We start from the raw sequence: 71,438 nt of genomic DNA, 5'->3' as shown, positions 1-71,438 counted from the left end.
CAGTACGCCTGGGTAACAGCGGAAAAAAATGTTTCTAAACTCGCTTCGTTTTTAGGGGTCCATCTCGTTTCGTTTTTTAAAAGAATTCCGAAATTTTGCTTTTGAAAATTTTTGAAATTTACGAAATTTCGTAAAATTACGAATCGATTCGTTAATGGCGGACGCGATTGCGCAATTTGCTAAAAAAGCCTCCAAATGGGACAGGGGGAACTTCTGAAGTTTCCCTCTCCCTCTGTTGTTGACTGTTGGTGTGATAATTAATATTTTATCACTGATAAAGCAAACAACAACTATAAAACTTGCACCAGACATGCGAAAATAATTACGAAATAATTACAAAATAAATTGAAAAAAATTGTTTCGAATCTAATTTACTCCTCACACTATTCCTGCATGGCTCAATATTGGATCGTAAGCTAATTTAAATACGAATTAATAACGAATTATGAAATTAACGAACGAAACCGCCCAAGCCTACTGGTTAGTACACGAAGAAAGCAACAACCTGCAGTTCCAGGACCCAAGCCCAACAAGAAAGGCGGCAGTGACAAAACCCAAGGCACGAAACCAACACTTTGCCTACTGCAAAGTTCCATTATTCCAGTGCCTTCATTTATCTTACAACTCATCATCTGATGATGAGCTGCCCTCCACCCCATCCTCATCACTATCAGCTGGCTTAGCCTCTACAGCTGAACCCCAACGCCCATCCCTCCAACTCTTCCACCTTTTGTCAAGACTTAGGTCTCCCCATGATTCCATGATATCACCTGATTGCCAATCCCTACCACCAGAAACCCGTCAAAAGTGTCACTGGACGTTGGTTGAGTACACACATTCTGAATCTCCTGAACCTTAGTCCAATCCAGTGGTTCCTCTTCATTCCTACTACTCCCAGACCCAACATTCCCAGAAAAACCCATGAAATCCCTCTGTGGGAGCAGTAAGTATGTCCTGGATCTTCTTTCTCTGATGCTCCTCGTCTGACTCCTGCTCTCGAGTAATCCTCTTAATACCTCTATTCCCATCTGCATCTCCTTCCTCCTCCTCACTCATTTCACTCTCGGAGAAACCTTCAAAGGATTCTTCATCAGTGGGTGACATAAGGATCTCCCGAATTCTCTTCTTTTGCTGCTCCTCATCTAACACCTGGGCTCCTCGTTTCCCTCCTCTACCACTCCTACTACCAGTTGCAGCGTTGCCAATAGACTCTACTACAACACCAGGTGTGATTGGAATGAGGATTCTGTGTTTTAAAACCCCAAAACAAAAGCTGCACTTAGCTGGAACTTTCTTCTGGCCGAAAAACCATTTTGAAAGAACTCTCTGGCCACCACTAAACTTAAAAGCACTGTTAATCCCTTGGCTTACTGGAAGTATCTTATTGGCAAGGGTGTGTTGTATTAGCCCTTAGACTTGTGTTCTGAGGTAACACTAAAAGACTGCTCTTTAAATTATACGCTGCCACCATAGACTCCTGTTTGCCGCAGGAAACTGCTTTTAAAACTTATTCCACAGAGGCACACGTGAGGCAGATGTTGTGAACAACAAAACAATGATGTTTATTTAAGAGAACTGGAACAATTCAGGTATAAAGCTTAGCTGTTTCAGAATATTGGCTGAAAAAGCGTGGGTTTACTTTAAGCAGTTCAGACTTAGTTACACATGAATATACTCCAGAGGACAGGAGCAGAATTCAAAACCATCTTGACAGATTAGAGAGATGGGCCAAAACTAACAAAATGAAGTTCAACAGGGACAAATGCAAGATACTCCACTTAGGCAAAAAAAAAAAAATGAAATGCAAAGATACAGAATGGAGGATGCCTGGCTCAAGAGTATGAAAAAGATCTTGGAGTCCTCATGGACAGCAAATTAAACATGAGCCAACAATGTGATGTGGCGGCAAAAAAAGCCAATGGGATTTGGCCTGCATCAATAGGAGCATAGTGTCTAGATCTAGGGAAGTAATGATCGCCATGCTCTATTGGTTAGACCACACCTGGAATATTGTATGTCAGAGCATAGTCCAGAGTGACTCCCAGGTATTTGGGTGTGCTGTAATGCTCCAGCGGTATTCCTTCCCAGGTCATCCTTGAGACTTGAGATGCTTGTCTGTTCTTAAGGTGAAACAAAGGTCTGTGTTTTAGATGGATGAGGACTCAGCTGGTTTCCCCTGTAATAGGCAGTAAGAGCACCTTTAAGCTTTGGAGAGCTTCTGTTCAGCCATTTCAAAGCTTCCTGCTTGGGTAGTGATGGCACGATCATCAACGTAGATTAAACTCCCTGTCCCTTATGCAGTGGCTGATAATGTTAAACATTGATGGTGCAAGCTGGTTTCCCCTGTAATAGGCTGTAAGAGCACCTCAGGCTTTGGAGAGCTTCTGTTCAACCATTTCAAAGCTCCCTGCTTGGGTGGTGATGGCACGATCGTCAGCATAAATGAAACTCTCTATTCCTTCTGGCAGTGGCTGGTCATTTATGTACATGTTAAACATTGATGATGCAAGCTGGTTTTCCCTGTAATAGGCAGAAAGAACACCTTCAAGCTTCTGTTCAGCCATTTCAAAGCTCCCTGCTTGGGTGGTGATGGCATGATCATCAGCATAGATTAAACTCTCTGTCCCTTTTTCAGTGGCTGATAATGTCTGTAAATGTTAGAAATTGATGATGCAAGCTGGTTTCCCCTGTAATAGGCAGAAAGAGCACTTCAAACTTTGAAGAGCTTCTGTTCAGCCATTTCAATGCTCCCTGCTTGGGTGGTGATGGCATGATAGTCAGCGTAGATTAAACTCTCTGTCCCTTCTGCAGTGGTTGATAATATATGTAAATGTTTAAAATTGATGGTGCACACTGGGTTTCCCTGTAATGGGCAGAAAGAGCACCTTCAATTTTCGGAGAGCTTCTGTTCAGCCATTTCAAAGCTCCCTGCTTGGGCGGTGATGGCATGATCGTCAGCATAGATTAAACTCTCTGTCCCTTCTGCAGTGGTTGATAATATATGTAAATGTTTAAAATTGATGGTGCACACTGGGTTTCCCTGTAATGGGCAGAAAGAGCACCTTCAAGTTTCGGAGAGCTTCTGTTCAGCCATTTCAATGCTCCCTGCTTGGGCGGTGATGGCATGATCGTCAGCATAGATTAACCTCTCTGTCCCTTCTTCAGTGGCTGATAATGTCTGTAAATGTTAGAAATTGATGGTGCACACTGGGTTTCCCTGTAATAGGCAGAAAGAGCACCTTCGAGCTTCGGAGAGCTTCTGTTCAACCATTTCAATGCTCCCTGCTTGGGCGGTGATGGCATGATCGTCAGCATAGATTAAACTCTCTGTCCCTTCTTCAGTGGCTGATAATGTCTGTAAATGTTAGAAATTGATGGTGCAAGCTGGTTTTCCCTGTAATAGGCAGAAAGAGCACCTTCGAGCTTCAGAGAGCTTCTGTTCAACCATTTCAATGCTCCCTGCTTGGGCGGTGATGGCATGATTGTCAGCATAGATTAAACTCTCTGTCCCTTCTTCAGTGGCTGATAATGTCTTTAAATGTTAGAAATTGATGGTGCAAGCTGATTTCCCCCGTAATAGGCTGAAAGAGCACCTTCAAGCTTTGGAGAGCTTCTGTTCAGCCATTTCAATGCTCCCTGCTTGGGCGGTGATGGCATGATCGTCAGCATAGATTAACCTCTCTGTCCCTTCTTCAGTGGCTGATAATGTCTGTAAATGTTAGAAATTGATGGTGCACACTGGTTTTCCCTGTAATAGGCAGAAAGAGCACCTTCGAGCTTCGGAGAGCTTCTGTTCAACCATTTCAATGCTCCCTGCTTGAGTGGTGATGGCATGATCATCAGCATAGATTAAACTCTCTGTCCCAGAGAATGTTAGAATTTGATGGTGCAAGCTGGTTTTCCCTGGAATAAGCAGAAAGAGCACCTTCACGCTTCGGAGAGCTTCTGTTCAGCCATTTCAAAACTTTGGAGATTTTCTCTTCAACCATCTGCAAACTCCCTGCTTGGGTGGTGATGGCACGATCGTCAGCATAGATGAAACTCTCTATTTCTTCTGGCAGTGGCTGGTCATTTGTGTACATGTTAAACAATGATGGTGGAAGCTGGTTTTCCCTGTAATAGGCAGAAAGAGCACCTTCAAGCTTCGGAGTGCTTCTGTTCAGCCATTTCAATGTTCCCTGCTTGGGCGGTGATAGCATGATCGTCAGCGTAGATTAAACTCTTTGGCCCTTCTGCAGTGGCTGATAATATATGTAAATGTTTAAAATTGATGGTGCACACTGGGTTTCCCTGTAATAGGCAGTAAGAGCACCTAAAGCTTTGGAACGCTTCTGTTCAGCCATTTCAAAGCTCCCTGCTTGGGTGGTGATGGCACGATCGTCAGCATAGATGAAACTCTCTATTCCTTCTGGCAGTGGCTGGTCATTTGTGTACATGTTAAACAATGATGGCGAAAGCTGGTTTTCTCTGTAATAGGCAGAAAGAGCACCTTTGAGCTTCGGAGAGCTTCTGTTCAACCATTTCAATGCTCCCTGCTTGGGCGGTGATGGCATGATCGTCAGCATAGATTAAACTCCCTGTCCCTTCTTCAGTGGCTGATAATATATGTAAATGTTTAAAATTGATGGTGCACACTGGGTTTCCCTGTAATAGGCAGTAAGAGCACCTAAAGCTTTGGAACGCTTCTGTTCAGCCATTTCAGCTTGAGTGGTGATGGCACGATCATCAGCATAGATGAATCTGTCCGCTGTTTGAATATGGTGAGATGCATTCCATATTCGCAGAGTGGCCGAGCATAAGGACAGATTCATTCGCTATGTCTGGTTGTCAGGAGCACAAAAAGAAGGGGAATTGAGCTCCAGTTTGTGATGTAAGTCTCCTCCCGGTGCAATAAATAAGAAAAAGTGATGGAATTGGGTCACGAAAACCCCAAATAGTGAGAAACAAGGCACACAACACCAACAACATAGCATGGGGCAACTCTGCTGCAGGATATTAACTATTAATAATAACCTGCCAAATAATCCCACTGACAATATTCACACTCTATCTCTAGTGAGAATTATTGATACCCAGGTTACTTGGGTGAGCTTCTGTAACCTCTGTCAATATTTCTCTCCCTTTCTTTTTGGATGCAAAATCCGTATCCCATCTTGCTTTAGACCTTCTTTCCTAATTTTTGTCCTCTGACATTTTGGCTTTCTTTGCTCCTCTACATCTCTCTCTTCCCCCCCAGTTCCACCTTATCTCCTGCCAGGATCTTATTAGCTGTGTTTACATGGCCGGGATGTCGAGCGATTAATTTTTAATGGCCGGGCTTATTGCATGTTTGAATGGTTTATTGAGTAATTCCCCCATCTTAAGATTAATTCCCCCTCCAGTTTGGGAGGACTGTCGAGCGGCGCATTAATCAGGATCTCCAAATGCCAGGGGGGCGATCAATCACCCGCCTCTGCCGGGGAGAGCGGTGTTCGAAGACCTCAAGGTACAAGGAGGTGAGGAGAAAGGGGTAATTAAGCGCAGTGGCATTGGACTCCTGCAAGGCGGGGGAGGAGGGGCTCGGGGAAGGTTGACGCTCCTTCCCACCTCCCCTCCAAATCTTCCAGAGGCTCACTGGGAAATCTGCAGTGTGACTTGGTTCCTCCATGTTGCAAATGGCTTCAGAGCAAGAGAAGAGCAGTCAGGGATAGCATCATCATGCCTTAAAACTTGTGCACCAGCTGCGCCCGTACCTTGGGAAGTCGGATCTGGCCACGGTGGTCCATGCTCTTGTCACATCCCGGCTGGATTACTGCAACGCACTCTACGTGGGGTCCCTAAAGACTGCTCGGAAACTTCAACTAGTCCAGCGAGAAGCAGCCAGATTGCTCAGCGGAGCGGCGTACAGGGAGCACACCACCCCCCTGTTACGTCAGCTCCACTGGCTGCCGATCCAATTCCGAGCACAATTCAAAGTGCTGGTTTTGACCTATAAAACCCTATACGGTTCCGGCCCAGTGTACTTGTCTGAACGGATCTCCCTCTACATCCCACCTCGAAGTTTAAGATCTTCTGGGGAGGCCCTGCTCTCGACCCCGCCAGTGTCACAAGTGAGGCTGGCGGGGATGAGGAGCAGGGCCTTCTCAGTGGCGGCCCCCCGCCTGTGGAACTCACTCCCCGGGGAGATCAGATCAGCGACTTCCCTTCTAGCATTTAGGAAAAAACTAAAGACCTGGATGTGGGACCAAGCTTTTGGTCACTCTGACAACTAACTCAAGGACCTGGCGATAGACAAGGACAAACGGAATAGAACGGATGTATGGACTCTGATATATGGACTCTGACATGAGATTGTTTTAGGATTTATGATTTTATTATGTATTGATGTTTTAATCTAACTGCTGAATTGTTATATTTTTGGATTATTTGTTGTGTGATTGGGCATCTAATTGTGCCCTCCCTGTAAGCCGCCCTGAGTCCCCCTCGGGGTGAGAAGGGCGGGGTATAAGTGTATGAAATAAATAAATAAATAAATGAAAATTGGTGTAGTGACTGGTCCCAGTGCCATCATTTGGTCCAGCGACTGATGAGAGGTCTCCCTTCATGTCCCAACTCCACCATGACTTTGTCCAGTGACTGGAGAGAACCCCATCTTCCTGTCCAGCGACTGATGAGAGGCCCACCTTCAGGTCCCGATTCCATCATGATTTGGTTCAGTGGCTGGTGAGAAGCCTACCTTCATGTCTTAATTCAATCATGATGTGGTCCAGAGACTGTTGAGAGGCCTACCTTCATGTCCCAAATCCATCATGACTTGGTTGAGTGACTATGAAAGGTGTACCTTCATGTCCCAAATCCATCATGACTTAGTCCAGTGACTGATGAGAAGTCTACCTTCATGTCTCAACTCCATCATGACTTGGTCCAGTGACTATTGAGAGGCTTACCTTCATGTCACAATTCCATCATTTGATCCAGTCACAGATGAGAGGCCTACCTTCATGTCCCAAATCCATCATGATATGGTCCAGTGACTGATGAGAGGTCTACCTCCATGTTGCAAATGGCTTCAGAGCAGGAGAAGAGCAGACAGGGACAGCATCATCATGCCTTGGTGTAGTGACTGGTGAGAGGTGTACATTCCGCTCCCAGTGCCATCATTTGGTCCAGCGACTGATGAGAAGTCTCCCTTCATGTCCCAACTCCACCATGACTTGGTCCAGTGACTGGAGAGAACCCTATCTTCCTGTCCCAGCGACTAATGGGAGGCCCACCTTCAGGTCCCGATTCCATCATGACTTGGTCCAGCGACTGATGGGAGGTCTACCTTTCCGTCCCAATTCGATCATGATTTGGTGAGAAGCCTACCTTCATGTCTTAATTCCATCATGACGTGGTCCAGGGACTGGAGAGAGGCCTACCTTTATGTCCCAAATTCATCATGACTTGGTTGAGTGACTATGAAAGGTGTACCTTCATGTCCCAAATCCATCATGACATGGTCCAGTGACTGATGAGAGGTCTACCTCCATGTTGCAAATGGCTTCAGAGCAGGAGAAGAGCAGACAGGGACAGCATCATCATGCCTTGGTGTAGTGACTGGTGAGAGATGTACATTCCGCTCCCAGTGCCATCATTTGGTCCAGCGACTGATGAGAAGTCTCCCTTCATGTCCCAACTCCACCATGACTTGGTCCAGTGACTGGAGAGAACCCTATCTTCCTGTCCCAGCGACTAATGGGAGGCCCACCTTCAGGTCCCGATTCCATCATGACTTGGTCCAGCGACTGATGAGAGGTCTACCTTTCCGTCCCAATTCGATCATGATTTGGTGAGAAGCCTACCTTCATGTCTTAATTCCATCATGACGTGGTCCAGGGACTGGAGAGAGGCCTACCTTTATGTCCCAAATTCATCATGACTTGGTTGAGTGACTATGAAAGGTGTTCCTTCATGTCCCAAATCCATCATGACATGGTCCAGTGACTGATGAGAGGTCTACCTCCATGTTGCAAATGGCTTCAGAGCAGGAGAAGAGCAGACAGGGACAGCATCATCATGCCTTGGTGTAGTGACTGGTGAGAGATGTACATTCCGCTCCCAGTGCCATCATTTGGTCCAGCGACTGATGAGAAGTCTCCCTTCATGTCCCTACTCCACCATGACTTGGTCCAGTGACTGGAGAGAACCCTATCTTCCTGTCCCAGCGACTGATGAGAGGCCCACCTTCAGGTCCCAATTCCATCATTACTTGGTTTAGCAACTGATGAGAGGTCTACCTTTCCGTCCCAATTCGATCATGATTTGGTGAGAAGCCTACCTTCATGTCTTAATTCCATCATGACGTGGTCCAGGGACTGGTGAGAAGCCTACCTTCATGTCCCAAATCCATCATGACTTGGTTGAGTGACTATGAAAGGTGTACCTTCATGTCTCAATTCCATCATGACATGGTCCAGGGACTGGTGAGAGACCTACCTTCATGTCCCAAATCCATCATGACTTGGTTGAGTGACTATGAAAGGTGTACCTTCATGTCTCAATTCCATCATGACATGGGCCAGGGACTGGTGAGAGACCTACCTTCATGTCCCAAATCCATCATGACTTGGTTGAGTGACTATGAAAGGTGTACCTTCATGTCTCAATTCCATCATGACATGGGCCAGGGACTGGTGAGAAGCCTACCTTCATGTCCCAAATCCATCATGACATGGTACAGTGACTGATGAGAGGTCTACCTCCATGTTGCAAATGGCTTCAGAGCAGGAGAAGAGCAGACAGGTTCAGTGGCTGGTGAGAAGCCTACCTTCCTATCCCAATTTGATCATGACTTGATCCAGCAACTGATGAGAGGCCCACCTTCAGGTCCCGATTCCATCATGACTTGGTCCAGCAACTGATGAGAGGTCTACCATCCTGTCCCAATTCGATCATGATTTAGTTCAGTGGCTGGTGAGAAGCCTACCTTCATGTCTTAATTCCATCATGATTTAGTTCAGTGGCTGGTGAGAAGCCTACCTTCATGTCTTAATTCCATCATGATTTAGTTCAGTGGCTGGTGAGAAGCCTACCTTCATGTCTTAATTCCATCATGACATGGTCCAGGGACTGGTGAGAGGCCTACCTTCATGTCCCAAATCCATCATGACTTGGTTGAGTGACTATGAAAGGTGTACCTTCATGTCTCAATTCCATCATGACATGGGCCAGGGACTGGTGAGAGGCCTACCTTCATGTCCCAAATCCATCATGACATGGTCCAGTGACTGATGAGAGGTCTACCTCCATGTTGCAAATGGCTTCAGAGCAGGAGAAGAGCAGACAGGGACAGTATCATCATGCCTTGGTGTAGTGACTGGTGAGAGGCGTACATTCCGGTCCCAGTGCCATCATTTGGTCCAGCGACTGCTGAGAAGTCTCCCTTCATGTCCCAACTCCACCATGACTTGGTCCAGTGACTGGAGAGAACCCTATCTTCCTGTCCCAGCGACTAATGAGAGGCCCACCTTCAGGTCCCGATTCCATCATGACTTGGTCCAGCAACTGATGAGAGGTCTACCATCCTGTCCCAATTCGATCATGATTTAGTTCAGTGGCTGTTGAGAAGCCTACCTTCATGTCTTAATTCCATCATGACTTGGTCCAGTGACTGATGAGAGGTCTACCTTCATGTCCCAAATCCATCATGACTTGGTTGAGTGACTACGAAAGGTGTACCTTCATGTCCCAATTCAATCATGACTTGGTCCAGTGACCGATGAGAGGTCTACCTTCATGTCTCAACTCCATCATGACTTGGTCCAGTGACTATTGAGAGGCTTACCTTCATGTCTTAATTCCATCATGATTTAGTTCAGTGGCTGGTGAGAAGCCTACCTTCATGTCTTAATTCCATCATGATTTAGTTCAGTGGCTGGTGAGAAGCCTACCTTCATGTCTTAATTCCATCATGACATGGTCCAGGGACTGGTGAGAGGCCTACCTTCATGTCCCAAATCCATCATGACTTGGTTGAGTGACTATGAAAGGTGTACCTTCATGTCTCAATTCCATCATGACATGGGCCAGGGACTGGTGAGAGGCCTACCTTCATGTCCCAAATCCATCATGACATGGTCCAGTGACTGATGAGAGGTCTACCTCCATGTTGCAAATGGCTTCAGAGCAGGAGAAGAGCAGACAGGGACAGTATCATCATGCCTTGGTGTAGTGACTGGTGAGAGGCGTACATTCCGGTCCCAGTGCCATCATTTGGTCCAGCGACTGCTGAGAAGTCTCCCTTCATGTCCCAACTCCACCATGACTTGGTCCAGTGACTGGAGAGAACCCTATCTTCCTGTCCCAGCGACTAATGAGAGGCCCACCTTCAGGTCCCGATTCCATCATGACTTGGTCCAGCAACTGATGAGAGGTCTACCATCCTGTCCCAATTCGATCATGATTTAGTTCAGTGGCTGTTGAGAAGCCTACCTTCATGTCTTAATTCCATCATGACTTGGTCCAGTGACTGATGAGAGGTCTACCTTCATGTCCCAAATCCATCATGACTTGGTTGAGTGACTACGAAAGGTGTACCTTCATGTCCCAATTCAATCATGACTTGGTCCAGTGACCGATGAGAGGTCTACCTTCATGTCTCAACTCCATCATGACTTGGTCCAGTGACTATTGAGAGGCTTACCTTCATGTCACAATTCCATCATTTGATCCAGTCACAGATGAGAGGCCTACCTTCATGTCCCAATTCCATCATGACATGGTCCAGTGACTGATGAGAGGTCTACCTCCATGTTGCAAATGGCTTCAGAGCAGGTCCTATCTTCCTGTCCCAGCGACTAATGAGAGGCCCACCTTCAGGTCCCGATTCCATCATGACTTGGTCCAGCGACTGATGAGAGGTCTACCTTTCCGTCCCAATTCGATCATGATTTGGTGAGAAGCCTACCTTCATGTCTTAATTCAATCATGATGTGGTCCAGGGACTGGTGAGAGGCCTACCTTCATGTCCCAAATCCATCATGACTTGGTTGAGTGACTATGAAAGGGGTACCTTCATGTCCCAATTCCATCATGACTTGGTCCAGGGACTGGTGAGAGGCCTACCTTCATGTCCCAAATCCATCATGACATGGTCCAGTGACTGATGAGAGGTCTACCTCCATGTTGCAAATGGCTTCAGAGCAGGTCCTATCTTCCTGTCCCAGCGACTAATGAGAGGCCCACCTTCAGGTCCCGATTCCATCATGACTTGGTCCAGCGACTGATGAGAGGTCTACCTTTCCGTCCCAATTCGATCATGATTTGGTGAGAAGCCTACCTTCATGTCTTAATTCAATCATGATGTGGTCCAGGGACTGGTGAGAGGCCTACCTTCATGTCCCAAATCCATCATGACTTGGTTGAGTGACTATGAAAGGGGTACCTTCATGTCCCAATTCCATCATGACTTGGTCCAGGGACTGGTGAGAGGCCTACCTTCATGTCCCAAATCCATCATGACATGGTCCAGTGACTGATGAGAGGTCTACCTCCATGTTGCAAATGGCTTCAGAGCAGGAGAAGAGCAGACAGGGACAGCATCATCATGCCTTGGTGTAGTGACTGGTGAGAGGTGTACATTCCGCTCCCAGTGCCATCATTTGGTCCAGCGACTGATGAGAAGTCTCCCTTCATGTCCCAACTCCACCATGACTTGGTCCAGTGACTGGAGAGAACCCTATCTTCCTGTCCCAGCGACTAATGAGAGGCCCACCTTCAGGTCCCGATTCCATCATGACTTGGTCCAGCGACTGATGAGAGGTCTACCTTTCCGTCCCAATTCGATCATGATTTGGTGAGAAGCCTACCTTCATGTCTTAATTCCATCATGACGTGGTCCAGGGACTGGAGAGAGGCCTACCTTTATGTCCCAAATTCATCATGACTTGGTTGAGTGACTATGAAAGGTGTACCTTCATGTCCCAAATCCATCATGACATGGTCCAGTGACTGATGAGAGGTCTACCTCCATGTTGCAAATGGCTTCAGAGCAGGAGAAGAGCAGACAGGGACAGCATCATCATGCCTTGGTGTAGTGACTGGTGAGAGGCGTACATTCCGGTCCCAGTGCCATCATTTGGTCCAGCGACTGCTGAGAAGTCTCCCTTCATGTCCCAACTCCACCATGACTTGGTCCAGTGACTGGAGAGAACCCTATCTTCCTGTCCCAGCGACTGATGAGAGGCCCACCTTCAGGTCCCGATTCCATCATTACTTGGTTTAGCGACTGATGAGAGGTCTACCTTTCCGTCCCAATTCGATCATGATTTGGTGAGAAGCCTACCTTCATGTCTTAATTCCATCATGACGTGGTCCAGGGACTGGTGAGAAGCCTATCTTCATGTCCCAAATCCATCATGACTTGGTTGAGTGACTATGAAAGGTGTACCTTCATGTCCCAATTCCATCATGACATGGTCCAGGGACTGGTGAGAAGCCTACCTTCATGTCCCAAATCCATCATGACATGGTCCAGTGACTGATGAGAGGTCTACCTCCATGTTGCAAATGGCTTCAGAGCAGGAGAAGAGCAGACAGGGACAGCATCATCATGCCTTGGTGTAGTGACTAGTGAGAGGTGTACAGTCTGGTCCCAGTGCCATCATTTGGTCCAGCGACTGCTGAGAAGTCTCCCTTCATGTCCCAACTCCACCATGACTTGGTCCAATGACTGGAGAGAACCCAATCTTCCTGTCCCAGTGACTAATGAGAGGCCCACCTTCAGGTCCCGATTCCATCATGACTTGGTCCAGCGACTGATGAGAGGTCTACCTTTCCGTCCCAATTCGATCATGATTTGGTGAGAAGCCTACCTTCATGTCTTAATTCAATCATGATGTGGTCCAGGGACTGGTGAGAGACCTACCTTCATGTCCCAAATCCATCATGACTTGGTCCAGGGACTGATGAGAAGTCTACCTTCATATCCCAATTCCATCATGACGTGGTCCAGTGACTGATGAGAGGTCTACCTCCATGTTGCAAATGGCTTCAGAGCAGGAGAAGAGCAGACAGGGACAGCATCATCATGCCTTGGTGTAGTGACTGGTGAGAGGTGTACATTCCGGTCCCAATGCCATCATTTGGTCCAGCGACTGATGAGAAGTCTCCCTTCATGTCCCAACTCCACCATGACTTAGTACAGTGACTGGAGAGAACCCTATCTTCCTTTCCCAATTTGATCATGACTTGATCCAGCGACTGATGAGAGGCCCACCTTCAGGTCTCAATTCCATCATGATTTGGTTCAGTGGCTGGTGAGAAGCCTACCTTCATGTCTTAATTCCATCATGACGTGGTCCAGGGACTAGAGAGAGGCCTACGTTCATGTCCCAAATCCATCATGACTTGGTTGAGTGACTACGAAAGGTGTACCTTCATGTCCCGATTCCATTATGACTTGGTCCAGCGACTGATGACAGGTCTACCTTCATGTCTCAACTCCACCATGACTTGGCCCAGTGACTATTGAGAGGCTTACCTTCATGTTGCAATTCCATCATTTGATCCAGTCACAGATGAGAGGCCTACCTTCACGTCCCAATTCCATCATGACGTGGTACAGGCACTGATGAGAGGCCTACCTTCATGTTCCAATCCCATCATGACTTGGTCAAGTGACTAGAAGATGTTCCTACCCCAATTCCAATTCCAATTCCAAACCCCAATCCATGTTCCTACCCCAATTCCATCATGACTTGGTCCACTGACTGGTGAGAGGCCTACCTTCGTGTCTCAATTCCAACACGACTTGGTCTGGTGACTGATGAGAGGTCTACCTTCATGTCTCAACTCCATCATGACTTGGTCCAGTGACTATTGAGAGGCTTACCTTCATGTCACAATTCCATCATTTGATCCAGTCACAGATGGGAGGCCTACCTTCATGTCCCAATTCTATCATGACGTGGTCCAGGGACTGGTGAGAGGCCTACCTTCATGTCCCAAATTCATCATGAATGGGTTGAGTGACTACGAAAGGTATACCTTCATGTCCCAATTCCATCATGACTTGGTCCAGTGACTGATGAGAGGCCTACCTTCATGTTCCAATCCCATCATAACTTGGTCAAGTGACTAGAAGATGTCTACCTTCCTCCCCAATTCCATCATGACTTGGTCCACTGACTGGAGAGAGGCCCCCCTTCATGCCCCAATTTCATCATGACTAGGTCCGGTGACTATGAGAGGCCTACCTCCATGTTCCAACTCCATCATGCCATGGTCCAGATGTCTACCTTCTTGCCCCAATTCCATCATTACTTGGTCCACTGACTGGTGAGAGGCCTACCTTCATGTCTCAATTCCAACACGACTTGGTCCGGTGACTGCGGAGAGTCCTAACTCCATTATGACTAATGAGAGGCTTACCTTCATGTCCTAACTTCATCATGACTTGGTCTAGTGACTGGTGAGAGACCTACCTTTGTGTCTCAATTCCATTATGACTTGATCCAGTGACTGAAGGGATCACTGTCACTGGACCAACTCCCTCATGACTTGAGGAAGACCTGTTTTTATATCTCAACTCCATCATGACTTGGTCTAGTGACTGGTGAGAGGCCTACCTTCATGTTCTAATCCCATCATGATGTGGTCCTCCAGTTGAGAAGGAGTGACTGGTGAGAGGCCTACCTTCATGTCCTAATTCCATCATTACTTGGTCAAGTGACTATAAGATGTCTATTTTCATGACCCAACTCCATCATGATGAGAGACCTACCTTCATGTCCCAACTCCATCATGGCTGACGAGAGGTCTACCTTCATGTCTCAACTCCATCATGACTTGGTCCAGTGAGTATTGAGAAGCTTACCTTCATGTCACAATTCCATCGTTTGATCCAGTCGCAGATGAGAGGCCTTCCTTCATGTCTCAACTCCATCATGACTTGGTCTAGTAACTGGTGAGAGGCCTACATTCATGTTTCAATTCCATCATGACTTGATCCAGTGACTGGAGGGAGGCCCAACTCCATTATGACTTCGTCCACTGACTGATGAGAGGCCTACCTTTATGTCACAACTCCATCATGCCTAGGTCCAGTGACTTGTGAGAGGTCTTCCTTCGTGTCTCAATTCCATCACAACTTGGTCTGCTGACCTTCAAGTCCCAATCCCTTCATGACTGATGAGAGGCCTTTTTTCATGTCCCAATTCCATCATGCCTTGGTCCAGTGACTTGTGAGAGGCCTACCTTCATGTCCTAATTCCATCATGACTTGGTCCAGTGACTATGTCTATCTTCATGTCCCAACTCTATCATGGCTGATTAGAGGTCTACCTTCATGTCCCAACTCCATCATGGCTGATGAGAGGTCTACCTTCATGTCTCAACTCCATCATGACTTAGTCCAGTGACTGGTGAGAGGCCTACCTTCATGTCTCAATTCCATCATGACTTGATCCAGTGACTGGAGGGAGGCCTGTCTCTACATCCTAACTCCATCATGACTTCATTCAGTGATGGATGAGAGGCCTACCTACATGTTCCAACTCAATCATGACTTGGTCCAGTGACTTCTGAGAGGCCCACCTTCATGTCCTAATCCCATCATGCCTTGGTACAGTGATTGGTGAGAGGCTGGTGAGAAGCCTCCCTTCATGTCTTAATTCCATCATGATGTGGTCCAGGGACTAGTGAGAGGCCTACCTTCATGTCCCAAATCCATCATGACTTGATTGTGTAAGTACGAAAGGTGTACCTTCATCTCCCAATTCCATCATGTCCCAAGCATCCCTAGCCTTGATGACTTTGGATGTCGGGTCTACTTGGCCAAGATGTAGACCTAGCTGAAGCTGACCTGGCCAATGTTGGATTCAGGAGCTTCCTGGTGAACTTTGGATACGAAATCTACCTGAAGCCCACCTTACCAATATTGGATTAGGAATGTATCTGACCATTGTTGGATGTGGGATCTACCTGAAGTATATCTGTTGGATTCAGGATCTACCTCAGGCCCACCTAACCGATATTGGAATAGGGATATATCTGGCAATTACAGGGTGTGGGATCTACTAGACGTATACCTGGGCCAACATTGGATTCAGGATCTACCTGGAGCCCACCTGGCCAATTTCCTTCCTCAGTCTTCAAAACAGGCCTGTGATGCTGACCTGACCCTCGATGGAAAGCCCTCCAAGGTTGTTGTTAGCCGGGGTTGATTTGCTCGCCTTGACATGGCCAAGCGAGTATCTGGGAGGCCCTCCTGTTTTCTTTCCCTCCTCGCCTCCCTTATTAAAAATGCAACGCTTAACCTTTAACGTCTAAGTGTCGACTTGAGATAATCTCGCCTATAATTAAGAGCTAGCTTTTCGGGGAGTTTTAAATTGCTTCGCGGTGTAACACCTATTTTTTTTGCACTTGACTTCCCAATTTAATTTCCACTTATGTGAGCATTCCTCAGCGGGGTCGGCCCACTGCAGGCATGCCATTGATTTCCATAGCCAACGCCAGCATGGTGGGGCCATGGGGTGGTGGGAGCTCTTTGTGGGCTTCTCCTCTCAAGAGGACTTCTGCGTGGTAATGAAACCTCTGCATCGCGGGCGAGGAGACCACCGGCGCACCTCGCCGCGCATTATGTGCTTTGACTGGCAGTCTCTCCCCAGCTGCTGCTTCCAATGTTTAATTTAACCTCGCTGCCCCTTCCTCGGAAGGAGCTTTTCAACCACTTATCTCTTAATTGTCTTCCTTTCCCCGATTAGTAGAGGAAGCAAAAAAGCGCTGCCACGTAGTAGTTAGAGCACCGGACAATGGTGGTTAACAAGCAATCCGACTGTTACAAACAACTAAACCTGAATCAACCAAAAATGACAAAATGAAAATTAGGGTTACATACTGTGCTGGACGGGTTCGCACTCCCCTTGAAGGCGCAGGTTCGCAGCTTGGGTGTGATCCTGGATTCATCGCTGAGCCTGGAGCCCCAGGTCTCGGCGGTGACCAGGGGAGCATTTGCACAGCTTAGGCTCGTGCGCCAGCTGCGCCCGTACCTTGGGAAGTCTGACTTGGCCACGGTAGTCCACACTCTGGTTACATCCCGCCTAGACTACTGCGATGCTCTCTACGTGGGGTTGCCCTTGAAGACTGCCCGGAAGCTCCAACTGGTCCAACGTGCAGCAGCCATGATACTAACAGGAGCGGAGTGCAGGGAGCATACAACCCCCCTGCTGTACCAGCTCCACTGGCTGCCGATCTGCTACCGGGCTCAATTCAAGGTGCTGGCGCTGGCCTATAAAGCCCTAAACAGTTCCGGCCCAAGATACCTAACTAACTAAACAGTTCCGGCCCAAGATACCTAAGATACCTAACTCTCAGCCTATGAGCCCACGAGGACTTTGAGATCTTCCGGGGAGGCCCTGCTCTCGATCCCGCCTGCGTCTCAGGCACAGCTGGCGGGGACGAGAGATAGGGCCTTCCCGGTGGTGGCTCCTCGGCTGTGGAACACCCTTCCCGTAGACATCAGGTTAGCCCCCTCCCTGTTGATCTTCCGCAGGAAGCTGAAGACCTGGTTGTTTAAGAAGGATTTTGAATAGAAGTGCAATGACTGGTAACTTGACCATAGGAATGGAACAACCGAAATGGTATCGGATTGTGAATTTGACGATGAGACGACTCGGAATGGTCTTGTAGTAAGGTTGATGTTTTGATGATGTTTGATAATTATGTACTGTGGATTATTTTATTTTATGTTGTATTTTGCACCTTTTTTCTATGTTGTACACCACAATGAGTCGCCAGTAAACTGAGAATTGCGGTATATAAGAGTAGTAAATAAATAAATAAATAAATAAATAAAATTACGGCACACAGTTGGATGCAAAGAAGGGTCTCACAAATGTACCGATCTAATCTCTCTGTAATACAACAGTCTGGTTGCTCCTGACACGATAAATAAAAAAATATAAATAAATAAATCTCTCCGGGAAGCCACCAAAAAGGCCCCACCTTCCATATTCCCAATTTACTTATTTCTTGTGTCAGAAGAGAATTGAGAATACAGTTATAATGCACAGAAAAACCACAAACAAATTTTAAAACTTCGTATTATAGTAAATTTCCTTTGATCAGAAGCTTCTGTTCAACCATTTCAAAGTTCACTGCTTGGGTGGTGATGGCATGATCATCAGCATAGATGAAACTCTCTGTTCCTTCTGGCAGAGTCAGATCATTTGTGTCAGTGTTAAACATTGATGGAGCAAGCTGTTTTTCCCTGTAATAGGCAGTAAGAGCACCTAAAGCTTCAGATAGTTTCTGTTCAACCATTTCAAAGCTCCCTCCTGAGTGGTGATGGCATGATCGTCAGCATAGATGAAACTCTCTGTCCCTTCTGGCGGTAGCTGATCGTTTGAGTAAATGTTGAACATTGATGGTGAAAGCTGGTTTCCCCTGTAATAGGCAGTAAGAGCACCTAAAGCTTCAGATAGTTTCCATTCAACCCTTTCAAAGTTCCCTCTTGAGTGGTGATGGCATGATCATCAGCATAGATGAAACTCTTTGTCCCTTCTGGAAGTGACTGGTCATTTGTATCAATATTAAACATTGATGGAGCAAGCTGGTTTACCCTGTAATAGGCAGTAAGACCACCTAAAACTTCAGATAGTTTCCGTTCAACCATTTCAAAGCTCCCTCCTGAGTGGTGATGGCATGATCGTCAGCATAGATGAAACTCTTTGTCCCTTCTGGTAGTAGCTGGTCCTTTGTGCAAATGTTAAACATTGATGGAGCAAACTGGTTTTCCCTGTAATACGCAGTAAGAGCACCTAAGCTTCAGATAGTTTCTGTTCAACCATTTCAAACCTCCCTCCTGAGTGGTGATGGCATGATCGTCAGCATAGATGAAACTCTTTGTCCCTTCTGGTAGTAGCTGGTCCTTTGTGTAAATGTTAAACATTGATGGAGCAAGCTGGTTTTCCCTGTAATAGGCAGCAAGAGCTTCTGTTTAACAATTTCAAAACTCCCCGTTTGGGTGGTGATGGCATTATCGTCAGCATAGATGAAACTCTCTGTCCCTTCTGGCAGTAACTGATCGTTTCAGTAAATTTTGAACATTGATGGTGAAAGCTGGTTTTCCCTGGAATAGGCAGTAAGAGCACCTAAAGCTTCGGAGAGCTTCTGTTCAACCATTTCAAAGTTCACTGCTTGGGTGGTGATGGCACGATCGACAGCATAGGTGAAACTCTCTGTCCCTTCTGGCACTAGCTGGTCATTTGTGTAAATGTTAAACATTGATGGAGCAAGCATGTTCCCCTATGGCAGGCTGTTCTTCTGTTTTCGCCACCTGGAACTCAACAAACAAGCTCCTGTTTTGTAGATTTCCTATGAAGTTGGTGAGATTGTAATCCTTTGTGATATTAGGAGGAGGCAATGATTTACAGTATCATCTATATAAATAAAAATGTAATGTTCGTTTGCGGGATTAGCTCAAAACCTACTGAACGAATTGACACCAAATTTGGACTCAAGACACCTAACAACCCAATGTATGTCCTTCACTCAAAAAAATTGATTTTGTCATTTGGGAGTTGTAGTTGCTGGGATTTATAGTTCACCTACAATCAAAGAGCATTCTGAACTACACCAATGATGGAATTGAACCAATCTTGGCACACAGAACTCTAATGACAAACAGAGTTTGGTGGGCATTGACCTTGAGTTTTGGAGTTGTAGTTCACCTACATCCAGAGAGCACTGTGGACTCAAGCAATGATGGATCTGGACCAAACTCAACATGAATACTCAGTATGCCCAAATGTGAACACTGGTGGAGTTTGGGGAAAATAGAATCTTGACATTTGGGAGTTGTAGTTGCTGGGATTTGTAGTTCACCTACGATCGAAGAGCATTCTGAACTCTACCAATGATGAAATTGAACCAAACTTGTCACACAGAACTCCCATGAGCAAAAGAAAATACTAGAAGGGTTTGGTGGGCATTGACCTTGAGTTTGGGAGTTGTAGTTCACCTACATCCAGAGAGCACTGAGGACCCAAACAATTATGGATCTGGACCATTTGGCACGAATACTCAATATGCCCAAATGTGAACATTGGTGTAGTTTAGAGACAATAGACTTTGAGATTTGGGAGTTGTATTTGCTGGGATTTATAGTTCACCTATGATCAAAGAGCAGTCTGAACTCCACCAACAATGATATTGAACCAAACTCCCAAACGAACTCCCACGAACAAGAGAAAATACTGGAAGAGTTCGGTGGGCATTGACCTTCAGTTTGGGAGTTGTAGTTCACCTACATCCAGAGAGCACAGTGGAGTCAAACAATGATGGATCTGGACCAAACTTGGTGTGAATACTCAATATGTGAACACTGGTGGAGTTTGGGGAAAATAGCTCATATTTGCTGTGTGGCGTAAAAAGTTCAAGTTCATCTTGTTTAGTTTCCCCTTTCCTTCTACCCTTGTCCAAATGTGAACATAGGTGGAGTTTTGGTGGGAAATATACCTTGACATTTGGGAGTTGTAGTTGCTGGGAGTTGTAGTTCACCTATGATCAAAGAGCAGCCTGAACTCTACCAACAATGATATTGAACCAAACTCCCAAACGAACTCCCACGAACAAGAGAAAGCCCCACGTAGAGCGCATTACAGTAATCCAATCTAGAGGTGACTAAGGCATGGACCATCCCGGCCAAATCAGCCTTCGCGAGGTATGGTCGCAGCTGGCGCACCAGTCTTAACTGTGCGAAAGCCCTCCCGGACACCGCCGACGCCTGAGCCTCAAGCGTAAGTGATGAATCCAGAAGAACTCCCAAGCTGCGGACCTGTGATTTCAGGGGGAGTGCAACCCCATCCAGCACAGGTTGCCACCCTATACCCCGATCCGGTTTACGATTGACCAGGAGGACCTCTGTCTTGTCGGGATTGATCTTCAGCTTGTTCTTCCTCATCCAGATAGCCACAGCGGCCAGGCACTCGTTCAGCACTCGAGGGGCCTCCTTGGAATTAGATGGAAAGGAGTAGTAGAGTTGTGTGTCATCTGCATAGAGATGGCACCCAACTCCAAAACCCCAGATGACCTCTCCCAGCGGTTTCATGTAGATGTTAAAGAGCATAGGAGACAGAATAGAGCCTTGCGGGACCCCACAGGTCAAAGGCCAGGGGTCCGAGCAGGCATCTCCCAGCTTCACCATCTGGGATCGTCCCTCCAGGAAGGACCGGAGCCACGACAAAACCGTGCCCCCGAGACCCATCCCATAGAGTCGTCCCAGAAGGATACCATGATCGATGGTATCGAAAGCCGCTGAGATGTCCAAGAGAACCAACAAGGTCACACTCCCCCTGTCTAGCTCTCTACGGAGGTCATCCACCAAGGCGACCAAGGCTGTCTCGGTGCCGTGACCAGGCCTGAAACCAGACTGTGACTGATCTAGGTAGTTGTTGTCATCTAGAAAATCCTGAAGTTGGGAGGCGACCACCCGCTCCAGCACCTTGCCCAAGAAAGGGAGGTTGGAGATCGGTCTGAAGTTGTTAAGCATTGTGGAACCGAGGGAAACCTTCTTGAGAAGTGGGCGAACCACTGCCTGTTTCAATTGAGATGGAAAAACCCCCTGTTCCAACGATGCATTAATGATCAACACAAACCAATCTACCAACCCCTCCCTGGCCGATTTTATTAGCCAAGATGGGCAAGGGTCTAGAGCTGATGTGGTCGCCCTCACAGCCCCAAGGACCTCTTCCACGGTCTCAGGAAGAACAAGCCTAAAAGAACCCCACAAAATTGGACAAGCAGATGCCTCAATCACCTCCCCTGGACCTGTGGTGAAATTGGAGTCCAGCTCAAGACGTATCTGAGCAACCTTGTCTGCGAAATGGTGCGCGAACTCGCGACACCGAGTTGCTGGGTCATCAAAGGACCCCTCCACCACCGGAGGATGGAGTTCTCCGACAACCCGAAACAACTCCAACGATCTATTTGCTGCAGACGCTATACGGGTAGTCGTAAAGGATTCCCTGGCTACCCGTATAGCCACGGAATATGCCTTAAGAGAGGCTTTAGCCCGCGTTTGGTCAGACACGCTTCGAGATTTCCTCCATTTGCGCTCTAGCCCCCTTCTCGTGCGTTTCATCACAGTCAACTCCTCGGTGAACCAGGGAGAAGGTGTGACTCGACGCAACGAGATGGGGCGTTCGGGAGCGATCGTATCTATCGCCCTGGTCATCTCCCTGTTATAGAGATCAACCAAGGCGTCAACAGGATCGCCAGGCTCCATCGCAGGAAGAACCCCAAGATTCCTCAGGAAACCATCAGGATCCATCAGTCTCCTGGGGTGGACCATCTTAATTTGTCCACCACCCCTGCGGAGGTTAAGGGTCGCAGAAAGTCTAAAACTGACCAGATAATGATCAGACCATGACACAGGAAGGATGTTTTGTTCTTCCACTCTGATCATTCCACTGTCCGCTACAAAAACTAGGTCGAGAGTGTGTCCAGCCTGATGGGTGGGTCCAGATATAATTTGTGACAGCCCCATGGTCGTCATGGCGGCCATGAAGTCCTGAGCTGCACCAGTCAGGGAGGTCTCGGCATGAATGTTAAAATCTCCCAGCACAACCAAACTTTGGGAGGCCAAGGCCGAATTGGAGACCCCCTCTGCTAACTCAGACAGGGAAACTGCTGGGTCGCGGGGTGGGCGGTACACCAGCAGAAACCCCACGCTGTCACGGTTCCCCACCCTCAGGTGAACACACTCAAACCCAGCTGTTTGTGGAACAGCGCATCTGGCCATGGCGATGGATTGCCGAAAGACTATTGCGACCCCTCCTCCCCACCCCCCCAGCCTGGCCTGCTGATGCACTCCGAAACCCGGTGGACACAGCTGAGTAAGATTTACTCCCCCCAACTCGTCCAACCAGGTCTCAGTAATGCAAGCCAGACCTGCCCTCTCATCCAGGATCAAGTCCTGAATGGCAGCGGTCTTACCATTGACAGACCTGGCATTAATCAGCAGGACCTTAAGACCGAGGGGACTGCCATGGGGCCTACCACTTCCTACCTTCTCCAGGGTCGCAAGAACTCTATTGCGCTTCTCCCTGGGATGTTGGTGACCAGCAAATCTCCTCCCCCACACAACCTGAATGGGACCTTCAGTTTGGGAGTTGTAGTTCACCTACATCCAGAGAGCACAGTGGAGTCAAACAATGATGGATCTGGACCAAACTTGGCGTGAATACCCAATATGCCCAAATGTGAACACAGGTGGAGTTTTGGTGGAAAATATACCTTGACATTTGGGAGTTGTAGTTGCTGGGATGCATAGTTCACCTATGAGTTAAGAGCATTATGGACTCAAACAATGATGGATCTGGACCAAACTTGGCACGGACACCCACTATGCCCACATATGAATATTGGATGGGAGTTGATTTTGTCATTTGGGAGTTGTAGCTGCTGGGATTTATAGTTCACCTACATTCAGAGAGCATTCTGAACTCCACCAGCGATGGAATTGAACCAAATTTGGCACACAAAAATCCCACAACCAACAGAAAATACTGGAAGGGTTTGGTGGGCATGGACTTTGAGGGAGGGAAGGGAGGAAAGAGGGAAGGAAGGACGAAAGGGTGGAAGAGAAGGAGGATGGAAAGAGAGATGGAAGGAACGATAGGAATGTGTGAGAGAGAAGGGCCTGAGAAAGGAGCCCAAGGGGCAATATCTGGCTCCTGGGCTTGGGTTTGCACATACCTGCAAAGTTCATATCTTCTGCATGAACCCCTCAAACCTTAAATTAAACCTCTGAGCTTTGCCGTAAATGCCACTTGCAAGCCTGCGGAGATAAACTGGTTCCCATAAGAGAATTTAATTACCCTATTACAGGACACTAACTGGGCATCGTCGGGTTTCTTTCTCCCCCCCTTCTTTGCAAAATAAGTATGAATAAAGGCGACGAATGAATTATCGCCCACAATTAAAATTAATCACATTTCTTTCCACTTAATTAAATTATTCTTCAGAGAGGGGCGGGGGGATGCGCGTGGAGCTCTTTCGGAGGGGGAACCTCTCCTGCAAAAAGGGAGTTTCCGCAAAGAAGGAGCCAATTTCCCACTGAAATTTGTCGTTTCGTGAGGCTCCAGCTCTCTTTGTCTGAACTGCAACTCCTGATTTTTTGGCATGTGCAAAAATATATATATATATCGGAAAGCGTCGTAAGTCGGATCGGTTTCGTATGATTCGTACTTCCGAAGCGATATCCCACTCGCATGTCAAAAATTAAGAAATCAAACCTGACCCCATACTTTTTTGTTTCAGTTTTGCAAATTTCGGAAGGCTCCCAAAATCAATTTCCCATTCAGTGCAAGGAAGCAAAGCAAAGCAAAGCCAAAAAGGCTGCCTGCCTGGAATTACCTAATGGATTCTCAGCATCGGGAACAGTGTAAAGAGCAAGCAGTGCATTTTGGGAACAGCACAGAACTCTGGGAAATGGAGTTTGGGAAGGGGAGGAGCCCTGTCCTAAAGAATTCAAAACTACATTTCCCAGAATTCCAAAAAGGCTGCCTGCCTGGAATTACCTAATGGAGTCTCGGCGTCAGGAACTGTGAAAAGAGCAAGCAGTGCATTTCAGGAACAGCACAGACCTCTGGGAAATGTAGTTTGGGAAGGGGAGGAGCCCTATGCTAAAGAATTCAAAACTACATTTCCCAGAATGCCAAAAAAGGCTGCCTGCCTTGAATTACCTAATGGAGTCTCGGCAGCAGGAACAGTGAAAAGAGCAAGCAGTGCATTTTGGGAACAGCGCAAAACTCTGGGAAATGTAGTTTGGGAGGGGGAGGAGTCTTATGCCAAAGAATTCAAAAGGCTCTGCCCTGAACTACATTTCCCAGAATGCCAAAAAGGCTGCCTGCCTGGAATTACCTAATAGAGTCTCGGCAGCAAGATCCGTGAAAAGAGGGTGCAGTGCATTTTGGGAACAGCACAGAAATCTGGGAAATGTAGTCTGGGAGGGGGAGGAGCCCTATGCCAAAGAATTCAAAAGGCTCTGCCCTGAACTACATTTCCCAGAATGCCAAAAAGGCTGCCTGCCTGGAATTACCTAAGGGAGTCGGCATCAGGAACCGTGAAAAGAGCGAGCAGTGCATTTTGGGAACAGCATGGAACTCTGGGAAATGTAATTTGGGAAGGGGAGGGGCCCTAGGCCAAAAAATACAAAAGGCTCTCTCCTGAACTACATTTCCCGAATGCCAAAAAGGCTGCCTGCCTGGAATTACCTAATGGAGTCTCGGCAGCAGGAACAGTGAAAAGAGCGAGCAGTGCATTTTGGGAACAGTGCAAAACTCTGGGAAATGTAGTTTGGGAAGGGGAGGAGCCCTATGCCAAAGAATTCAAAACTACATTTCCCAGAATGCCAAAAAGGCTGCCTGCCTGGAATTACCTAATGGAGTCTCAGCAGCAGGAACAGTGAAAAGAGCAAGCAGTGCATTTTGGGAACAGCGCAAAACTCTGGGAAATGTAGTTTGGGAGGGAGAGGAGCCCTATGCCAAAGAATTCAAAAGGCTCTGCCTTGAACTACATTTCCCAGAATGCCAAAAAGCCTGCCTGCCTGGAATTACGTAATGGAGTCTTGGCATCGGGAACCGTGAAAAGAGCGAGCAGTGCATTTCGGGAACAGCACAGAACTCTGGGAAATGTAGTTTGGGAAGGGGAGGAGCCGTATGCCAAAGAATTCAACACTACATTTCCCAGAATGCATTAGCATCGGAAAGCCCCAATCAGGAGAAGAGATTGGTCTGTAGCCAGCCAGAGTAATCATAGTCCTATATAGGGCAACATATTTTGCAATGAGTTATAACATCAACAACAATACCTAAAGTGTGTAGAGTTATTTTGCAGCTCCTTCTTACCTTGTGGACTTTCCCAAAGCATCCGGAGCACCCTCAGGTTGGCCCTAATAGGTCTACGGATGTTTTAATTCCAGGAAAACCTCGTAATAGCCTTAACCGAATTAGATCCCGCTGGGATCGCAGAACCATGGCCGGAGAAATGACCCGCAAAACCCCAAAGGCGGCCTGCTTTAATGATGATGACAAAGAAACCCGCAGAGCCGAATGGTGGAGCATTACTCACCTGGTGGGAAGCATCTCGGTCGAGGTTGGTTTGGGAAAACCTAGGGTCGGAATCAACCTACTTTTTTCCCACTGAAAACTTTGCAAAAAACCCACCCTAAATAGTGAAATAAATCAATTTAAACAACTGCGGATAGTGGGATCTGTGCGAAACCTGAAACCAACCGCGGATAGCGAATTCTGTGCCGTGGATAGCGAAACCAGAAACCAAATGCGGATAGCGAGATCTGTGCCGCAGATAGCGAAACCTGAAACCAACTGCAGATAGAGAGATCTGTGCTGCGGATAGCAAACCCTGAAACCTACCGATAGCAAGATTTGTGCCGCGGATAGCAAAAACTGAAACCAACTGCGGATAGTGAGATCTGTGTCCCCGATAGCGAAACCGGAAACCAACTGCGGATAGCGAGATCTGTGCCGCAGATAGCAAAACTTGAAACCAACTGCGGATAGTGAGATCTGGGCCGCGGATAGCGAACCCTGAAACCTACCATGGATAGCGAGATCTGTGCCGCGGATAGCGAAACCTGAAACCAACCGCGGATAGCGAGATCTGTGCCGCAGATAGCAAAACTTGAAACCAACTGCGGATAGTGAGATCTGGGCCGCGGATAGCGAACCCTGAAACCTACCGTGGATAGCGAGATCTGTGCCGCGGATAGCGAAACCTGAAACCAACCGCGGATAGTGAGATCTGTGCCGCGGATAGCGAGACCGGAAACCAACCGCAGATAGCGAGATCTGGGCCGCAGATAGTGAAACCTGAAATTTACCGCAGATAGCAAGATCTGGGCCGTGGATAGTGGAACCTGAAACAAACCGTAGATAGCGAGATCTGTGCCGTGGATCGCGAAACCCGAAACCAACCGCAAATAGAGATATCTGTGTTGCGTATAGCGAAACCTGAAACCAACCGCAGATAGCGAGATCTGTGCTGCGGATAGCAAAACCTGAAACCAATTGCGGATAGCGAGATCTGTGCCATGGATAGCGAAACCTGAAACCTACCGCGGATAGCGAGATCTGGGCTGCGGATAGCGAACCCTGAAACCTACCGAGGATAGTGAGATCTGTGCCATGGATAGCGAAACCTGAAACCAACCGCAGATAGCGAGATCCGTGCCGCGGATAGCGAGATCTGTGCCGCGGATAGCGAAACCTGAAACCAACCGTGGATAGCGAGATCTGTGCCACGGATAGCAAAATCTGAAAACAACCACGGATAGCGAGATCTGTGCCGCGGATCGCGAAACCCGAAACCAACCGCAGATAGAGAGATCTGTGTTGCGTATAGCGAAACCTGAAACCAACCGCGGATAGCGAGATCTGTGCCGCGGATAGAGAAAACCAAAGCAGGGATACAGAATTCCGATAAGCGGATATCAGCATTGGCCACAGGCCACTTCCAAGAGCTGTGATCTCGGCCTGTTGGTGCCTCTCCCTTGATACTGGGCATACTGGGATCGAACCCCACGAGCGAAGGAAATGTAACTTCCCTCTCCCTGAGTCTATATTACAAGGGCGAACGCTGCCTTGGGAGCCTCCCTCCCGCCGGCTCCTGCCTTTCCCACGTTTTCGCCTCGCATTCTGCTTGTGCCTGAGCTGCCAGCCGAGGCTCTTTGACCTTCTCTGTTCTTGGACCGTAATTACTGTTATCCCAGATAATCGCTTTCAAATAACTCCTGCTCCGTATGCCTCCTTCTGCAATTTCACCCCCATTTATCTGTTAGCAGGCCAGCGCCGCGGACGCAAAGGTTCTCCTCTCTCGCTTAGGAAGGCTCACCACGTTTTCCCACTGATGGTGGGTCTCCGTCGATGCGTTGAACTATTTGCAAACGAGGGTCTCTTTTTCAGACATCTCAGGAGCTTCAGGCTCGTCACCATCTTTGCTGGACTCCTTTCTTTGGAGTGATGAATTCCACCATCCAATATTTTTTTTGGGGGGGGGGGGAATAATTGGTCTCACCATCAAAACAAATACAGGTTACCTAACTTCACTTCTTCTTCTTCTTCTTCTTCTTAGGTGATCTTTTGTTCCACAAGGGTGATGGTCCTCCAAGTCTAGTGGCTTGGCGGTGGGTTCATAGCTGGCTGTGGAGTCCTCTTCTTAAGAGGACTTCACAGCATCTCAAGAGCTTCAGGCTCGTCACCATCTTTGCTGGACCCCTTTCTTTGGAGTCATGAACCCCACCATCCAATACAGGTTACCTATCTTCTCTTCTCCTTCTTCTTAGGTGATCTTTTGTTCCACAAGGATGATGGTCCTCCATGTCTAGTGTCTTGGCGGTGAGTTCGTAGGTGGCTGTGGAGTCCTCTTCTTAAGAGGACTCCACAGCATTTCAAGAGCTTCAGGCTCGTCACCATCTTTGCTGGACCCCTTTCTTTGGAGTGATGTACCCCACCATCCAATAATTTTTTGTGGGGGGAGGGGAATAATTGGTCTCACCATCAAAACAAATACAAGTTACCTATCTTTTCTTCTTCTTCTTCTTCTTCTTCTTCTTCTTCTTCTTCTTCTCTTTAGGTGATCTTTTGTACCACAAGGATGATGGTCCTCCAAGTCTAGTGTCTTGTAGGTGGTTGTGGAGTCCTCTTCTCAAGAGGACTTCACAGCCTCTCAAGAACTTCAGGCTTGTCACCATCTTAGCTGGAGTGATGAATCTCACCATCCAATAATTTTTTGGGGTGGGGGGATGGATGGGGTAATTGGTTACACCATCAAAATAAATGCAGGTCACCTATCTTCACTTCTTCTTCTGCTTTGGTGATCCCTTGTAGCCTGAGGATGATGGTCCTCCAAGTGTGGAGTCTTGGGGATGGGTTCATAGGTGGCTGTGGAACCCTCTTCTTGATCCGCATTCTTGATCTCCCACAGTGAGGACATCAGTTTCCAGGTGGAAGGTGGTCCAGGTCAGGGTTGGCTTGATGCGCCTTCCTCTTGGTACTTTTATTTATTTATTTATTTCAGTTGCTTCTACCCCGCCCTTCTCACCCGGGGGGGGGGAGGGGGGGGCGGGACTCAGGGCAGCTTACAAAAGCAAGGCACAATTTGATGCCCGCATCACATAACAGCAAAAGACAATAACATCAATTAACGCGACAGCAATTCTAACAATAACAACAATTAACAGAAAACAATAATTATTATAGGCAAAAAACCCCCGTAAAACCAATAAAAGCAATAAAACCAATACAAACCTCATTGACGGTCAGCGTTTCACAATCTCATAGTTAAATTCCAATTCCCCAATTGTCAGTCCTTTCAGTCCTATCCATCTGGTTTCCATATCTAATTGTCAGATTGCCCAAAGGCCTGGTCCCACAACCACATCTTTACCTTTCTCCTGAAGGTGAGGAGGGATGTTGATGCCCTGATTTCCCCCGGGAGTGAGTTCCACAGGTGAGGGGCCACCACCGAGAAGGCCCTGCTCCTTGTCCCACCAGCCTCACTTGTGATAGCTGTGGGGTCGAGAGCAGGGCCTCCCCAGATGATCTCAAATTCTGGGGTGGGACGTAGAGGGAGATACGTTCGGACAGATACACAGGACCGGAACCGTAAAGGGTTTTGTAGGTCAAAACCAGCACCTTGAATTGTGCTCGGAATTGAACTGGCAGCCAGTGGAGCTGACACAGCAGGGAGGGGTGTGTGTGCTCCCTGTATGTCGCTCCGGTAAGCAATCTGGCTGCTGCTCGTTGGACCAGTTGAAGTTTCCGAACAGTCTTCAAGGGCAACCCCACGTAGAGTGCGTTTCAGTAGTCTATACGGGATGTAACAAGAGCGTGGACCACCGTGGCCAGATCAGACTTCCCAAGGTACGGGCGCAACTGGTGTACTTTTCTCCCTTTCGTCCATTCTATCTTCGTTACCTATCTTTACTATCTTTTATGGGATGGTACATTGGACTACCATGGCCAGATCTGGCATCTCAAGGTATGGGCACAGCTGGAAACCATGCAGAAACATGCAGATCAAGGATAGGGCTCCACAGTCACCTACGTACCCACTGCCAAGACACCAATCTTGGAAGACAATGAGGGATCACCTAAGTAAGCAACCACAGTTCTATAAAGTAGGGACGATGGACATTTGAGTGTACCGATTTCCGGCGTGCTGCACAATGCGCACCTCTTCCGCCAGCCGTTTTGGAAAGTCGTCTCCGACGTGGGCATGACTTCATTGGGAATTCATCACGGAGCTCGTCTTCCCCACCTCCCAAGCTGCCACGTCTTCTTTGGCAGTTGGCTGCCAGCGCGAATCCATTTGCGGCGGTGTCTTGGCCGCCTCGCTCCGTCTTTCATCTTCCAAGGATTTGTGCCTCCAGACGGATGGCATAAGCTGGATTTCTGACGCGTTTCCCCCCTGCTTTTTCTCTCCCTCCGGATTCCTCTGGGTTTGTTTGTGCGCGGCGCGCAAGGGGATTTGGAGCCGTTTTGTTCAAACAAGTCCCAGGCCGGGCTTTGCGGAGGCTTCGGAGGAAACAGCTGGGGTTGCAATTCCCCCAGATGTTGCACGGATAGACACTTTGGGGGAGGGAGAGAGAAGGGATTTGGCATCTCCATCATCCGTCCTTCGTAAGGTTAGGGCTCGGCGACGTCTGGAAGTCGACAAAACGCCAGGAATGGAAGAAGAAGAACCTCCCTCGAAGATCCGTGGCTTCTAGATAAACTCAAACTTTCAAGTCACCAGGTCACAACTAGCATGCCTTTGTACCCAGAGATGGACTCACAACCAATGGAAACAAGGGAATTCCACACCAGATGGATGGAAAGTCTGAATTGGCACGAGTTCCGTGCTATGAAGCCTGGCCGAACGAGTTGAAATACCCAAAGCACCATCATCTGAACGAGTTGAAATACCCAAAGCGCCAGAGGACCAACGAGTTCACATTTCAAGGAATCAGATTCCGACCTAGTGTCGTCGAGAGTCTGTTCAAAGCATCGCCACCCACAAGAATTGGCACGAGAAAGCCTAACGCTCAAACAAAAACTGGAGAGCCACCAAAATATGAGTCCAGAAGTAGGTGGTGGTGGCCAGAGAATGAGGAAACCAGTAATACCGGGCAGGGTTGCATGGAAGTTTGGGCGACCACCGAATAGCCTGGTTTGGCTTCTTTATAGTTAGCTCAGTGTCCTCTATTTAAATTGGAGCATGGTATTGCCTGACCCTTTGCTCCTGGAAATTAATGTGTATCTCTGGCATTACCTAGGTGTCATTGGGACTGCTGTCCACCTGTTTTCTCCCTTCTCCAGCTCCAAGAAGGCCTGCTCATTTCCTTCTCCAGGTCTGAGAAGAAGGTCTACTATCTTCCTTCTCCAACTCTGAGAAGACCTATTTTCTCCTTCCTCCAACTATGTAAAGGCCTAATTTCTCCTTCTCCAACTCTGTGAAGGTCTTCTTTCTCCTTTCTCCAACTCTGATAAGACCTACTTTCTCCCTCCTCCAGCTTTGAAGAGCCCTTCTTTCTTCCTTCACTAGCTTTCCTCCTTCACTAGCTCTATTTTTTCCCTTCTCTAGCTTGAGAAGGTCTACTTTCTCTATTCTCCAGCTGTGAGAAGGCCTGCCTTTCTCCAGTTCTGAGAACAAAGTCACTTTTTCCCTTTTCCAGCTCTGAAAAGGCCTACTTTCTCCTTCCCCAACTCTGTGAGGGCCTTTCTCCTTTCTCCAACTCTGTGAAGGTCTACTTTCTCCTTCCCCAACTCTGATAAGGCCTACTTTCTCCCTCCTCCAGCTTTGAAGAGCCCTTCTTTCTTCCCTCACTAGCTCTGAGAAGCTCTACTTTCTCCCTTTTCCAGCTCTGAGAAGGTCTACTTTCTCCATTCTCGAGCTGTGAGAAGGCCTGCCTTTCTCCAGCTCTGACAACAAAGTCACTTTCTCCCTTTTCCAGCTCTGAGAAGAAGGCCTACTTTCTCCCTACTCCAGCTCTGAGGTCTACCTTTTCCCTGCTCCAGCTCAGAGAAGGCCTATTTTCCTCCTCCAATTCTGAGGTCTACTTTCTTCCTTCTCCAGTTCAGAGAAGGCCTATTTTCATCCTTCTCCAATTCTGAGGTCTACTTTCCTCTTTCTCCAGCTCAGAGAAGGCCTATTTTCCTCCTTCTCCAATTCTGAGGTCTACTTTCTTCCTTCTCTGATTCTGAGAAGGCCTACTTTCTCTCTTCTCCAACTTTAAAAAGGCCTACTTAGTCCCTTCCAGAGTTGATTCCTGCCCAAAACCGAAGGTAGGACTAGATGCCTTCTGGAATCCTTTCCCATCTTTACGATTCTTCCATGTTCTTCTGAACCATTGCTTTTGAAGAAGCTCATGACTTTTCTTTCCCCCTCCCATCCTTGAGACCATAACTAATTTATGTTTTCGGAGACGTAACGTTCCGGCCTCGTGGCTTCGTGAGGTCTTGGCTCTTCCTCCCTGAAACTTGGAGCCCCCGAAAACCCAAATCCAGGTCTCGAAATGGGACACTGCGGTAGAACGAGATATGAAAAGAGACAGAGAGAGAATTTTTTTGCCTAGTTAATAGTGGAAGGAAGGTAGGAACCGTCAGATGAGACAGCCGGAGCCAAAACTCAGAGGAATTAAGACATCTCTTTGATAATAGAGACTATTTCATCTTGAAGTCTCTTTGCTTTGAGTTTGTCCTACGGTGTTTTTTCCCTCTCTCTCTATCCGTGGCTCATTCATATATGTATATAATGTCAGCATGCCATTCATCAAATCGGAGGAGAACTTTTGTGCTGGCTCCGTCTTTCTCGTTCTCCTCTTTCTCCCCTAAAACCCACAAATCCGAGCAATTTTGGAGAAGAAAGGCCACCGAGACCGAACAAATGCATCTCTTCCCGAACAAAGGGAAGAGCGAGGGGACCTCGGAGAGCATCTATTCCCCAAACTGTGTTGGCCTTGGAAGCGAGCACTGTGTTCTTTCTCCTGAATGGACAATGCAGAAGGGCAATGATTCCCAAACTTTGGTCTTCTAGATACGTCACCATCACCATTATCATCACCATCATTATTTCCCTCCCACCCTTCTCTCAATAGGGACTCAAGGTGGGTCACAATAATAGGACACAACCTAAAGAATCTCCTCCAGATACATTATTGTTATTGTTTGTATCCTGCCTTTCTCTCAATAGAATCAAACTTCCATTTCCAGAAGTCCAGTTTGGCCAACAGTCAGGAATTCTGGGGTCAGAAGTCCAAAACATAATATCTCCAGATGTTCTCCAACACCCAGAGAAGCAACGTTTGAAAATCACAGGAATAGTTAGATTTCCAGAAGTCCAGCTTGGCCAACAGTCAGGAATTCTGGGATCTGAAGTCCAAAAGACAATATCTGGAGAACATCCCCAGATGTTCTCCAACATCCGGAGAAGCAATGTTTACAAATAACAGGATTATATTTCCAGAAGTCCAGCTTGGCCAACAGTCAGGAATTTGGGGATCAGAAGTCCAAAACATAATATCTGGAGAATATCTCCAGATGTTCTCCAACATCTGGAGAAGCAATGTTTACAAATCACAGGATTGGTTAGTTTTCCAGAAGTCCAGCTTGGTCAACAGCCAGGAATTTTGGGATCAGAAGTCCAAAACATCGTATCTGGAGATGTGGCCAACAGTCAGCTTGGCCAACAGTCAGGAATTCTGGGATCTGAAGTCCAAAACATAATATCTGGAGAACATCTCCAGTTGTTCTCCAACATCCGGAGAAGTAACGTTTGAAAATCACAGGATTAGTTAGTCCAGCTTGGCCAGCAGTCAGGAATTTTGGGATCTGAAGTCCAAAACATAATATCTGGAGAACATCTCCAGATGTTCTCCAACATCCGAAGAAGCAACGTTTGAAAATCACAGGATTAGTTAGATTTCCAGAAGTCCAGCTTGGCCAACAGTGAGGAATTTTGGGATCAGAAGTCCAAAACATAATATCTGGGGAACATCTCCAGATATTCTCCAACATCCGGAGAAGCAACGATTGAAAATCACAGGATTAGTCAGATTTCCAGAAGTCCAGCTTGACCAACAGTGAGGAATTTTGGGATCAGAAGTCCAAAACATAATATCTGGAGAACATCTCCAGATGTTCTCCAACATTTAGAGAACCAACGTTTAATAATCACAGGATTAGTTAGGGGGATTTCATGATGTTGCTATCCTCCTCCTCCTCCTCCTCCTCCTCCTCCTCCTCCTCCTCCTCCTCCTTTACTCCTCTTCTCTTTCTAATATTCTTCTTCTTACTCTTCTTCTCCTCTTCTCCTAGTCCCTCCCTCTCTTTTTATTCATCTTTGCTGTCCAGTTGACTTTGACTCATGAACGAGATGCCTCCACATTGTCCTATTTCTGAAGGTAGAGGGGACTTCATAGATTGGAGGCTACCCATCTGCAACATGGTCTTCTTTCTTTTTCCTTGTCTTCTCTTGCCTTCACGCACAAACCTTTTACAGAATCTTAACGAAAACGATTGGGGAGTGTTTCGATTTCTCTCCCCTCTTCACCTTTTTTTTTGCGTGATTCTAATGCGCAATTTCAACAAATTGAAACTGAATCCAGACAAGACAGAGGTCCTACTGGTCAGTCGTAAGGCCGAACAGGGCATAGGGTTACAGCCTGTGCTGGACGGGGTTCCACTCCCCCTGAAGACGCAGGTTCGCAGCTTGGGAGTGATCCTGGACTCATCGCTGAGCCTGGAACCCCAGGTCTCGTCGGTGGCCGGGAGAGCTTTTGCGCAACTAAAACTTGTGCACCAGTTACGCCCGTACCTCGGAAGTCTGATCTGGCCACAGTGGTCCATGCTCTTGTTACATCCTAAATAGACTACTGCAACGCACTCTACGTGGGGTTGCCCTTGAAGACTGTTTGGAAACTCCAACTGGTCCAGTGAGCGGAAGCCAGATTGCTTACCGGGGCGACATACAGGGAGCACACCACCCCCTTGCTGTGCCAGCTCCACTGGCTGCCGGTTCAGTTTCGAGCCCAATTCAAGGTGCTGGTTTTGACCTACAAAACCCTTTACGGTTCCGGTCCACTGTATCTGTCTGAACGTATCTCCCTGTATGTCCCACCTCGGAATTTGAGATCATCTGGGGAGGCCCTGCTCTCGACCCCGCCACTAACACAAGTGAGACTGGTGGGGACGAGGAGCAGGGCCTTCTCAGTGGTGGCCCCTCACCTGTGGAACTCGCTTCCGGGGGAAATTAGGGCATCAACATCCCTCCTCTCCTTCAGGAGGAAGGTGAAGACATGGTTGTGGAACCAGGCCTTTGGGCAATCTGACAACTAGATACGGATAACCAGATGGATAGGACCGAAAGGACTGATAAGTGCGGAATTGGAATTGAACTATGAGATTGTGAAGCGCTGACCGTTAATGAGGAAAATGGTTTGTATTGGTTTTTATGGTTTTTTTGCCTTATAATAATTACTGTTCCTGTTAATTGATGTTATTGTTAAAGCTGCTGTTTTGTTAACTGATGTTATTGTTTTACTATTGTTATGTAGTGCGGGCACCGAATTGTGCCTCACTTTTGTAAGCCGCCCTGAGTCCTCCCCAGGGGTGAGAAGGGCGGGGTAGAAGCAACCGAAATAAATAATAAATAAATCCAACGAATTTGATCTGAAATACGAATTAAAAACGGACATTTGCACAACTCTAACCAGGGGCGGCTCGTCCATTACGCTAAGTAAGCGGTCGCAGAACATATTTTTTTTGCCAGGGGCGCAGAGGCACCTCTGTAAATGCCCCTCAACCACCACTTGGAAGCGCCCCCTCAGCTCACAACAGCCCTAGCAGTCCGGGGGAGCCCCGGCTTTCTTGCCTCCTGTTCCCAAAGGGGCCGGGCCCTTGAGCCTCGCCTAGCCCCTCTTGTTCCAGCTCCACCCGGCCACCGGGTGCGCGAGCAGAGCCACCGCTCAATCGTTCTCCATGTTCAATCCCTTCCCCATGACCGGCTCCCTTTCTCGATTCCCCGGCGCTCCACCCGCCTCCTCTCCCCAATCCGCGGGTGGGCCAAGGGGCCGAGCCGCCGCGCCTGGCCCGCTTCAGGTCCGGAGGCATGTCTGAAGACCCCAGCGTGTGTACCAAAAGTCGCCTCTTCTCCTGACTTTCTCTTCAGCCATTGGGACTAAGAGAGAGAGAGAGAGTGCCCGGATGGAGGTATCTCCCACCTCCGCTCCTTCCTTTGTTTTTGCGCCTACCTTCAGGAAAGGTGGGCATCTCCACCTCTCTCTCTCTCTTTCTCTCTCTTGGTCCCAATGGCTGAGGAGAAAGTCAGGAGAAGAGGTGACTTTTGGTGCACACGCCGGGGTCTTCAGGCATGTGCGGGCCAGGCAAGGGAGCAAGTGCGGAAAGTGTAGTTACTGGGATGTATAGTTCACCTACAATCAAAGAGCATTCTGAACTCCACCAATGATGGAATTGAACCAAATATGGCACACAGAACTCCCACGACGAACAGAAAATATATATCAATGATTGGGGGGGGGGGGGGGGGCAAAATACTGTTTGCTTACCATTGAATATTCCCTAGGGCCGCCTCTGACTCTAACATAGTCCTTAGAAGAAGACTATAAGAGGAGGAAACTTGAATCCGTACATCGGGCTCCAAGCTGAAGATATATCGAAATCCTCTGCCTCCCGCAAGGTAGGATTAATGGATGGGGAGTCGGCCTTGACCAGCCATTTTTCTCCTTCCTCTTACGACCCTAACGGTATTATATTGCATTTTTCCCCTGCTCTATTATTATTCTCTTCTTCGCTGTGCTCTTTTGTACTGACTCTCAGCGGTCTGCGGGGTCAGATCAGGACTGAAAAAAGTCCAGAGCGTGATTGCACATCTTCTCTTTTGCAGGTCGCGAGCGGAAAAAGGAAGGAAGGAAGGAAGGTCAGGCAGAACAACGGGACTTTTCCCAGCTGCAAACGCGCCTCCGCCTTCCATGCATTTCAGCATTCCCTGGGTTTTTCAGCTGGAGCAATGCACATGCTCCAATTCTTCTCCTCTCTTCTCCCTGAAGATACATCGGAGTCGAAGTGGATGTGTTTGTCATGTCAAGAACACTTTGGAGCAGTCCAAGGACAGCTGGATCTCAAGGCGAGCTCTTTTCCTGTTGCAAATGGCACTGAAACTTTTATGACTCCTTGGATACGGGCCTCACCATGCCTGCAGCGAGGTTCTTCAATACAGTAGACCCTCCTCTTCAAACCTCCTTCTCCACCTCCTTCTCCTTCTCCATCTCCACCTCCACCTCCTTCTCCTTCTCTTTCTCCTTCTCCTTCAAGTCAAACACTCTTTCCCCTTCCCCACCCCCATCTCCACCTTCTCCTTTCCATCTCCATCACCATCTCTATCTCCTTCTCCATCTCTATCTCCTTCTTCTTCAAGTCAAACACTCTTTCCCCTTCCCCTTCCCCTTTCCCATCCCCATCCCCATCTCCACCTCCTCCTTCTCCATCTCCATCTCCATCTCCTTCTCCTTCAAGTCAAACACTCTTTCCCCTTTCCCATCCCCATCTCCACCTCCTCCTCCTTCTTCATCTCCATCTCCATCTCTACCTCCTTCTCGCTTATCCACATCTGAAAAAGTATGTCCAGGAGTGGTTCATTTCAAAAGGGTTCAGTATTATGGTTTCGTGTCCTGCTTTTCCTCCTCCTCCTCATCTTGTCCTTCTTCATCATCTTCTTCTCCTTCTCCATCTACTTCTCCTTTCAAACACTCCTTCTCATTCTCCTTCATCTTCCACTTCTCCATCTCCTCCCCCTTCCCCTTCTCAATCACATTTTACATCTTAATCTCCTTCTCCTTTTTGTCAAACGCTCTTTTCATTCTTCTTCTCCATCTGCTTCAAGTCAAACACTCTTTCTCCTTCCCCTTCCCCATCTCCACCTCCTTCTCCTTCAAGTCACTCTTTCTCCTTCCCCTTCCCCTTTCCCTCCCCATTCCCCATTCCCATCTCAACCTCCTTCTCCTTCAAGTCAAACACTCTTTCCCCTTCCCCTTCCCCTTCCCCTTCCCCATTTCCACCTCCTTCTCCTTCTCCTTCTCCATCTCCATCTCCAAGTCAAACACTCTTTCCCCTTCCCCTCTCCCATCCCCATCCCCATCCCCATCCCCATCTCCATCTCCTTCTCCTTCTCCTTTTCCTTCTCCATCTCCATCTCCATCTCCATCTCCTTCTCCTTCAAGTCAAACACTCTTTCCCCTTTCCCATCCCCTTCCCCATCTCCATCTCCATCTCCATCTCCTTCTCCTTCTCCTTCTCCTTCTCCTTCTCATCTCCTTCTCCATCTCCATCTCCATCTCCATCTCCATCTCCATCTCCATCTCCATCTCCATCTCCATCTCCATCTCCTTCTCCTTCTCCTTCTCCTTCTCCTTTTCCTTCTCCATCTCCTTCTCCTTCTCCATCTCCATCTCCATCTCCATCCCGATCTCCACCTCCTTCTCCTTTCCATCTCCATCTCCATCACCATCTCCATCTCCATCTCCATCTCCTACTCCTTCAAGTCGAACACTCTTTCTCCTTCCCTTTCCCCATCTCCACCTCCTTCTCCTTCAACTCAAACACTCTTTCCTCTTCCCCTTTCCCATCCCCATCTCCACCTCCTTCTCCTTTCCATCTCCATCTCCATCTCCATCTCCATCTCCATCTCCACCTCCACCTCCACCTCCACCTCCTTCTCCTTCTCCTTCTCCATCCCCATCTCCATCTCCACCTCCACCTCCTTCTCCTTCTCCATCTCCATCTCCCTCTCCTTCAAGTCAAACACTCTTTCCCCTTCCCCTTCGAATCAAATTCTTCTCCTTCTCCCCCTTCCCTTTCCCCTTCTCCTTCTCTTCTCCTTCTCCTCCTTCACCTTCTCCTACATCTCCATCTCCTTCGAGGCCAACATTCCTTCTCATTCTCTTTTCTCCTTCTCCTCCTTCACCTCCATCCCTTTCCCCTTCTCCTTTGAATCAAGCACTCCTTCTCCTTGTCCTCCCCCTTTTCCTTCTCCTTCTCCATCTCCATCTCTTTCTCCTCCTCTTCACGTTCTTTTTTTTTTTTGGAAGCAGGATTGAACTTCAAAGAGAGCTGGGGCCACTGCTGGGTCTCAGGGATAGGCTTGCTTCTTTCTCTATCTCTTTTCTATATAAAATATATATTTGTTTCAAGGGCTGATCACGCTTGGCTTAATAAATATTTATGCCGCTGTGAGAATTCATGATGGAAATAAATAGCGGTTATTTTCTCCGCTTAGGACAGAAAATGTTTCTGAAGTGGAATTAAATGTGTGATTTATACATCCGGGAAGGATGTAATTGGATTTATAATAAACAGGTGTTTACATCCTTATCAACCTGTAATGATGTCATAACAAGGAAACCGGGGAGGAGAGAGGAAATGCTATCGCCAGGCGAGGAATGGAGCCTCCTCCTCCTCCTCTCCTTCATTTTCTTTCTTCTTTTCGTTCTTCTTTTCTGTCTGCCTCCTCCTATCTCCTCGTTTCCTCTTTTTCTTGTTCTCGTTTCCTTCTTCTTCCTCCTCCTCCCCTTCTTCTTTCTTTCCTTCTCCTTTTCTTTTTTCTCCTCCTGTTCTCTTCCTTCTCTTCTTTCTTCTCTCCTCCTCCTCCTCCGCTTCCTTTCCTCTTCCTCTTTCTTCTCCTCTCCTTCTCCTCCGTCTTGCCTTCTTTCCGCTTTCTCCTCCAAGACTATTTTTTCTTCTCTTCCACCTCTTTCTTCTTCTCTCCTCCTCCTCCTCTCTTCTTGTTCCTCTTCCTGTCTTTATCCTCCTTCAGCTCTTCCTCCTCTTTCTTCTTCTCTCTTTCTCCTCCTGTCCTTATACTCTTCCTTCGTTTCCTCCTCTTTCATCTTCTCGTCTTCTCTCACTTTCCTTTCTTCTCTCCTTCTCCTTCTCCTCCTCTTCTCTTCTTGTTCCTCTTCCTGTCCTTATCCTCCTTCATCTCTTCCTCCTCTTTCTTCTTCTCTTCTTGTTCCTCTTTCTGTCCTTATCCTCTTCCTTCGTTTCCTCCTCTTTCATCTTCTCGTCTTCTCCCTCTTCCCTTTCTTCTCTCCTCCTCCTCTTCTCTTCTTCTTCCTCTTCCTGTCCTTATCCTCCTTCATGTCTTCCTCCTCTTTCTTCTTCTCTCTTTCTCCTCCTCTTGTCCTTATCCCCTTCCTTCATTTCCTCCTCTTTCACCTTCTCGTCTTCTCTCTCTTCCCTTTCTTCTCTCATCCTCCACTCATCTTCTTCCTCTTCCCATCCTTATCCTGTTCCTTCTGTTCCCTTTCTTCTTCTCTCCTCCTCCTCCTCCTTCTCCTTCTCCTCCTAATTCTTCTCTCCTTCTCCCCTTGCCTTCCCCTCCCCTTCCCCTCTTTTTCTCTTCTTCCTCTTTCTTCTTCTCCTCTTCTACATTTCTTCCTTCTCTTCCTCCCCTTTCTTCTAAATGGTAAATTTCTTCTTCCTCCTCCTGCCCTCCTCCTCCTCTTCTCTTCTTCATTCTCCTATCCATTTCCTGCTCCTTCTCCTGCTTCTGCTCCTGCTCCTCCTCCTCCTCCTCGTTCTTCTCTCCTTCTCCATTTGTCTTCCCCTCCCTTTCCCCTCTTTTTCTCTTCTTCCTCTTTCTTCTTCTCTCCTCCTCTTCTTCTACTCTTCTTCCTTCTCTTCCTCCCCTTTCTTCTAAATGGTAACTTTCTTCTTCCTCCTCCTGCCCTCCTCCTCCTCCTTTTCTTCATTCTCCTATCCATTTCCTCTTCCTCCTCCTCATTCTTCTCTCCTTCTCCCCTTGCCTTCCCTTTCCCCTCTTTTCTTCCTCTTTCTTCTTCTTTCCTCCTCCTCATTCTTCTCTCCTTTTCCCCTTCCCTTCCCCTTCCCTTTCCCCTCTTTTTCTCTTCTTCCTCTTCTTCTCTCCTCCTCTTCTTCTACTCTTCTTCCTTCTCTTCCTCTCCTTTCTTCTAAATTGTAAATTTCTTCTTCCTCCCCCTGCCTTCCTTTTCCTCTTCTCTTCTTCTTCTTCATTCTCCTATCCATTTCCTCTTCCTCCTCCTCATTCTTCTCTCCTTTCCCCCTTCCCTTCCCCTTCTTTTTCTCTTCTTCCTCTTCTTCTCTCCTCTTCTTCTTCTACTCTTCTTCCTCCTCTTCCTCCCCTTTCTTCTTCCCTCCTCCTCCTCTTCCTCCTTTTTGTCTTCTCCCTTTCTTCTCAAGGCGTGGGCAGTGCTGAAGTTAGGTTGGAGGGCTCAGGTGACACTTGGATCAAGATGTCCTCAATCTGAACCCGGTGCTCCAACCACTACTCCACTTTGCCCGGCCAACTCTTTGGCATCTCAGGAGCTTCCGATGTCCTTGGGCTCCTCAATCTGAAGGAATCCATTGGGACAGTGAAGCAGGCGTGTTCCTCTGAAGGGAGAGAACGAGAGGAGGAGGAACTCAAGGGAATCCGGTTGGAACGTTCAGGCTCAACCCCAGAGGAAACAGAGTTGGACTCTTCCCGCCGCAGATGTCCAAACGGTGCATGTCAGCTTCCGCGAGGGAAGCGCATCGGTGTGGCAACCCGGCGTATGGAACGCCGTGCCCCAGGGAGGTCTACCAGCCGGGCCCTGTCCGCCCTGGTTAAGGATTTAATTGAACCATCCAGCTTTGCTCCAAAGGCATCTTCCTAGAGTCTGGGAGACACCGGAAAAAGAAAACAGAGATTGCGCGTGAAAAATTGTAAAAATCCCCTCGCATCACATATTCCTGCGCTTCAGAATAGTGTTGTCGAAGGCTTTCGTGGCCGGAATCACTAGGTGGTTGTAAGTTTTCTGGGCTGTCTGGCCATGATCCAGAAGCATTCTCTCCTGACGTTTCACCCACATCTATGGTAGGCATCCTCAGAGGTTGAGAGGTCTCTCGGAAACTAGGCAAGTGGAATGTCCAGGGCGGGAGAAAGAATTCTTCTCTGTTTGAGGTAGGTGTCAATGTTTCCATTTGCCTCCTTTATTAGTATTTAATGACCTAGCAGTTTTCAAGGTGTGACTTCTTACTGCCTGGGAGAATCCTTTGTTGAGCGGTCTGGAGTTCCCCTGTTTTTGAATTTTGTTCTTTATTTGCTGTTATGATTTTATAGTTTTGCTACCTTGATTATGATTTTATGCTGTTATGATTTTATAGTTTTGCTACCTAGTAATTAATGCCCTAGCGGTCTTCAAGGTGTGCCTTCTTACTGCCTGGGGGAATCCTTTGTTGGGAATGTCCAGGGTGGAAGAAAGAACTCTTCTCTGATTGAGGTAAGTGTAAATGTTTCGATTTGCCACCTTCATTAGTATTTAATGGCCTAGCGGTTTTCAAGGTGTGCCTTCTTACTGCCTGGGGGAATCCTTTGTTGGGAATGTCCAGGGTGGAAGAAATAACTCTTTTCTGTTTGAGGTAAGTGTGAATCTTTCATTCGGCCACATTGATTAGCATTTAATGGTCTAGCAGTTTTCAAGATGTGTCTTCTTACTGCATGGGGGAATCCTTTGTTAGGAATGTCCAGGGTGGAAGAAAGAACTCTTTTCTGTTTGAGGTAGGTGTGACTGTTTCAATTTGCCACCTTGATTAGCATTTAATGGCCTAGCAGTTTTCAAGGTATGTCTTCTTACTGCATGGGGGAATCCTTTGTTAGGAATGTGCAGGGTGGAAGAAATAACTCTTTTCTGTTTGAGGTAAGTGTGAATGTTTCATTCGGCCACCTTGATTAGCATTTAATGGCCCAGCAGTTTTCAAGGTGTGGCTTCTTACTGCCTGGGGGAATCCTTTGTTGGGAATGTCCAGGGTGGAAGAAAGAACTCTTCTCTGTTTGAGGTAGGTGTTAATGTTTCCATTTGCTACCTTGATTAGTATTTAATGGCCTAGCAGTTTTCAAGATGTGTCTTCTTACTGCATGGGGGGATCCTTTGTTAGGAATGTCCAGGGTGGAAGAAATAACTCTTTTCTGTTTGAGGTAAGTGTGAATGTTTCATTCGGCCACCTTGATTAGCATTTAATGGTCTAGCAGTTTTCAAGATGTGTCTTCTTACTGCATGGGGGAATCCTTTGTTAGGAATGTCCAGGGTGGAAGAAAGAAGTCTTTTCTGTTTGAGGTAGGTGTGACTGTTGCAATTGGTCACCTTGATTAACATTTAATGGCCTGGCATTTTTAAGGTGTGGCTTCTTACTGCCTGGGGGAATCCTTTGTTGAGAGGTCTGAAGTTCCCCTGTTTTTGAATTTAGTTCTTTATTTGCTGTTATGATTTTATAGTTTTTTAATACTAGTGGTCAGATTTTGTTCAGTTTCGTGGTTTCTGTCTTCCAGACAAGAAACAATCAGGGACAGCTAATCACCCCTCAACAAAGGATTTCCCCAGGCAGTAAGAAGCCAGACCTTGCAAACTGCTAAGCCATTAAATGCTAATCACGGTGGTCCATTGCTACATTCACACCTACCTCAAAGAGACCAGAGTTCTTTCTCCCACCCAGACAAGAAACAATCAGGGACAGCTAATCACCTTTCAACAAAGGATTTCCCCAGGCGGTAAGAAGCCAGACCTTGCAAACTGCAAGGTCATTAAATGCTAATCACGGTGGTCCATTGCCACATTCACACGTATCTCAAACAGACCAGAATTCTTTCTCCCACCCAGACAAGAAACAATCGGGGACAGCTAATCACCTCTCAACAAAGGATTGCCCCAGGCAGTAAGAAGCCAGATCTTATTATAATATACTAAATAAATAAATTAATAAATAATACTTTATTTATATACTGCTCTATTTCCTTGAGGGGGACTCATCCCTTGGCTTCCCTCATGTTCTTGCATGGGAAGCTAGAGCTGACAGATGGGAGCTCACCCCGGCCTGCGGAATCAAACTGCTGACCTTCAGGCTTTACCAGTTAAATCCATTGTGCCCCCATGATGCTGACAACAACAACAACATTGTCTCTTTAGAATAACAAACTGATTTCGAGGCCGATGGACTCTCCATCTTTGGAGGCCTTTCAATGAAGTTTGGAAGGCCATCTTTTAGCTGTAACATGGCAAGACGGGGTTGGATTGGATGCTCTTTGGGGTCCTGTGATGCTGTAATTGTAGGGAAGCCCACATTGGTCCGATCCGGGCTCTCTTACTTGTGCTTCTTGTAGGCAAAACCTTGTGTCCGTTGAAGCGTACGTGGCACTAAATGCTGAGCTCAGCAAAATCCCGGATGGCGTTCCAGTTGGCAACGCGGCGGGGACCGAGGTAGAAAGCACGCCTTATGTCGGAAACATTGTCAAATGTTAATGATGCAGAGCCGACTCTGGTTGGATGCACCGTGCTGCTCTACTTTCCCTGTATTTTGCAAAGAAGGGCATCGGAAATGGATGTGCCATTACGTCCCATGTGCAGTTTGCTGGGGGATTAATAAAAAAGATTAAACTGTGATGCCGAAAAGCCGAGGAGGAGCGGAGATTGGCTCCGGCTTGCTTTCGTGTTGGGTGGGTTTTCGTACCGGGAGGACCCTTACCGTTACGGGCTCCCGAAAGTACCGAAAGAAACGGAAAAAAACGAATTCCACGCACAAGTCTATTTCTTAGTTCTAAATCAGGGGTCCCCAAACTAAGGCCCGGGGGCCGGATCCGGCCCCCCGAGGGCATTTATCCGGCCCGCAGGGTGTGGAGAAGGTGGGGGAGGTGGCGGGCGAAGCAGCTTCGGAGCCGCTTCGTCCTCCTCCTCCCTGGGCCAAGCCAGCTTTTCTGCCTTTGGGAAGGGGCCACGAGCTGCGTGCTCCCGCAGAGCAAAGCCTCTTTCTCTTTTTCGTTCCTTCTCTCCTTCCTTCTCTACCTTTCTTTCTTTCCTTTTCTCCTTCCCTCCTTCTTTCCCTCTCTCCCCCTCCTTCTCTCCTTCCTTCAATCTCTACCCTTCTTTCTTTCTTTCTTTCTTTCTTTCTTTCCTTCTTTCTCTCCTTCCCTCCTTTTCCCCCTTCTTCTTTCCCATTTCTCTCTCTTTCTCTCCCTCCTTCTCTCCTTCCTCCATTCTCTACCCTTCTTTCTTTCTTTCCTCCCCTCCTTCTTTCCCTCTTTCCTTCTCTCCTTCCTTCCTTCTCTACCCTTCTTTCTTTCTTTCCTTCCCCTTCTTTCCACCCCTCTTTCCCTCTTTCTTTCTCTCTTTCTCTCCCTCCTTCTCCCCTTCCTTCATTCTCTACCCTTTTTTGTTTCCTTCCCTCCTTCCCTTCTTCTTTCCCTCTTTTCTTCTCTCCTACCTTCTTTCTCTACCCTTCTTTCTTTCCTTCTTTCTCTCCTTCCCCTTTCTTTCTTTCCCTCTTTCTTTCTTTCTTTCTTTCTCTCTTTCTTTCTCTCTCTCTTTCTTTCCCTCCTTTCCCCCTTCCTTCATTCTCTACCTGATGTTCTCCTGATGTTCTCTCTTTGGTTCCATCCTTCCTTGTCTCTTTCCTTCCTTCCCACCCTCTTTCTCTTTTTCGTTCCTTCTCTCCTTCCTTCTCTACCTTTCTTTCTTTCCTTTTCTCCTTCCCTCCTTCTTTCCCTCTCTCCCCCTCCTTCTCTCCTTCCTTCAATCTCTACCCTTCTTTCTTTCTTTCTTTCTTTCTTTCTTTCTTTCTTTCTTTCCTTCTTTCTCTCCTTCCCTCCTTTTCCCCCTTCTTCTTTCCTTTTTCTCTCTCTTTCTCTCCCTCCTTCTCTCCTTCCTCCATTCTCTACCCTTCTTTCTTTCTTTCCTCCCCTCCTTCTTTCCCTCTTTCCTTCTCTCCTTCCTTCCTTCTCTACCCTTCTTTCTTTCTTTCCTTCCCCTTCTTTCCACCCCTCTTTCCCTCTTTCTTTCTCTCTTTCTCTCCCTCCTTCTCCCCTTCCTTCATTCTCTACCCTTTTTTGTTTCCTTCCCTCCTTCCCTTCTTCTTTCCCTCTTTTCTTCTCTCCTACCTTCTTTCTCTACCCTTCTTTCTTTCCTTCTTTCTCTCCTTCCCCTTTCTTTCTTTCCCTCTTTCTTTCTTTCTTTCTTTCTCTCTTTCTTTCTCTCTCTCTTTCTTTCCCTCCTTTCCCCCTTCCTTCATTCTCTACCTGATGTTCTCCTGATGTTCTCTCTTTGGTTCCATCCTTCCTTGTCTCTTTCCTTCCTTCCCACCCTCTTTCTCTTTTTCGTTCCTTCTCTCCTTCCTTCTCTACCTTTCTTTCTTTCCTTTTCTCCTTCCCTCCTTCTTTCCCTCTCTCCCCCTCCTTCTCTCCTTCCTTCAATCTCTACCCTTCTTTCTTTCTTTCTTTCTTTCTTTCTTTCTTTCTTTCTTTCTTTCCTTCTTTCTCTCCTTCCCTCCTTTTCCCCCTTCTTCTTTCCTTTTTCTCTCTCTTTCTCTCCCTCCTTCTCTCCTTCCTCCATTCTCTACCCTTCTTTTTTCTTTCCTTCCCTCTTTTTTTCCCTCTTTCCTTCTCTCCTTCCTTCCTTCTCTACCCTTCTTTCTTTCTTTCCTTCCCCTTCTTTCCACCCCTCTTTCTTTCTCTCTTTCTCTCCCTCCTTCTCCCCTTCCTTCTTTCTCTACCCTTCTTTCTTTCCTTCTTTCTCTCCTTCCCCTTTCTTTCTTTCCCTCTTTCCCTCTTTCTTTCTTTCTCTCTTTCTTTCCCTCCTTTTCCCCTTCCTTCATTCTCTACCCTTCTTTCTTTCCTTCCCTCCTTCTTCCCTTCTTCTTTCCCTCTTTATTTCTCTCCTTTCTTCTCTACCCTTCTTTCTCTCCTTCCCCCTTCTTTCCCTTTCTTTCTCTTTCTCTCCCTCCTTCTCGCCTTCCTTCTCTACCCTTCTTTCTTTCCTTCTTTCTCTCCTTCCCCTTTCTTTCTTTCCCTCTTTCTTTCTTTCTCTCTTTCTTTCCCTCCTTTCCCCCTTCCTTCATTCTCTACCCTTCTTTCTTTCCTTCCCTCCTTCTTCCCTTCTTCTTTCCCTCTTTATTTCTCTCCTTTCTTCTCTACCCTTCTTTCTCTCCTTCCCCCTTCTTTCCCTTTCTTTCTCTTTCTCTCCCTCCTTCTCGCCTTCCTTCTCTACCCTTCTTTCTTTCCTTCTTTCTCTCCTTCCCCTTTCTTTCTTTCCCTCTTTCCCTCTTTCTTTCTTTCTCTCTTTCTTTCCCTCCTTTCCCCCTTCCTTCATTCTCTACCCTTCTTTCTTCCCTTCCCTCCTTCTTCCCTTCTTCTTTCCCTCTTTATTTCTCTCCTTTCTTCTCTACCCTTCTTTCTCTCCTTCCCCCTTCTTTCCCTTTCTTTCTCTTTCTCTCCCTCCTTCTCGCCTTCCTTCTCTACCCTTCTTTCTTTCCTTCTTTCTCTCCTTCCCCTTTCTTTCTTTCCCTCTTTCCCTCTTTCTTTCTTTCTTTCTCTCTTTCTTTCCCTCCTTTTCCCCTTCCTTCATTCTCTACTCTTCTTTCTTTCCTTCCCTCCTTCTTCCCTCCTTCTTTCCCTCTTTATTTCTCTCCTTTCTTCTCTACCCTTCTTTCTCTCCTTCCCCCTTCTTTCCCTTTCTTTCTCTTTCTCTCCCTCCTTCTCGCCTTCCTTCTCTACCCTTCTTTCTTTCCTTCTTTCCCTCCTTCCCCTTTCTTTCTTTCCCTCTTTCTTTCTCTCTTTTTTTCCCTCCTTTCCCCCTTCCTTCATTCTCTACCCTTCTTTCTTTCCTTCCCTCCTTCTTCCCTCCTTCTTTCCCTCTTTATTTCTCTCCTTTCTTCTCTACCCTTCTTTCTCTCCTTCCCCCTTCTTTCCCTTTCTTTCTCTTTCTCTCCCTCCTTCTCGCCTTCCTTCTCTACCCTTCTTTCTTTCCTTCTTTCTCTCCTTCCCTCCTTCTTTGCCTCCTTCTCTCCCTCCTTCTTTCTTTCCTTCCTTCTTTCCCCCTTTCTGTGTATGCATTTTGTGTGTGTATATGCATAGATGTGTGTGTTTGTGTGTGTGTGTGTGCAAAACCATATATATATATATATATATATATATATATATATATATATATATATATATATATGGTTTTGCACATGTAAATGGACAAAAACCAAAAATTCCTTCCTTCTCTGGTTTAAAACTGGCTTCTCTGGCATGAGCTGAGGCCAGGAAATTCCTTCCTTCTCTGGTTTAAAACTGGCTTGAGCCGAGGCCAGGGACTAAAAGCGGAGGAAAGCCGAATCATTTCCAACTCACTTCACGAGTCGTAACAAAAATGGCGGAAAAAGGACCTCCGGTTTTCTTAAGAACTTCAAAATGGCTTCAAAAAGGCATTTTTTCCAACTTTATTCCGAACTAGCTTTACCCACCATGCGTTGCTGTGGCCAACCTTCTCTCCCTCTTTCTCTCCTTCTTTCAGTCCTTCCTTCATTTCCTTTTCTTCTTTCCTTTCTTCCTTCTCTACCTGTTTACTTCCTTCCTTAGTTTTTTGCTCCCATCCTTCTCTTTATTTCTTTCCTTCCCTCCCTCTTTCTCTCCTTCTTTCTCTTCTTCCTTTGCTCCGTCTTTCCTCCCTTCCCTTTTTCGTTCCTTCGCTCCTCCTTCCTTCTCTTCCTCTTTCCTTCCTCCTCCCTTTTTTCCCTTCCTCTTTCTCTCCTTTCTTCCCTCTCTATCTCTTTCCTTCCTTCCTTCGCTCTTGACTTCCAGACTTCCTTTTCTTTCTTTTCTTCCCTCCCTTTCTCTTCTTCCTTTGCTTTTTTTCCTCTCTTCCCCTTCCCAACTTCATAGAATCATAGAATCATAGAATCAAAGAGTTGGAAGAGACCTCCTGGGCCATCCAGTCCAACCCCATTCTGCCAAGAAGCAGGAACATTGCATTCAAATCACCCCTCACAGATGGCCATCCAGCCTCTGCTTAAAAGCTTCCAAAGAAGGAGCCTCCACCACACTCCGGGGCAGAGAGTTCCACTGCTGAACGGCTCTCACAGTCAGGAAGTTCTTCCTCATGTTCAGATGGAATCTCCTCTCTTGTAGTTTGAAGCCATTGTTCCGCGTCCTAGTCTCCAAGGAAGCAGAAAACAAGCTTGCTCCCTCCTCCCTGTGGCTTCCTCTCACATATTTATACATGGCTATCATATCTCCATTCAGCCTTCTCTTCTTCAGGCTAAACATGCCCAGTTCCCTAAGCCACTCCTCATAGGGCTTGTTCTCCAGACCCTTGATCATTTTAGTCGCCCTCCTCTGGACACATTCCAGCTTGTCAATATCTCTCTTGAATTGTGGTGCCCAGAATTGGACACAATATTCCAGATGTGGTCTAACCAAAGCAGAATAGAGCATGGGGAGCATTACTTCCTTAGATCTAGACACTATGCTCCTATTGATGCAGGCCAAAATCCCATTGGCTTTTTTTGCCGCCACATCACATTGTTGGCTCATGTTCTCCTTCCTCCCCACGAGGACTCCAAGATCTTTTTCACACGTACTGCTCTCGAGCCAGGCATTGTCCCCCATTTTGTATCTTTGCATTTAGTTTCTTCTGCCAAAGTGGAGTATCTTGCATTTGTCACTGTTGAACTTCATTTTGTTAGTTTTGGCCCATCTCTCTAATCTGTCAAGATCGTTTTGAATCCTGCTCCTGTCCTCTGGACTATTGGCTCTCCCTCCCAATTTGGTGTCGTCTGCAAACTTGATGATCCTGCCTTCTAGCCCTTCATCTGAGTCATTAATAAAGATGTTGAACAGGACCGGGCCCAGGACGGAACCCTCCTGATGGCACTCCGCTCGTCACTTCTTTCCAAGATGAAGAGGAAGCATTAGTGAGCACTCTCTGTGTTCGTCCACTTAACCAATTACAGATCCACCTCACCGTAGTTTTGCCTAGCCCACATTGGACTAGTTTCCTTGCCAGAAGGTCATGGGGGACCTTGTCAAAGAAGGCCTTCCTGAAATCCAGGTACGCTACATCCACGGCATTCCCCGCATCTACCCAGCTTGTAGCTCTATCGAAGAAAGAGATCAGATTAGTCTGGCATGACTTGTTTTTGATAAATCCATGTTGACTATTAGCGATGACTGCATTTGTTTCTAAGTGTTTGCAGACCGCTTCCTTAACAATCTTTCCCAGAATCTTGCCCGGTATCGACGTGAGGCTGACCGGACGGTAGTTGTTTGGGTCATCCTTTTTTCCCTTCTTGAAGATTGGGACCACATTGGCCCTCCTCCAATCTGTTCCAATCTGCTCCAATCATCAATTCCCCTTCCTTCCTTCCTTCCTTCCTTCCTTCCTTCCTTCCTTCCTTCCTTTTGACACCTTCCCTTCCCCTTCCCTTTCTTCTTCTTTTTCTTTTTTCTATCTTTCTTTCCTTTCCTCCTTCCTTCCTTTCTCCCTTTTTTCCCATCCTCCTTCTCTCTCTGTATTCTTTCTTTCCTACCTTTCTTCTTTCATATACCTTCTCAACTTCCCTCCCTTCCTTCCTTCCTTCCTTCTTTTCTTTCCTTCCTTCCTTCCTTTCTCCGTTCACGCAGCATCCTGGCCCCCAGCGAGCAGGTCGCATTCTAGAACTACAGTTCCCAGAGTGCATTGCGTGTGTACTTCCTCCCCTGGGCACTGCACATGCTCAGTTGGTTTTTGTAATTGTGAGTTTGTTGAAATGTTGTTTGGAATTTTGATTCACGTTGTGCATACCTTGTGGGTTGAGGTATGTGCACGGCAAATTTGGTGAGTTTTCGTCGGGGTTTTTTCGCGTTTTGCTGTCCCGTTGAACACCCTTTCCATTTTTATATATATAGATTACGGAGATTCTGACGGTACCTAACCATGCCTAGCAGACAGCTTGCCCCCTTGCATTGTGGGATGTGCTCTGTCACTTTTCATTGCCTCAGTGGCTTAGAAATGGTTTAACACGAGTGGCGTGGGATAAGGTCCATACCCTCTGCCTCCGAGGTTTTCCCTCTCCTTGTGGTTGCAGCACCGCTATTTATTTATTATTTATTTATTTACTGCACTTGTAGACCGCCGTTCTCAGCCCTAGGGCGACTCACGGCGGTGTACAACATATAAAAACAATTTACAATAAAGGCAATATCACAAACAACAATAACAACATCACTATCAATAATACAGTTACACTAAATCATTCGCGGCGTCTCATCATAGAATCACAATCCAATCTCGTTATCCGTATTCCGTTCCAATCGTCATTGCCAATAGTTGTAGCACTTAGTCAAACGCCTTCTCAAACAACCACGTCTTTAGTCTCTTGCGGAATGTCATAAGGGAGGGCGCCTGTCTGATGTCCACAGGGAGGGTGTTCCACAGCCGGGGGGCCACCACCGAGAAGGCCCTATCCCTCGTCCCCGCCAGGCGTGCCTGTGAGGCTGGCGGGATCGAGAGAAGGGCCTCCCCGGACGATCTCAAAGTCCTCGTGGGCATCAATAGGAGCATAGTGTCTAGATCTAAGGAAGTAATGCTACCCCTCTATTCTGCTTTGGTTAGACCACATCTGGAATATTGTGTCCAATTCTGGGCACCACAATTCAAGAGAGATATTGACAAGCTGGAATGTGTCCAGAGGAGGGCAACTAAAATGATCAAGGGTCTGGAGAACAAGCCCTATGAGGAGCGGCTTAGGGAACTGGGCATGTTTAGCCTGAAGAAGAGAAGGCTGAGAGGAGATATGATAGCCATGTATAAATATGTGAGAGGAAGCCACAGGGAGGAGGGAGCAAGCTTGTTTTCTGCTTCCTTGGAGACTAGGATCCGGAACAATGGCTTCAAACTACAAGAGAGGAGATTCCATCTGAACATTAGGAAGAACTTCCTGACTGTGAGAGCCGTTCAGCAGTGGAACTCTCTGCCCCGGAGTGTGGTGGAGGCTCCTTCTTTGGAAGCTTTTAAGCAGAGGCTGGATGGCCATTTGTCAGGGGTGATTTGAATGCAATATTCCTGCTTCTTGGCAGAATGGGGTTGGACTGGATGGCCCATGAGGTCTCTTCCAACTCTTTGATTCTATGATTCTATGATTCTATGATTCTATGCGGTCAGACAGGTATTTTGGGCCGGAACCGTTTAGGGCTTTGTAGGCCAACACCAGCACCTTGAATTGGGCCCGGTAGCAGATCGGCAGCCAATGGAGCTGGGACAACAAGGGGGTTGTGTGCTCCCTGCATCCCGCTCCTGTTAGTAACATGGCTGCCGCGCGCTGGACTAGCTGGAGCTTCCGGGCCGTCTTCAAGGGCAGCCCCACGTAGAGAGCGTTGCAGTAGTCAAGGCGGGATGTGACCAGAGCGTGTACTACCGTGGCCAAGTCAGACTTCCCGAGGTACGGGTGCAGCTGGCGCACGAGCCTGAGCTGTGCAAATGCTCCCCTGACCACCGCTGAAACTTGGGGATCCAGGCTCAACGATGAATCCAGGGTCACACCCAAGCTGCGAACCTGCGCCTTCAAGAGGAGTGCGACCCCATCCAGCACAGGCTGTAACCCTATACCCTGTTCGGCCTTGCGACTGACCAGGAGTACCTCTGTCTTATCTGGATTCAGTTTCAATTTGTTCGCCCTCATCCAGACCATTACAGCGGCCAGGCACCGGTTCAGGACTTCGACAGCCTCCTTAGTAGCAGGTGGGAAGGAGTGACAGAGTTGGACATCATCTGCGTACAGATGGCACCGCACCCCGAAACTCCGGATGATCTCACCCAGCGGCTTCATGTAGATATTAAACAGCATGGGGGACAGTATAGAGCCCTGTGGAACCCCACAAGTCAAAGGCTGTGGCGTTGAACAGGTGTCCCCCAATAACACCCTCCAGAAATGACCGGAGCCACTGCAGAACAGTGCCCCCAAAGCCCATTTCCGCAAGACGCCCCAGAAGGATACCGTGGTCGACGGTATCGAAGGCCGCTGAGAGGTCCAGGAGCACCAACAGGGACACACTCCCCCTGTCTAGCTCCCGGCGCAGATCATCCACTAAGGCGACCAAGACCGTCTCCGTTCCATGTCCCGGTCTGAAACCAGACTGTGCCGAATCCAGATAATCCGTGTCTCTCAAGAATACCTGGAGTTGTGAGGCCACCACACGTTCCAGGACTTTGCCCAAAAAGGGGAGATTGGAAACAGGCCAAAAGTTGTCAAATTTAGTGGGGTCCAGTGATGGTTTTTTCAACAGTGGTTTTATAATAGCTTGTTTTAAGCTCGCTGGAATTTCACCTTCCCGAAGGGAGGCGTTAACCACCACCGTTACCCACTCAGCCAATCCCCCTCTGGCCTCCTTCAGAAGCCACGATGGGCAGGGGTCTAGGATGGACGTAGTGGGCCTCATTCCTCCAAGTATCTTGTCCACATCCTCGGGCTTCACAAATGGAAAAGAATCCATCAAAATAGGAGAAGCAGGTGCTCGTGTCACATCCTCAGAGACTGCATTTAACATGGTGTCCAGACCAGAACGGATCAAAGCGACTTTGTCTGCAAAGAACCGAGCAAATGCTTCGCAGCGCGTGGCCGAATTGTCAGGGCTCCCGCCTGAGATGGCGGGAGTTAAAAGACCTCTGACAATCCGGAACAACTCCGCCGGACGGTTCCTTGCAGACGCAATAGTAGCCGCAAACAAAGTTTTCTTTGCGGCTTTTATTGCCGCGTCATATGCCCTTAGAAAGGACACAAACCATGTTCGATTTGACTCGCTCGGATCCGAACGCCACACGCTCTCTAGTTCCCTCTTCCTTCGGTTCATCACTGCCAGCTCCTCAGTAAACCAAGGAGCTGGTTTAGCTCGGCTACTTGAGAGGGGACGTTCCGGACTGTGCTGAATCCAGATAATCCGTGTCTCTCAAGAATACCTGGAGTTGTGAGGCCACCACGCTTTCCATGACTTCCACGCTATCAACCCAACAAGCTCACCGCCACCCAGGCCTAATTCCTCGCCCTGTAAGGGTCGTTAGGGTCTAATTGCGACTTAAGCAGCACCATTTATTCTCATTCCCAGACTCCTTTTCCAGAGAGCGAGAGAGCTTTGCATTTTGGCCCAATCTCTCCACCTTTCGCCCCAGCCTTGCGATGGGATCTCAACATTCCCTCGCCAAGGATCTGGGACCTCTGTCTCTGATTGATGATGGCGAAATCCGCATCCACGTGAGCATCGGAGCGCAGCATCCGGGTTTGGGGGTCGAGATACCTCAGAGTTCTGGGAAAGTGAGATAGCGCCGTTGCGGCAGGAACATGCTCAGGCGACGACGACGGAGGAGATAACGCCGGCACTTAAGGGGAACGTATCCAATGCATTATTCATTACCGCTCCTTTTTGCCAGAGCGGAGAACTGGAGCGATTCCCTTCAAACTGGAACAAAATGGGTCTCGAACTGGATGGGCGACTCAACAACTTGAATCATAGTGTCATAGAGTTGGAAGCAATCACACGGACCATCCAGTTCAACTCCTTGCCATGCATGAAAGCACAATCAAATTCCTCCCAACAGATGGCCGTCCAGCCTCTCTTTCAAAGCCTCCACTGAACTTTGAGGCAGAGAGTTCCAGGTTAGGGTTTAGAGTTTAGGGTTTAGGGTTTAGGGTGTAGGGTGTAGGGTGTAGGGTGTAGGGTGTAGTGTTTAGGGTTAGGGTGTAGGGTGTAGAGTTTAGGGTGTAGGGTGTAGGGTTTAGGGCTTAGGGTTTAGGGCTTAGGGTTTAGGGTTTGGGTTTAGGGTTTAGGGTTAGGGTGTAGGGTGTAGGGTGTAGAGTTTAGGGTGTAGGGTGTAGGGTGTAGGTTTTAGGGCTTAGGGCTTAGGGTTTAGGGTTTAGGGTTTAGGGTTTGGGTTTAGGGTTTAGGGTATAGGGTTTAGGGTTTGGGTTTAGGGTTTAGGGTATAGGATTAAGGTTTAGGGTTTAGGGTTTAGGGTTTGGGTTTAGGGTTTAGGGTATAGGGTTTAGGGTTAAGGGTTAAGGGTTAGGGTATAGGGTTTAGGGTTTAGGGTTCGGGTTCAGGGTTCAGGTTTGGGGTTCAGGGTTTAGGGTTTAGGGTTTAGGGTTTAGGATTTGGGGTTTAGGGTTTAGGGTTTAGGATTTGGGGTTTAGGGTTTAGAGTTTAGGTTTCGGGTTTTGGGTTTTGGGTTTTTGGTTTAGGGTTTAGGGTTTAGGGTTAGGGTTAGGTTTGGGGTTCAGGGTTCGGGGTTCGGGGTTCAGGGTTCAGGGTTTAGTGTTTAGGATTTTGGGTTTAGGGTTTAGGGTTTAGGATTTGGGGTTTAGGGTTTAGGGTTTAGGGTTAAGGGTTTTGGGTTTAGGGTTAAGGGTTTTGGGTTAGGGTGTAGGGTGTAAGGTGTAGGGTGTAGAGTTTAGGGTGTAGGGTGTAGGGTTTAGGGCTTAGGGTTTAGGGTTTAGGGTTTGGGTTTAGGGTTTAGGGTTAAGGGTTAGGGTTTAGAGTTTAGGGTTTAGGGTTTAGGCTTAGGGTGTAGGGTGTAGGGTGTAGGGTGTAGGGTTAGGGTTTAGGGTTTAGGGTTTAGGGTTTAGGGTTCGGGTTCGGGTTCAGGGTTCAGGGTTCAGGGTTCGGGTTCAGGGTTTAGGGTTTAGGGTTTAGGATTTGGGGTTTAGGATTTGGGGTTTAGGTTTCGGGTTTCGGGTTTCGGGTTTTTGGTTTAGGGTTTAGGGTTAGGGTTAGGTTTAGGGTTCAGGGTTCGGGGTTCGGGGTTCAGGGTTCAGGGTTTAGGGTTTAGGATTTTGGGTTTAGGGTTTAGGGTTTAGGATTTGGGGTTTAGGGTTTAGGGTTAAGGGTTTTGGGTTTAGGGTACAGAGTTCAGGGTTTAGGGTTTAGGATTTGGGGTTTAGGATTTGGGGTTTAGGGTTTAGTGTTTAGGGTTAGGGTTAGGGTTAGGGTTTAGGGTTTAGGGTTTAGGGTTTAGGGTTCAGAGTTTAGGGTTTAGGGTTTAGGGTTAAGGGTTTAGGGTTAGGGTTAGGGTTAGGGTCAATACAATACTGACCATTCAAAAAATCTAAATTCCCACCAAAAAAACATAAAAGTATGGGGTCAGTTTCAATTTCCTAGTTATTGGTGTGGACTGCGCATGTGTTGGATATCGCATCGTAAGCACGAATCATACAAAAACGATACGACTTACGACACATTCTGATTATTACTATTTTTGCTCATGCCTACTACATAGCAATATAATATAAAAATATTATTAAAATATTATTAAAAATAATATACATTTCCACTTCCTGCCCTTGCTCTGAAGTGGCTTTGTGGCGAGCTGTCTTATTACCATCTGATTTCAGCCAGCTTTGCCGCAGCAGCCGTCGCTGGAGGCAACTTAACCAAAGAATCCAACTTTTCAATATTTCTATTCTTCCTTGCTCTTTTCCTCCCCCAGCTTCACATCGAACTGGAAGCGACTCATTTCTTGACATTTCTTGGGGTGTTTTCTCTCTCTCTCTTCCTGTGCCAGGGCCAGCTTGTGATGAATAATCTTCCAAATCTGGAGGAAGAAGGAGAAGATGATGATACTTGGGTGGCGCACTCTTCTCCCACCTCTTCCTCCTCTTTCCCCTTCTGGCGCATGAGCTTTTCCCCCCCCCCCCCCCGTTTGCGCATAAGTGCATTTTGTCACTCGATGACAGCTTGACGGAAGGAAAACGACAAGGAGGGAAAGGCTCACGAAGGTGAAAAAGAGAAGAAAGAGACGGCTTGACTTTGCCTTGGCATCTCGGCTGCCTCCCATTGTGTTCTCGTTGGCATTTGGGGTTTTTTGCATGTGTTTTCATGCTGAGCTCAAGAGCTCAACTTTCGCCTCTGCTCCTTCCATAGACTTTGCAGCAAAGTCAGAGCTTGGGAAAGGGTTTTAATTTATTTTTACCATCACAATTGTTTGCTCCATCCATGTGTAACATTTACACAAAGGACCAGCCAATGCCAGAAGGGACAGAGAGTTTCATCTATGCTGACGATCATGCCATCACCACTCAAGCAAGGAGTTTGCAAATTGTTGAACAGAAACTCTCCAAAGCTTTAGATGGTCTTACCACCTATTACAGGGAAAACCGGCTGGTTCCATCAATGTTTAACATTTTCACAAAGGACCAGCCACTGCCAGAAGGGACAGAGAGTTTCATCTATGCTGACGATCATGCCATCACCACCCAAGCAGGGAGTTTGGAGATCGTTGAATAGAAGCTCTCCAAAGCTTTAGATGTTCTTACCACCTATTACAGGGAAAACCAGCTTGTTACATCAATGTTTAACATTTACACAAATGACCAGCCAATGCCAGAAGGGACAGAGAGTTTCATCTATGCTGACGATCATGCCATCACCACCCAAGCAAAGAATTTGCAGATGGTTGAACAGAAACTCTTCGAAGCTTTAGATGCTCTTACCACCTATTACAGGGAAAACCAGCTTGTTACATCAATGTTTAACATTTACACAAATGACCAGCCAATGCCAGAAGGGACAGAGAGTTTCATCTATGCTGATGATCATGCCATCACCACCCAAGCAAGGAGTTTGCAAATTGTTGAACAGAAACTCTCCAAAGCTTTAGATGCTCTTACTGCCTATTAGAGGGAAAACTAGCTTGCTCCATCAATGTTTAACATTTACACAAAGGACCAGCCACTGCCAGAAGGGACAGAGAGTTTCATCTATGCTGACGATCATGCCATCACCACCCAAGCAGGGAGTTTGGAGATCGTTGAATAGAAGCTCTCCAAAGCTTTAGATGTTCTTACCACCTATTACAGGGAAAACCGGCTTGTTCCATCAATGTTTAACATTTAAACAAAGGACCAGCCACTGAGAGAAGGGACAGAGAGTTTCAACTATGCTGACGATCATGCCATCACCACCCAAGCAGGGAGTTTGGAGATGGTTGAACAGAAGCTCTTCAAAGCTTTAGATGCTCTTACTGCCTATTAGAGGGAAAACTAGCTTGCTCCATCAATGTTTAACATTTACACAAAGGACCAGCCACTGCCAGAAGGGACAGAGAGTTTCATCTATGCTGACAATCATGCCATCACCACCCAAGCAGTTTGGAGATCGTTGAATAGAAGCTCTCCAAAGCTTTAGATGTTCTTACCACCTATTACAGGGAAAACCGGCTGGTTCCATCAAGGTTTAACATTTTCACAAAGGACCAGCCAATGCCAGAAGGGACAGAGAGTTTCATCTATGCTGACGATCATGCCATCACCACCCAAGTAGGGAGTTGGAGATGGTTGAACAGAAGCTCTCCAAAGCTTGAGGTGCTCTTACTGCCTATTACAGGGAAAACCAGCTTGCTCCATCCATGTTTAACATTTAAACAAATGATCAGTCACTGCCAGAAGGGACAGGGAGTTTCATCTATGCTGACGATCCTGCCATCACCACCCAAACAGGGAGTTTGGAGATGGTTGAACAGAAGCTCTTCAAAGCTTTAGATGCTCTTACTGCCTATTACAGGGAAAACCAGCTTGCTCCATCAATGTTTAACATTTACACAAAGGACCAGCCACTACCAGAAGGGACAGAGAGTTTCATCTATGCTGACGATCATGCCATCACCACCCAAGCAGGGAATTTGCAGACGGTTGAACAGAAACTCTCCAAAGCTTTAGATCAGGGGTCCTCAAACTTTTTAAACAGAGGACTAGATCACAGTCCCTCAAACTGTTGGAGGGCCGGATTATAATTTGAAAAAAAAATGAATTAATTCTTATGTACTCTGAACATAATAATAATAATAATAATAATAATAATAATAATACAAATGGTATACATCCAATGGGTTGTAGACTCCCATCCGTACAAATGGTATCCATCAAATGGATTGAGTACCATTCCTACAAATGGTGTCCATCCAATGTGTTGTAGAGTCCCATCCCTACAAATGGTGTTCATCAAATGGGTGGTAGAGTCTCGTCCCTACAAATGGTATACATCAAATGGGTTCTAGAGTCCTATCCTTACAAATGGTATCCACCAAATGGGTTCTAGAGTCCCATCCGTACAAATGGTGTCCATCCAATGGGTTGTAGAGTCCCATTTGTACAAATGATATCCATCAAATGGGTTGAGTCCCATCCCTACAAATGGTGTCCATCCAGTGGATTGTAAAGTTCCATCCCTACAAATGGTGTTCATCAAATGGGCTCTAGAGTCCCATCCCTACAAATGGTGTCCATCCAATGAGTTGGAGAGTCCCATCCGTAAAAATGGTATCCATCCAATGAGTTCTAGAGTTGCATCCATACAAATGGTATCCATCCAATGGATTCTAGAGTCCCATTCCTACAAATGGTGTCCATCAAATGGGTTCTAGAGTCCCATCCCTACAAATGGTGTCCATCAAATGGGTTCTAGAGTCCCATCCCTACAAATGGTGTTCATCAAATGGGTTGGAGCAGAATTCAAAACGATCTTGACAGATTAGAGAGATGGGCCAAAACTAACAAAATGAAGTTCAACAGTGACAAATGCAAGATACTCCACTTTGGCAGAAAAAATGAAATGCAAAGATACAGAATGGGGGACGATGCCTGGCTCGAGAGCAGTACGTGTGAAAAAGATCTTGGAGTCCTCGTGGACAACAAGTTAAACATGAGCCAACAATGTGATGTGGCGGCAAAAAAAGCCAATGGGATTTTGGTCTGCATCAATAGGAGCATAGTGTCTAGATCTAAGGAAGTAATGCTACCCCTCTATTCTGCTTTGGTTAGACCACATCTGGAATATTGTGTCCAATTCTGGGCACCACAATTCAAAAGAGATATTGACAAGCTGGAATGTGTCCAGAGGAGGGCGACTAAAATGATCAAGGGTCTGGAGAACAAGCCCTATGACGAGCGGCTTAGGGAACTGGGCATGTTTAGCCTGAAGAAGAGAAGGCTGAGAGGAGATATGATAGCCATGTATAAATATGTGAGAGGAAGCCAGAGGGAGGAGGGAGCAAGCTTGTTTTCTGCTTCCTTGGAGACTAGGACGTGGAACAATGGCTTCAAACTACAAGAGAGGAGATTCCATCTGAACATTATGAAGAACTTCCTGACTGTGAGAGCCGTTCAGCAGTGGAACTCTCTGCCCCGGAGTGTGGTGGAGGCTCCTTCTTTGGAAGCTTTTAAGCAGAGGCTGGATGGCCATTTGTCAGGGGTGATTTGAATGCAATATTCCTGCTTCTTGGCAGGGGGTTGGACTGGATGGCCCATGAGGTCTCTTCCAACTCTTTGATTCTATGATTCTATGAGTCCCGTCCCTACAAATGGTGTCCATCCAATGGGTTGTAGAGCCCAATCCTGCCAAATGGTGCCCATTATATGGGTTCTAGGGTCCCTTCCATACAAATTGCATCCATCCAATGGGTTCTAGAGTCCCATCCCTACAAGTGATATCTATCAACTGAGTTGTAGAGTCCCATCCATACAAACTTTGTGGCTTTTTAATGCCTTATAACGGTATTCTCAATTCGCTTCTGACATGATAAATAAACCCTGTCCTGGATACCAAAATACCGAAACTCCCCAATTGTAAGACGTCAATATTTTATTTACTGAGGTCTTTAGATGCTCTTTCATGTGCAGATGTCCCGCATGGTTTTTGCATGTCATCAGAAGAGGAGATCCCTGGATACATGAGCGGCGCATGCCATCGTATGCCATGCCCAGGCTTCTCTCTCCTTCTTGATGGCCCAGCCTGACGCAATTCTCACCCAGGAAAGTGAAACCTGCTCAGATCTTGCAGCGGCGAACTCATGCGCGGGGCTGAAGGGCTTTAATGCTGGGAGCCATCTGGTGCGGCGGCACCGCAGCGAGGAAGAAATATTAATAGAGTGGAAGAAGAGGCGTCCTGCACTTGCCTGGGATTTTTCTGCATTATTAAAGGGCTGTTAATCTTTATGCTCTGGAGTCGTCAAGTGTCCAAAGGGACCTCTCTTTCTTCCTCTCCGGCTCCAACCCACTTTGGGTTTTGCAGCCTGGAAGAAACGATGCGCAGGAAATCTTTGATGTGGGGTAACCGTGGAGGGAGGGGAGAGATATAGACTTCTCTACCATCTCCCCAAGGACTTTCCCAAAATTTCCAGCGTCGTCGTCGTCATTAAAAACGTTAGAGCCATTGGAAAAGGGAACCGACTGACCAAGGGGATGCAAAAACAGCACATGCAAGCGAAAGGTTTTTCAGCATCTCTGCAATGCTGTAAATTTGGGGACTGGATGAAAATTTAATGCAAGGGAGGAGGATTCGTACTTGGAGGGGGCAACGTCTTTGCTTTGGTGTCAAGTTGACTCTGATTTATGGCAAGAGGTGCGATATATTCCTCTTTCGGAAGGCAGGTTGGGCCTTCCGTTGCGAACAGGAACATCCAGCGCCTGGATTGAGGAAACAAATTGCGACCAATGGACAAGGATGATGGTGCTTGGAAAATATGCTTCCCAGAATCTCTAGGGCACTAGTGACCACAAAGAAGGCCCCCTCTCTCGTTCCCACCAGCCGTGCTTGATACGGGGGTGGGACCAAGAGCAGGGCCTCCTCTGCGGATCGCAAGGCTTGTGCAGTGTGTGGAAACAAATTGTGGCCAAGGGGCCTGGAACATATGTTCCCCAGAATCTCTAGGGCACTAGCAACCACAAAGAAGGCCCCCTCTCTTGTTCCCACCAGCCGCACTCGAGACGAGAGTGGGACCGAGAGCAGGACCTCCTCTGCGGATGACAAGGCTTAGGCCGGTGTGAGGAAACAAATTGTGGCTAATGGACAAGGATGATTGGGCTTGGAACATATGCTCCCCAGAATCTCTAGGGCACTAGCAACCACAAAGAAGGCTCGTTCCCACCAGCCGCACTTGAGACGGGAGTGGGACTGAGAGCAGGACCTCCTCTGCGGATTGCAAGGCTTCGGCAGGTGTGTGGAAACAAATTGTGGCCAATGGACAAGGATGATGAGGCTTGGAACATATACTCCCCAGAATCTCTAGAGCACTAGCGACCACAAAGAAGGCCCAATCTCTCGTTCCCACCAGCCGTGCTTGAGACGGGAGTGGGACCTAGAGCAGGGCCTCCTCTTCGGATCGCAAGGCTTAGGCCGCTGTGTGGAAACAAATTGTGGCCATTGGACAGGGATGATTGGGCTTGGAACATATGCTCCCCAGAATCTCTAGGGCACTAGGAACCACAAAGAAGGCCCCTCTCTTGTTCCCACCAGCCACACTTGAGACAGGAGTGGGACTGAGAGCAAGGCCTCCTCTGCGGATCGCAGGGCTTGTGCTGGTGTGTGGAAAGAAATTATGGCCAATGGACAAGGATGGGGCTTGGAATATATGTTCCCCAGCATCTCTAGGGCACTAGCAACCACAAAGAAGGCCCCCTCTCTTGTTCCCACCAGCCTCACTTGAGACGGGAGTGGGACCGAGAGCAGGACCTCCTCTGCGGATGACAAGGCTTAGGCCGGTGTGAGGAAACAAATTGTGGCCAATGGACAAGGATGATGGGGCTTGGAACATATGCTCCCCAGAATCTCTAGGGCACTAGCGACCACAAAGAAGGCCCCCTCTCTCGTTCCCACCAGCCGCACTTGAGACGGGAGTGGGACCGAGAGCAGGGCCTCCTCTGCGGATCACAAGGCTTGTGCAGTGTGTGGAAACAAATTGTGGCCAAGGGGCCTGGAACATATGTTCCCCAGAATCTCTAGGGCACTAGCAACCACAAAGAAGGACCCCTCTCTTGTTCCCACCAGCCACACTTGAGATGAGAGTGGGACCGAGAGCAGGACCTCCTCTGCGGATGACAAGGCTTAGGCCGGTGTGTGGAAACAAATTGTGGCCAATGGACCAGGATGATGGTGCTTGGAACATATGTTCCTCAGAATCTCTAGGGCACTAGCGACCACAGAGAAGGCCCCCTCTCTCGTTCCCACCAGCCGCACTTGAGATGGGAGTGGGACTGAGAGCAGGACCTCCTCTGTGGATTGCAAGGCTTCGGCAGGTGTGTGGAAACAAATTGTGGCCAATGGACAAGGATGATGGGGCTTGGAACATATGCTCCTCAGAATCTCTAGAGCACTAGCGACCACAAAGAAGGCCCCCTCTCTCATTCCCACCAGCCGCACTTGAGATGGGAGTGGGACCGAGAGCAGGGCCTCCTCTGCGGATTGCAAGGCTTGTGCAGTGTGTGGAAAAAATTGTGGCCAATGGGCCTGGAACATATGCTCCCCAGAATCTCTAGGGCACTAGCAGCCACAAAGAAGGCCCCCTCTCTCATTCCCACCAGCTGCACTTGAGATGGGAGTGGGACCGAGAGCAGGGCCTCCTCTGCGGATCGCAAGGCTTGTGCTGGTGTGTGGAAACAAATTGTGGCCAATGGACAAGGATAATGGGGCTTGGAACATATATTACCCAGAATCTCTAGGGCACAAGCAACCACAAAGAAGGCCCCCTCTCTCATTCCCACCAGCTGCACTTGAGATCGGAGTGGGACTGAAAGCAGGACCTCTTCAGCAGATTGCAAGGCTTGTGCTGATGTGTGGAAACAAATTGTGGCCATTGGACAAGGATAATGGGGCTTGGAAAATATGTACCCCAGAATCTCTAGGGCACTAGCAACCACAAAGAAGGCCCCCTCTCTCGTTCCCACCAGCCGCACTTGAGATGGGAGTGGGACCGAGAGCAGGACCTCCTCTACGGATTGCAAGGCTTGTGCCGGTGTGTGGAAACAAATTGTGAAAAGGATAATGGGGCTTGGAATATATGCTCCCCAGAATCTCTAGGGCACTAGCGACCACAAAGAAGTCTCCCTGCTTGGAGCCTCAGAAACAGCCCTCCCCTTGGCTGAAAGGCCGGCCAATTATAGCTGTCATGTGCCGAGCACGCCTGCTCTCCCCTCGCTGCTTGGAGCCTCGGAAACAGCCCTCACAGCAGAGGAACGCTTTTGGTGGGAAGATTTGCTGTCTCTTTCCAAAAAGGAAGAGGACAGGTGGAGAGATCTTGAGCCTCCTCTGCCAAAGGGGTTCCTAAGACCTTCGGAAATATGTGTGTTCTGATGGTCTTTGGCCCTCTGAAACCCACTCGCACTCACCTTCTTTTAGTTGCAATTGAAGTCCAAAGTTGAGAGCAGAATACAATGCTGCCCTGTCGGCTCAGGCAAAAGCAAACTGAATTACTTTGGCCATCTTGGCCATTCGTTTTGGGCACCTGTGAAGCACCTGAAGGATGTGTAGCAAATCTGGAAGGGATCCGGTGCATCTCTTTCCATCAAACCTCCAACCTTTTCCTCCTCCTCCCCCTCCATTGCACGCTGAAGGCAATTGTCATGCAGCGTTCTCACCAAAGGCAGAGGCGTCTGTCTCCGGAATTATTTCTACCATCTCTCTCTCTCTCTGGCAGTGATATCTCTCCTTTCTCAGGAGCTACAGCTATAAATAACTCACAACCCCCTCCAGACGACACATCATCCGCATTCGCACACTCTCTCCATATATATATATATATATATATATATATATATATATATATATATATATATATGCAATCCCTTCTGCTATTTCCTTCCTTCCTGCCTTGTCCACTTTTATCAACCTGGCAATGAAGGATGGAAGAAGTTGTTTGATATGGGGATGGACTTCCTGAGAAGGTGATAGACCTTGGGAGGTCGTTCAGTAGAGGATGGAAGGGCTTTAGTTATGAATAGTGGCAATTAAATCTCAAAATTAGGAAGAAATCCTTGACTGTTGGAATTGTTTGATATGGGAATGGACTTCCTGAGAAGACGATGGACCTTGGGATGTCTTTCAATAGAAGATGGAAGGGCTTTAGTTATGGATAGTAATCAGAAAACCTCAAAATTAGAAAGCAATCCTTGGCTGTTAGAGTTGTTTTTATATGGGGATGGACTTCCTGAGAAGGTGATGGACCTTGGGATGTCTTTCAATAGAAGATGGAAGGGCTTTAGTTATGGATAGTAATCAGAAAACCTCAAAATTAGAAAGCAATCCTTGGCTGTTGGAGTTGTTTGATATGGGGATGGACTTCCTGAGAAGGTGATAGACCTTGGGAGGTCTTTCAGTAGAGGATGGAAGGGCTTTAGTTATATATAGTGGCAATTAAACCTCAAAATTAGGAAGAAATCCTTGACTGTTGGAATTGTTTGATATGGGAATGGACTTCCTGAGAAGACGATGGACCTTGGGAGATCTTTCAGTAGAGGATGGAAAGGCTTTAGTTATGGATTGTGGCAATTAAAACTCAAAATTAGGATGAAATCCTTGGTTGTTAGAGTTGTTTGATATGGGGATGGACTTCCTGAGAAGGTGATAGACCTTGGGAGGTCTTTCAGTAGAGGACGGAAGGGCTTTAGTTATGGATAGTAATCAGAAAACCTCAAAATTAGAAAGCAATCCTTGGCTGTTGGAGTTGTTTGATATGGGGATGGACTTCCTGAGAAGGTGATAGACCTTGGGAGATCTTTCAGTAGAGGATGGAAAGGCTTTAGTTATGGATTGTGGCAATTAAAACTCAAAATTAGGATGAAATCCTTGGTTGTTAGAGTTGTTTGATATGGGGATGGACTTCCTGAGAAGGTGATAGACCTTGGGAGGTCTTTCAGTAGAGGATGGAAGGGCTTTAGTTATAGATAGTGGCAATTAAATCTCAAAATTAGGAAGAAATCCTTGGCTGTTGGAGTTGTTTGATATGGGGATGGATTTCCTGAGAAGGTGATGGACTTTGGGATGTTTTTCAATAGAAGATGGAAGGGCTTTAGTTATGGATAGTAATCAGAAAACCTCAAAATTAGAAAGCAATCCTTGGCTGTTGGAGTTGTTTGATATGGGGATGGACTTCCTGAGAAGGTGATAGACCTTGGGAGATCTTTCAGTAGAGGATGGAAAGGCTTTAGTTATGGATTGTGGCAATTAAAACTCAAAATTAGGATGAAATCCTTGGTTGTTAGAGTTGTTTGATATGGGGATGGACTTCCTGAGAAGGTGATAGACCTTGGGAGGTCTTTCAGTAGAGGACGGAAGGGCTTTAGTTATGGATAGTAATCAGAAAACCTCAAAATTAGAAAGCAATCCTTGGCTGTTGGAGTTGTTTGATATGGGGATGGACTTCCTGAGAAGGTGATAGACCTTGGGAGATCTTTCAGTAGAGGATGGAAAGGCTTTAGTTATGGATTGTGGCAATTAAAACTCAAAATTAGGATGAAATCCTTGGTTGTTAGAGTTGTTTGATATGGGGATGGACTTCCTGAGAAGGTGATAGACCTTGGGAGGTCTTTCAGTAGAGGATGGAAGGGCTTTAGTTATAGATAGTGGCAATTAAATCTCAAAATTAGGAAGAAATCCTTGGCTGTTGGAGTTGTTTGATATGGGGATGGATTTCCTGAGAAGGTGATGGACTTTGGGATGTTTTTCAATAGAAGATGGAAGGGCTTTAGTTATGGATAGTAATCAGAAAACCTCAAAATTAGAAAGCAATCCTTGGCTGTTGGAGTTGTTTGATATGGGGATGGACTTCCTGAGAAGGTGATAGACCTTGGGAGATCTTTCAGTAGAGGATGGAAAGGCTTTAGTTATGGATTGTGGCAATTAAAACTCAAAATTAGGATGAAATCCTTGGTTGTTAGAGTTGTTTGATATGGGGATGGACTTCCTGAGAAGGTGATAGACCTTGGGAGGTCTTTCAGTAGAGGATGGAAGGGCTTTAGTTATAGATAGTGGCAATTAAATCTCAAAATTAGGAAGAAATCCTTGGCTGTTGGAGTTGTTTGATATGGGGATGGATTTCCTGAGAAGGTGATAGACCTTGGGAGGTCTTTCAGTAGAGGATGGAAGGGCTTTAGTTATAGATAGTGGCAATTAAATCTCAAAATTACGAAGAAATCCTTGGCTGTTGGAGTTGTTTGATATGGGGATGGATTTCCTGAGAAGGTGATGGACTTTGGGATGTTTTTCAATAGAAGATGGAAGGGCTTTAGTTATGGATAGTAATCAGAAAACCTCAAAATTAGAAAGCAATCCTTGGCTGTTGGAGTTGTTTGATATGGGGATGGACTTCCTGAGAAGGTGATAGACCTTGGGAGATCTTTCAGTAGAGGATGGAAAGGCTTTAGTTATGGATTGTGGCAATTAAAACTCAAAATTAGGATGAAATCCTTGGTTGTTAGAGTTGTTTGATATGGGGATGGACTTCCTGAGAAGGTGATAGACCTTGGGAGGTCTTTCAGTAGAGGACGGAAGGGCTTTAGTTATAGATAGTGGCAATTAAATCTCAAAATTAGGAAGAAATCCTTGGCTGTTGGAGTTGTTTGATATGGGGATGGATTTCCTGAGAAGGTGATGGACTTTGGGATGTTTTTCAATAGAAGATGGAAGGGCTTTAGTTATGGATAGTAATCAGAAAACCTCAAAATTAGAAAGCAATCCTTGGCTGTTGGAGTTGTTTGATATGGGGATGGACTTCCTGAGAAGGTGATAGACCTTGGGAGATCTTTCAGTAGAGGATGGAAAGGCTTTAGTTATGGATTGTGGCAATTAAAACTCAAAATTAGGATGAAATCCTTGGTTGTTAGAGTTGTTTGATATGGGGATGGACTTCCTGAGAAGGTGATAGACCTTGGGAGGTCTTTCAGTAGAGGACGGAAGGGCTTTAGTTATGGATAGTAATCAGAAAACCTCAAAATTAGAAAGCAATCCTTGGCTGTTGGAGTTGTTTGATATGGGGATGGACTTCCTGAGAAGGTGATAGACCTTGGGAGATCTTTCAGTAGAGGATGGAAAGGCTTTAGTTATGGATTGTGGCAATTAAAACTCAAAATTAGGATGAAATCCTTGGTTGTTAGAGTTGTTTGATATGGGGATGGACTTCCTGAGAAGGTGATAGACCTTGGGAGGTCTTTCAGTAGAGGATGGAAGGGCTTTAGTTATAGATAGTGGCAATTAAATCTCAAAATTAGGAAGAAATCCTTGGCTGTTGGAGTTGTTTGATATGGGGATGGATTTCCTGAGAAGGTGATGGACTTTGGGATGTTTTTCAATAGAAGATGGAAGGGCTTTAGTTATGGATAGTAATCAGAAAACCTCAAAATTAGAAAGCAATCCTTGGCTGTTGGAGTTGTTTGATATGGGGATGGACTTCCTGAGAAGGTGATGGACCTTCGGAAGTCTTTCAGTAGAGGATGGAAGGGCTATAGTTATGAATTATATCAAGACAACCTCAAAATTAGGAAGAAATCCCTGGTTGTTAGAGTTGTTTGATATAGGGTTGGACTTCCTCAGAAGATGATGGACCTTGGGAACTCTTTCAATAGAGGGTGGAAGGGCTTTAGTTGCGTATTCCTCAGAAGATGATGGACCTTGGGAACTCTTTCAATAGAGGGTGGAAGGGCTTTAGTTGCGTATTCCTACAAGTTAGGGGTTGGATTGGATGGCCCATGGAGTCCATACGCTGTGATCTTCTCCTTCTAAAACCCATATTTCAAAGTCAACGGATGGTATAGCCAATTCATCACCCTGCAAATGGAAAGCTGGACTACATGGGTTGTTGGCTTGCTTCAATACGACCTTGAGGTGCTTCTTCCTTCTGAGAGGCCAAACCAAGTGCACTTCCGAAGCCATTTCTTTAAGTCCTAAGTGACAGGGAAAGCCCTGAACCCCACTTCACCCATAATAAACTGATATATTTGCTTTCTCTTGCTCCGTTCCCCCATGTGATTCCACCGCAATCCCATAAAGGCCGTATCTCCACCAGCTTGGCTGCCGGCCAGCAGAGCCATATATCCTTGGCCATTTCTGAAACTGATCAATAATCCCAAGCTCCATAAAATAGTGATTTCTGGCTTGGTTGGGTAAATATGATCTATCATTTTCTCCTCCTTTCTCTCTCTTATGGGGAAAGGCAACAGCGGCAAACCTGCTCTAAACCCAGCCATGGAAACTCTAGAAGAAGGTTGTCCTGAGTCCGAGAACCAGGGTGGTTTGAGGGTCAGGCTACGACTCTGGAGACAAGAGTTTGAATCCTTGGACAAGACATACTCTCTCAGAGGCAATGGAGGCAACAAAGAGCCATTGTGTGGCATATTTGCTGGACTCCACAATGTTTCTCAACCTGGGGGTCAAGACCTGTGGAGGGGTCACGAGGGGGTTTCAGAGGGGTCACCAAACACCATCAGAAAACACATATTTTGGATGGTCTTAGGAGCCCCTTTGCAGAGAAGGCTGAAGATCTCTCTACCTGTCCTTCTCTTCCTTTTTGGAAACAGTTGGAAAATCCTCCCATCTTAGGGGAAACTAAACAAGATGAACTTGAACTCTTTACGCCACACAGCAAATACGATATATTTTCCCCAAACTTTAACAGTGTTCACATTTGGGGATATTGAGTATTTGTGCCAAGTTTGGTCCAGATCCATTACGAAGGTTGAGAAACACTGCACTAGACAATGATGCTTGGAAGGGTAGAAGGAAAGGGGAAACTAACCAAGATGAACTTGAACTCTTTACGCCACACAGCAAATACGATATATTTTCCCCAAACTCCAACAGTGTCCACATTTTGAGAATATTGAGTATTCGTGCCAAGTTTGGTCCAGATCCCTTAAGAAGGTTGAGAAACACTGCACTAGACAATGATGCTTGGAAGGGTAGAAGGAAAGGGGAAACTAAACAAGATGAACTTGAACTCTTTACGCCACACAGCAAATACGATATATTTTCCCCAAACTCCAACAGTGTTCACATTTGGGGATATTGAATATTTGTGCCAAGTTCGGTCCAGATCCATTAAGAAGGTTGAGAAACACTGCACTAGACAATGATGCTTGGAAGGGTAGAAGGAAAGGGAAAACTAAACAAGATGAACTTGAACTCTTTACGCCACACAGCAAATACGATATATTTTCCCCAAACCCACCAGTGTTTACATTTGGGAATATTGAGTATTTGTGCCAAGTTCGGTCCAGATCCATTAGGAAGGTTGAGAAACATTACACTAGACAATGATGCTTGGAAGGGTAGAAGGAAAGAGGAAACGAAATAAGATGAACTTGAACTCTTTACGCCACACAGCAAATACGATATATTTTCCCCAAACCCACCAGTGTTTACATTTGGGAATATTGAGTATTTGTGCCAAGTGTGGTCCGGATCCACTAAGAAGGTTGAGAAACACTGCAATAGACAATGATGCTTGGAAGGGTAGAAGGAAAGGGGAAACTAAACAAGATGAACTTGAACTCTTTATGCCACGCAGCAAATATGATATATTTTCCCCAGACTCCACCAGTGTTCACATTTAGGAATATTGAGTATTTGTGCCAAGTTCGGTCCAGATCCATTAAGAAGGTTGAGAAACACTGCACTAGACAATGATGCTCGGAAGGGTAGAAGGAAAGGGGAAACTAAACAAGATGAACTTGAACTCTTTACACCACACAGCAAATACGATATATTTTCCCCAAACTCTAGCAGTGTTCACATTTGGGAATATTGAGTATTCGTGCCAAGTTTGGTCCAGATCCCTTAAGAAGGTTGAGAAACACTGCACTAGACAATGATGCTTGGAAGGGTAGAAGGAAAGAGGAAACGAAATAAGATGAACTTGAACTCTTTACACCACACAGCAAATATGATATATCTTCCCCAAACTCCACCAGTGTTTACATTTGGGAATGTTGAATATTTGTGCCATGTTTGGTCCAAAACCATTTTTGTTTGAGCCCATTGTTCGATGTTGGTGAACTACAACTCCAAGACTCAAGGTCAATGCCCACAAAACCCTTCCAGTATTTTCTGTTGATGGGAGTTCTGGGGGCCAAATTTGGTTCAGTTCCATCATTGGTGGAGTTCAGAGTGCTCTTTGATTGTAGGTGAACTATACATCCCAGTAACTACAACTTGCATATGTCAAGGTCTATTTTCCCCCAAGAGTGCCTCAAGAGCACCCCTGGGCAAAATCAACTATACTGTGAATGCTTACTTTGCGTAATGGGTCGAGCCGCCCCTGTTCAGGGTATTAGGAAGATGGAGAACCTCTGCTCTAGAAGGTCATTATTGTCTATCAGTTGGCCACTCTCAGCCTCAGAAGAAGACATTAGACCAGGGGTCCTCAAACTTTTAAAACCGGGGGCCAGTTTACTGTCCCTCAGACCGATGGAGGACCGGATTATAGTTTTTTAAAAAAATTCCTATGCACATTGCACATATCTTATGTTTTTGTGTGGAAGGGCCCTTAGAGGGGGGTTCTTTCTAGCCCTCTTGAGGCAGTAATTCCAGGAGCAGGGAATAGGACATCTTCCTATTTCTAGTCTGAACAAAATCTGGCTACCAGTATTTAAAAAACACTAAAATTAGAACTGTAAATAAAGAATACCCCTCAAACACAGGGGAACTCCAGACAAGAAACAATCAGGGCCAACTAATCACCTCTCAACAAAGGATTCTCCCTAAAAACCGTCAGGCTATGAAATGGCAATCAAGGTGGCCAATTGAAACATTCATACCCAGCTCCAACAGACAAGAGTTCTTTCTCCCACCCTGGATCTTCCACAATTTTC

At 47.0% G+C, this 71,438-nt stretch overlaps 1 protein-coding gene across 1 annotated transcript; it reads right to left on the bottom strand.

Moving 5' to 3' along the window:
• Nucleotides 1-37,453: 37,453 nt before the first annotated feature.
• LOC137097798 (octapeptide-repeat protein T2-like) lies at nucleotides 37,454-49,361 on the bottom strand. The gene is made up of 7 exons (XM_067472930.1): nucleotides 49,345-49,361; nucleotides 46,115-46,340; nucleotides 45,964-46,025; nucleotides 40,297-40,361; nucleotides 39,767-39,828; nucleotides 39,544-39,712; nucleotides 37,454-37,650 (listed from the first exon to the last, which is right to left on the bottom strand). Exons 1-7 carry the CDS (start codon nucleotides 49,359-49,361, stop codon nucleotides 37,454-37,456), a joined length of 798 nt encoding a protein of 265 aa, XP_067329031.1.
• Nucleotides 49,362-71,438: the final 22,077 nt, after the last annotated feature.

Source organism: Anolis sagrei, chromosome 13 (genome assembly GCF_037176765.1).
Source record: "Anolis sagrei isolate rAnoSag1 chromosome 13, rAnoSag1.mat, whole genome shotgun sequence".
Taxonomy (NCBI): domain Eukaryota; kingdom Metazoa; phylum Chordata; class Lepidosauria; order Squamata; family Dactyloidae; genus Anolis; species Anolis sagrei.
Note: the sequence above shows the minus strand (reverse complement) of the source record. Positions and strands in the feature narration are given on the sequence as shown.

What these genes read in the sequence shown, in the direction of transcription:
- LOC137097798 (XM_067472930.1), bottom strand. An exon ending in AAGAAGGGTAGAGAAAGAAG is followed by an intron (nt 40,362 to 45,963) that starts GTAGGAGAGAAG and finishes GAGAAGGAGGAG; the next exon opens with GAGGAGGAGAGAAGAAGAAA. An exon ending in TGGGAAGAGGAAGAAGATGA is followed by an intron (nt 39,829 to 40,296) that starts GTGGAGGATGAG and finishes AAAGACAGGAAG; the next exon opens with AGGAACAAGAAGAGAGGAGG.